The following is a 72,089-nucleotide window of genomic DNA, read 5'->3' as shown; positions in this document are numbered from 1 at the left end:
AAATATATTGAGACGCTTTATTGCGTAGTCACCAATAGATATATTATTATCAATAGAAATCTACACGTCAGAAATTAAAATATTCCTTTCATAATATTTATATATTAAAATCAGGTCACTGGCAACTTGCCAAATATAAAATCGTGGTGGTCGTGTGGTTATATACTAAGCAGCAAAAGAAACGTCAGGTTGGTATGTTACTCTGAATAGACGCATTGCATAAAACTTGCCAAATGTTTTTATTGTATATTGGTGACCACATCTCTAACTTTACCTGAGCAATAAGGCTCCACCCCAAACAAGGAATTGAACCCAATAAAATGTTCTCAAAAACGCAATCTGACTTCTGAGATGGTAATGTGTTCTCCATGATTTTCATGTAACTCATGCTGCACGTGCTGTTCGCCGGGACCAGCCCTATAAGATGCACCCCTATACCTGGTTGAAACATTCACACTACAACGTCAGCAGCATGCCACGACTCACGACAGCCCCGAGAAACCAGGCGCTTGGAAGACTTCCAAGCGTTGCCAATCACTTCCAGGCCAATGTTCGGACCATCTACAGGCTTCAGCAACGCTTACGGGTCACCAACACCTCGGATGATCGCCCCAAAACTGGTAAACCATGGGTTACCACAAGACGACAAGACCACCATGTTGTGCGACAGCACGTGCAGAATCCCTTCACACAGGCATCTGAGTACCGATACATTGCGCCGACGTCTCACCAGAAAGAACATCCATTGCCGTAGACCTTACCGTGAACCGATTCTCACCCGTCGCCATCGACGTGGACGTCTACAGTTTGCCCAACACCACCAGAACTGTTCTGTTCACAGATGAGAGTCGGAATTGCGTATCAACTGCAGATGGCGGGACTAGAATATGGTGTCGACGTGGCCAGCGTTATTCTGACCAATGTGTCATGGAACGAGACTCATGGGGAGGTCCAAACGTAATGGTGTGGGGTGGAATCGGCCCGAACCAGAGAGTGGGTCCTATGGTGGTCCAGAGGGAGGAGGCGGCATCACAGCAGTGCGCGACATCGATCAAGCTCTCAGACCCCACGTCATACCACATTTCGCACCTCATCGAAACAACGTTTGCAGCATGACACCGCCAGAGTTACTCGGGGCTTTCTACAGCAGAACGGTGTCAACGTTATGCACTGCCCAACCCTTAGTCCGGACTTAAACCCGATTGAACATCTTTGGGATGAAATTCAGGGGAGACTTAATAACATCGTACCGAGACCAAACACATCCGATGGATTGCGTCAGGCTTTTCTGAGAGTGTGGTTCCAGGTGCCAATGGCGTTCATTAATCGCCTGGTCCACTCCATGTACAGACGGTGCGCTGCTGATATTGACACTCGCGGTGGACACACCAGATACTGATGTATAGACTGTATACAGACTCTAAACCTTCTCGTAATGTCTAGGAATTGTAATGAATTAATCACTAATGTGTCAACATACTGTTCAGAAAAAATTGCTTTGATCCATTTAGTAAATCGTTTTCTAGAATGATTTGATTTAAGTGCCTCTCTGATTTTGAAATGGTACTGACGTTTTTTGTTTGTTTTTTTTTTTGTTTTTTTTAAGTATAGATATAACCTGTCGTGGCCGCTACAACATGTCATAGCCACGGACAGTAGTGCTATGGTCGTTTGGTTATACAACAACCTTTCACGGAAATGCGTGACTTTTAAAGCTACAAATGGCATGGCCACGGAGAACCGTGGTGGGTGTGAGGTTGTTGGTCATTAAACCTTGGCATTCAGATAGAACTTAAAACCGAGACCAAAACAAAAACTTAAAAAAAGTCAAAATGTAACAAGAACACGGTTGATATTTTCAACTGAACAACAACGTCTATAAAAACAATTTCGATTAATATTACTCGAAATTCGTACTTCGCCTGGAAATATGTCAATAATGACAACGACGTTGTATTAGACTAGTCAGAGTAAGACGTGAAACCCCATCTCATTTTAATCATAAAGACAGCGACCTGCTATTTGGTATTATTCTAAATTGCTTGAATTATCTCGCAGGATGTATTTCTAGCACAAGATGAAATATATATTCCAAGTGAAATGTGAAACCCCATTATAGTGTAAACAATAAATGATTGCACTTTGGCAAGTCGAACGCCATTGTTGCTAAGGGGAGGGGGGGGATAGAAACTACCAATGACATAATTAGAAAGAGCAAATCAAAATTGTATTAACCCTGCCAACTTATCAAATGATATAAGATATTCTTGAAAGAGCATGTATACCCTGCATCGTGCACGATAAATTGGATAAATAAATATTCTCTAGAAATATTACTCGTTTAGTGGTTTTGTGGGTCGTGAAAATACAAGATTGACCTAGCTTTCTATAAATATAATATTTTCTTGAAAGAACCATACGGTAATCACGTGTTACGTGTTTTAGGTAACGGATCGCTTAGTTCACAAGGTATAAATGTATAAAGACTAGTCATGTGTTGGGTGTAGTTACATGTATAAATTATCATAATGTCGTCTTTCTATAGCTGTATAGAAAGCAGAATTCATATCTATTTAAGTGGTATGTAGTCATGAATAGGACAGGATCAGGTGTCATTGACAAGCCGATTGTTTGGGTTGAATCATATCAATGATGAATAACAAGTCGTTAGATAAAATTATTTTTAAATATGGATTTTGAGGGAATAAAGTGTAAATTTTAAATGGCGAATCTTAATTTAATGTGTGAGTATATTGTATATGGCGATCTTTGCGCGCTCTGAGACCATTTTCCGTCGTCGTAGCAGCGAAGTAAGGACGCCATCCCGATCTGACGAGTATATAGCCCATTACATCTTTTTAGGGAAAATCCTATTACATCTACACGTGATCACGCTGGCGCTCCCGCTACAACCTAAAAACGTACGGCAAAGTGCATCTAGGTCTCTAAGAACGATCTGTTGACGCAGTAGAAACTCTCGGGCCGAGAGGAGGTCGCCATGAGCTACCTTGACCGTGACTGTACTGCGTTAATACACTGTCATGGTTGGTTTCCACTACCTCTCCAAATCGTTCTCAGAGACGTTACTGCGTTTTACCGCATGATTTCATACATTTTAGGACGCAGTGTGATAGGGTTTTGAATAGACCGATGCCCTGGTCGCAGAAGGCTCTATTTTGGATGCACGGCGCACCTGTTCAATGAATGAGTTGTTAGCGTATTGCTGAATGCGTAGTGATAGCGCTGCGGTAGCGACTTGGGTGCACTGAGAGCACACATAGAGCAGTAGTGGGTGCATTGAAAGTGCACTAATGATCATACTGGGAACTGTATAGGATCACCGTGACAGCGTAGTAAATTTGTTAAGAACGTACTGTAAGCTAATTCGTGTCATGGATTTTCATAATTATTGGAGATGGCATTGCGCTTTGGTGAATAATTTCACAATCCGAAAACACAAAGCGCTGGCCGTTCGAGCTATTATAGTTGAAAAACATATAACGAAAAATGAATATATTGAACATTTCAGTCGAATTGCTTTATTCTGAGCTATGTTATGAGTGTGAGAAGATGTAGGTAAGATAGTCGAGATTCTCAAATGTCATAGCTACGATGATTATGAAAAGGGTTCGAGTATTTAACGTTAAATTATTAAATTATTATATCTCGACCATCCCATGGCCTATAGTGTTGATTACGTGTTTGGCAATATTCCAAGCAAGAAAGGTGAGCAATAGCCAGATTTAGGTCTTGCATAATGCATCTTTGTGCCTTTTGGGAGTAGGGTCGCCTGTCCAACCTCGTGGGTTTTCTCCGGGTCCTCCGGTTTCCTCCCACTGCTAAAGACCCCTACGCGCAAGCGAATTATGTAAATAAAATTAAACCATATGTTAGTCCCGAAATGACCTAGTTTGTGTCGAGTGAACGTTAAACCCCATTTCTCTCTCTCTCTCTTGTGCCTTTTGAATAACTTTATTTGACACTTTGGTTGCCATAGTAACAATGGTCGTACAACGAACAAATGAAACGACGAACCACGAACTTGCTTATTCGATATTCACCAAATATGGAATTAGTAATATAATAAAGGCGCCTTTAAAGGGAATAAGCCGGGATTGTTTTTTATGAGCCTAATAATCATCTAGAATGGACGCATTTACATTACTCGTATTATCTGCTTCTTCTGGACTCTTCCAACTACTATATTGTCATTACTTGCTATACTGTTGCCGCTATTGACAACAAATGCTCGATGATAAGTAGGATCCGTTTCCTCTGTCCCAATTAAACCTGCCAATTGTTGGTATCCCATAATACTTATCTAGCAAATTAACTTCTGGAAATCTTGTTCCATTCTATTTCTTGTTTACACGATGATTGGTTGGCTGGTTTCTAGTCTATGTGGATCCACTGTGCCTAAATGGGCGAGACGCTGGCTCGCTAGCATTGGCCGAGAAAGTTCATCCAGGACGGAGGACCTGAAAAGGCGGCTGTTTAGTCGTCCGAATGGATAGAAAAAAAAACGAGGCCCGTGTACAAATTGGATCGCACGTAAAAATTCTTTGCAGCTGGAACTCGATATAAGAGTAGGCCGTAGTGCCCCTGTCCGGGCATCCATCGTCATACCCATCGTCATTAGCCCAGTTCGGAGCAGAACAATAGAACGTTACACTCCGTGTCATTGTATTTCATTTCTAGTCTATGGCGGGTATCCTAATCTCAAACTAGTGATTTTTCTTATTGTACATATGCTTATATTCGATTCCCCATTATTGAATTGGTGACTTATTGTATGCCAGGTTGATTTCCGCTCATGCCGTCATAATGTTCCGGTTCGATGACTTTCGAGAAATAGTTTTTGGAGAAATGTATTTGGAGAAATGTTTTTAGAGAAATGTTTTGCAAGATTTGTATTTGGAGAGTTGTATTTGGAAATCTGTTGTTCGAGATTTGTTCTGTGAAAAATGTAAATGTAGGCTAATTTTTTGATTTTCTTAAATTTATTTTATCTTTATATTAAAATACATTTGAATTAAACATGTTTGTGTATCTCATGAAGACTTTGTACAGCTTTAAAATTACTGTTTAGACAAGACTATAACTGAGTCAGCTACGATAAATACTGTAAGGGTTTATCAAACGTGGATTCAAAAAAACTATGGTGGCGGATTGGTATCATGTCGTGATGTCACCCTTCATAAGGCGACATCATGACATATTAACCCGAAATCACGACAACGCTACAACTCGACATCACGGCATTAAAATTGTCGCAATGTCGTGTTAAAATGTCGTGTTGTGGGATTGGCGGTCATCTTCCTCTGTATATACGGTATGATTATATACACTGATCCTGGTGTTGGTCAAGAACGTTCCCCGGGATTTTGCAGCGTAGTTTTTCTTGTCGGTAGTTCAGGACGAAGTGTTTAGTTTAGTAGATGGGACAAAGACACAAGCTCATGTGTATAAATGTCGTGATGTCATATTAACATTTAGTGACGTCAGGTTGTCGCCTTATGAAGGGCCACATCTAGACATGATACCAATCAGCCACCATAGAAAACAAATATTTCCTTATTATTTGTAGCTCGACCTTGAAACTTGTTAAATCATACATATACATGAGTCAGTTACTATAAATAGTGTGTGGGTTTCTATTTACGGGGATTCTGCAAAAAATATTTCCTTATTTCTAGCACGGCCTCGTCCCTTGTTAGAGCCAGAAGGCGCTTCAACATCAGTGAAAGACGGTCGTGTATTTGTGTTATAAAGTAATCCACCAAGCTCATTACGTCATCAATATGTCTGATCAAGTGAGTATATTGAAATGATTATTTTAGAGAATATGAGGTTATTCTAGTTGTTCAATTTAACCAGTAATTTGTTTGAATGGCTCAATGATGGTTACATCTATTTGATAAGGCCAACTTCAAGGTTGGTCAAAAGTCATGAGATGTAATCTGGGCTAGCGCTAATCCTAACCTTAACCCTAACCCTAACCCTAGAGCGTTACAATGGGTAGAATGTCATAGTTATGGGGATGGCATGTGTAAGGTTATAAGATGATAGGGTGTTCATACAATGTCCCACCTCAGGGTATAACATCACAAGGTGTCCATACAATGTCACACCTCAGGGTATAACATCACAGGGTGTCCATACAATGTCACACCTAAGGGTATAGAACCACAGGGTGTCCATACAATGTCACACCTCAGGGTATAACATCACAGGGCATCCATACAATGTCAGACCTATGGGTATAAGATTACAGGGTGTCCATACAATGTCACACCTAAGGTTATAAGATCACAGGGTGTCCATACAATGTCAGACCTAAGGCTATAAGATTAAAGGGTGTCAATACAATGTCAGACCTAAGGCTATAAGATCATAGGGTGTCCATACAATGTCAGACCTAAGGCTATAAGATTGTAGGGTGTCCATATAATCGACGCTGGACTGAAAACATTCAAACCATTGCTAATTGAATTCGGAAAAATTTTACAGACAAAATTAACCCTATACCCCTATAACTATAATACCAAGAAATTGACCATTTTAAACCATTGGAAACAAAGATGTATTTTTATAGACAAGTGCTCTTCTTTTTTTTTATGACATTAGATATCAAGTGAGTTCAGATTTTCATTTAGGATATTTTTTGTTGTTGTTGTTTATTGAATCATATGGTAATATATAACACAGTTACAAAGCGTTTTGTTGGGGTCTTGGGTGATTTTTTATCTTGGGGTTGTAATTTGGGGCGTCATCTAATTGCTTAAATTGCCTTACAATAAAATAAACGGGTGCAGGGGCCCGTTTCACGAAAATTTAACTAAGATAAAATTCAAATTGTAGTTATTTGATTGAATAATATACTAAAATTTGAATAATCTTAGGTTGATTTTAGAGCTTATCCAATCAAAATTGAAGTATCTACTAAAATTTGGATTTTATCTTTAGTTAAAATTTCGAGAAACAGGGCCCAGGGCTGTAGCTGTACTTCCCATGCTATGGAAATAAATTGAATGGGAATTGTTGTTTTTTTGTGTATGATGGTATGTTACAATTATGTGACCCGGGCCATTGGTAATATTATTATTATTCTTTATGTCATAATCAATGTTTGTTAATGTCCTTAAAATTGATTTTAGTTAAAATTGTTGGGTGGACGAGAAACGAAATTCACGGCCTCTATCCCTCGTGGAGAAATGCGCAGTCGTAAATTTTGAGATACATTTCATTTCTTTACCCGAAACCAACCTGGTAATACAAGAGACGTGAAGTTGCATTAGTTGTTTTTGCATAAAATTAGCTCTATTTGTGATATATATAACTACAGCATATTATCTCCAACTTGGTATTAAATGAACGATACCACAATGAACCAGACGATGCGAGGGTGGTAAATCATACATGTAGAATGTTAACAGACAACGCCAGGGCAATCAATCACCATAATGTTAACAGACGATGCGAGGGCGGTAAGCCACCATATATGTAGAATGTTAACAGACGACGCGAGGGCGGTAAACCACCATACATGTAGACAGTGGCGGATTAAGCTCCACCAAGGCCTGAGGCGGCAGTTGCTGGAGGGCCTATATAGTTTTTAAATAGGACCTTTTTAAAATGGCGTGGGCCTAATTAATTTCGGGTCAGGGCCTATGTTGATTCCCGTTGGACCTAAACCCAACCCCCCTAACATTCATTGTCTTTGTGTTTTTAATCGTATCAGACAAGTCTAAACAAATTTTTTTTACAAAATCTTTGAGCCTGAGGCTGCAGCCTCATCAGCCCTACTGATAATCCGCCACTGCATGTAGAATGACAACTGGTGGAGATGTCGCACAAACCGTCCCGTTTTATCACATGTATGAACGTTAATACAATGTTGTATCAACATATATATACACAAACAGTGTTTTAAATATGTAGCAATTAATATAATTATCCAACGTAGCTACAGGGTGTCAGGGCCTTGGGTGGGGTTGTAGTTACCCAGTTGTGGACAGTCACGCCCCTATAATACATGCTAGATTCCATTACTGATTTAAGTTACTGCTTGATCAAGACTAGACTGGGACATACTAGACACTAATTTCCACCAGTATCCTATAAAGGCTTTGCACTGCATTAAGATTACTGTTTAATCAAGACTATACCACCACTGAGACATAATAATAGACACTAGTATCGATTATCATATAAAGGCTAGATTCAACTTTTTAAATTACTGTTTATTCAAGACTATGTACCATACCTGAATCAGCTACTAAAATAGTTTATGGGTTTATCAAAGGGGGGGTTCCTAAAAAAATATATATATTATTTGTAGCGCATACTCGAAACTTGTTAAATCATTCATAATACTGAGTCAGTTACTAAAAATAGTGTGTTGGTTTCTACTAACGGGGATTCTTCAAAAAATATTTCCTTATTTGTAGCGCATACTCGAAACTTGTTTAATCATTCATAATACTGAGTCAGTTACTAAAAATAGTGTGTTGGTTTCTACTAACGGGGATTCTTCAAAAAATATTTCCTTATTTGTAGCGCGGCCTTGTCCCTTGTTAGAGCCAGAAGGCGCCTCAACATCGGTGAAAGACGGTCGTGTATTTGTGTTATAAAGTAATCGATCACGCCCATTACGTCATCAATATGTCTGATCAAGTGAGTATATTGAAATGATTATATTAGAGAATATGAGGTTATTCTAGTTGACCAATTTAACCAGTAATTTGTTTGAATTACCAGTATCTGATGTGTGGTGCAGACCCCCCCCCCCCTGCACTTACTATTAGTATGTTAACATTTTGCAACTCGAAATTTAAATCCAGTGTTTCATTCGGGTTAAAATAAAACACTCAATATTATGTACAGGCCCTATTGGCCAATGTGTAGAAGGTCATATAGTTATGGTGATGTCAAACAATGTTGAAATGTCGATCAGTAATAAACAGAGAATTATCACCTGTTTATTTCCAGTTTAATTACAATGTGTCAATGAATTAATTTTACCTGAGTAAAGATTCAATTATATTAGTCGTCATGCACATATTCATGTCACACATATATTGGTTAAATGGATTAACGTTAATCATGAAATGGCCTAGTCTGTGTCGAGTGGACGTTAAACCCCATTACACACACCCACGCAGACATTCACACGCAGACGCAATGCGAGCTAGGAGAATTGTTAATGCATGCGCGTTGCATCAAAAGGTCTGCCACTGGGTTTTCGATTTTCCGCTTGTACGTGACAAGGAGTAGGATCGCCTGTCCAACCTCATGGGTTTTCTCCAGGTCCTCCGATTTCCCGCCACTGCTAAAGACCCCTAAAGACTTAGGCGCAAGCGAATAATGTAAATAAAATTGAATTATATGTTCGTCTCGAAATGACCTAGTTTGTGTCGAAATGACCTAGTTTGTGTCGAAATGACCTAGTTTGTGTCGAATGGATTTTAAATCGTTAAATCATATTGTAATCAAGAAATCCCCCAAAACAGTTTAAAATTTCCTTTACTGAAATTTCTCGTAAATGAGCAGGTCTGCGATCAAAATTTCTTTGTCTTACGTTTTGGATATCTATGGGCAAAAACATCATTTGAAGCCTGAAAACTAAATCTAAAAGCTTTTAATCAAATTCGCTTTTTGTCGTCTGCTGTTTTACACCAGTGTTGTAATAAGTGACTTTTTTTAATACCCAGGGGTGAGTGTTAGAGTTATTTTTAACTAGATAATAACTTTTATCAAGATATTATTATCTTATCAGTTTTTATGTAATTAGAAATAATATTGCACAAAGCTCCTTATTGTCTGACTATTGTTTTCTTATATCGGGAAGATGATATTGAAAATATACGAAAGATGAAGAGCTCGAGACCCTGTTTCACAAAAGCTTAAATGTCCTTAAAATCGTCTTAATCTAAAATATCATCCTAACTTAAGATAGATAAGTTTCAAGCATTTTATATAAAATCCACTTAAGTAATATTGTAAGTTATAATTTAATATTAACTTAATATAGTGGCGTATCACAAAATTATTTTAGGGGCAATTTTAACTAAAACGAATTTTAACTTGGGACAGCCGTCACCCTCTCCTAACTTAAGACGACATTAACAAACATTGATTAGAGCTACGTTGTGAGATCTATTGCGACATATAGATATATTTGGAATAATAATATTATTGCCAATGGCCCGGGTCACATAATTTTAACATACTATCATTCACAAAAATAATTCCTATTCAATTTCTTTACATAGCGTTGAAAATACAGCTACGGCCACCCGTTTATTTTATTGTAAGGCAATTTAAGCAATTAGATGACGCCCCAAATTACAACCCCAAGAACAAAATTCACCCAAAACCCCACAAAACAAAACCATTTGTAACTGTCTTATATATTATCATATGATTCAAGTATAAATTATACTATTTTCAAATAAATAACAGACAAAAAAAAACAGAACAATAAAAAAAACACCTAAAATGAAAAGTAAACTCATTCCATATTGAATGTCAGGGAAAGAGCACTCTATAAAAAAAATATCTTCGTGTAGGCCAACAATGTTTACTTATAGGGTTTTAGGGGTTATGGTGACCTGTAAAAATATAATTCAGTAATCTCCAATGTGTTTATCTCGGTCATAAGTAGTGAAATATGATCCAATTAAACCATTTAAAACCTCACCAAAAAGATTTCTAGAACGCGGAGGGGGGGGGGGGGTATACGAGGAATATGTAACGGGATACTAAAGATACTGAATGGGTTTATCAAACGGGGATTCATAATAAAATATTTCCCGATTGTTTGTAGCAGGACCTCGACCTTGAAACTTGTTTAATCCAGTCTATACCGAGTCAGTTACTAAAAATAGTGTATGGGTTTATACAATTTAAACGGAGATTCCTAGAAAATAATATGGTTTGCAGAAAGTCTCGCCCCTTGTTAGAGCCACAAAGCGCTTCAACATCGGTGAAGAAGGTCGTGTATTTATGTTATAAGGTGATCGATCACGCCCATTACGTCATCAATATGTCTGATCAAGTGAGTATTTTGAAATGATTATATTACAGAATATGAGGTTATTCTAGTTGTCCAGGTTAACCAGTAATCTGTTTGATTGTCCAGAATTTGATGTAATGATTCAGTGCTTTGACCTTTTGTAACTCGACGTTTAGGTCACAGTACGGTTGGATTTTAAATTTCTATCCCACAAAATAAATTCAAAACTAACCTGGGTGTCATGTCAGTTAGACCTATAAGATGATAGGGTGTTCATACAATGTCCCACCTCGGGGTATAACATCACAAGGTGTCCATACAATGTCACACCTCAGGGTATAACATCACAGGGTGTCCATACAATGTCACACCTAAGGGTATAGAACCACAGGGTGTCCATACAATGTCACACCTCAGGGTATAACATCACAGGGTATCCATACAATGTCAGACCTATGGGTATAAGATTACAGGGTGTCCATACAATGTCACACCTAAGGCTATAAGATCACATGGTGTCCATACAATGTCAGACCTAAGGCTATAAGATTATAGGGTGTCAATACAATGTCAGACCTAAGGCCATAAGATCATAGGGTGTCCATACAATGTCAGACCTAAGGCTATAAGATTGTAGGGTGTCCATATAATCGACGCTGGACTGAAAACATTCAAACCATTGCTAATTGAATTCGGAAAAATTTTACAGACAAAATTAACCCTATACCCCTATAATACCAAGAAATTGACCATTTTAAACCATTGGAAACAAAGATGTATTTTTATAGACAAGTGCTCTTCTTTTCATGACATTAGATATCAAGTGAGTTCAGATTTTCATTTAGGATATTTTTTGTTGTTGTTGTTTATTGAATCATATGGTAATATATAACACAGTTACAAAGCGTTTTGTTGGGGTCTTGGGTGATTTTTTATCTTGGGGTTGTAATTTGGGGCGTCATCTAATTGCTTAAATTGCCTTACAATGAAATAAACGGGTGCAGGGGCCCCGTTTCACGAAAATTTAACTAAGATAAAATTCAAATTGTAGTTATTTGATTGAATAATATACTAAAATTTGAATAATCTTAGGTTGATTTAGAACTTATCCAATCAAAATTGAAGTATCTACTAAAATTTGGATTTTATCTTTAGTTAAAATTTCGAGAAATCGGGCCCAGGGCTGTAGCTGTACTTCCCATGCTATGGAAATAAATTGAATGGGAATTGTTGTTTTTTTGTGTATGATGGTATGTTACAATTATGTGACCCGGGCCATTGGTAATATTATTATTATTCTTTATGTCATAATCAATGTTTGTTAATGTCCTTAAAATTGATTTTAGTTAAAATTGTTGGGTGGACGAGAAACGAAATTCACGGCCTCTATCCCTCGTGGAGAAATGCGCAGTCGTAAATTTTGAGATACATTTCATTTCTTTACACGACACCAACCTGGTAATACAAGAGACGTGAAGTTGCATTAGTTGTTTTTGCGTAAAATTAGCTCTATTTGTGATATATATAACTACAGCATATTATCTCCAACTTGGTATTAAATGAACGATACCACAATGAACCAGACGATGCGAGGGCGGTAAATCATACATGTAGAATGTTAACAGACAACGCCAGGGCAATAAATCACCATAATGTTAACAGACGATGCGAGGGCGGTAAGCCACCATATATGTAGAATGTTAACAGACGACGCGAGGGCGGTAAACCACCATACATGTAGACAGTGGCGGATTTAGCTCCACCAAGGCCTGAGGGCGCAGTTGCTGGAGGGCCTATATAGTTTTTAAATAGGGCCTATTTAAAATGGCGTGGGCCTAATTAATTTCGGGTCAGGGCCTATGTTGATTCCCGTTGGGCCTAAACCCAATTTTAACCCCTAACATTCATTGTCTATGTGTTTTTAATCGTATCAGACAAGTCTAAAAAATTTTTTTTTACAAAATCTTTGAGCCTGAGGCTGCAGCCTCATCAGCCTCACTGATAATCCGCCACTGCATGTAGAATGACAACTGGTGGAGATGTTGCACAAACCGTCCCGTTTTATCACATATATGAACGTTAATACAATGTTATATCAACATATATATACAAAAACAGTGTTTTAAATATGTAGCAATTAATATAATTATCCAACGTAGCTACAGGGTGTCAGGGTCTTGGGTGGGGTTGTATTTACCCAGTTGTGGACAGTCACGCCCCTATAATACATGCTAGATTCCATTACCATATATATAAAGGATTTAAGTTACTGCTTGATCAAGACTAGACTGGGACATACTAGACACTAATTTCCACCAGTATCCTATAAAGGCTTTGCACTGCATTAAGATTACTGTTTAATCAAGACTATACCACCACTGAGACATAATAGACACTAGTATCGATTATCATATAAAGGCTAGATTCAACTTTTTAAATTACTGTTTATTCAAGACTGTGTACCATACCTGAATCAGCTACTAAAATAGTTTATGGGTTTATCAAAAGGGGGGTTCCTAAAAAAATATATATATTATTTGTAGCGCATACTCGAAACTTGTTAAATCATTCATAATACTGAGTCAGTTACTAAAAATAGTGTGTTGGTTTCTACTAACGGGGATTCTTCAAAAAATATTTCCTTATTTGTAGCGCATACTTGAAAATTGTTAAATCATTCATAATACTGAGTCAGTTACTAAAAATAGTGTGTTGGTTTCTACTAACGGGGATTCTTCAAAAAATATTTCCTTATTTGTAGCGCGGCCTTGTCCCTTGTTAGAGCCAGAAGGCGCCTCAACATCGGTGAAAGACGGTCGTGTATTTGTGTTATAAAGTAATCGATCACGCCCATTACGTCATCAATATGTCTGATCAAGTGAGTATATTGAAATGATTATATTAGAGAATATGAGGTTATTCTAGTTGACCAATTTAACCAGTAATTTGTTTGAATTACCAGTATCTGATGTGTGGTGCAGACACCCCCCCCCCCCCCCTGCACTTACTATTAGTATGTTAACATTTTGCAACTCGAAATTTAAATCCAGTGTTTCATTCGGGTTAAAATAAAACACTCAATATTATGTACAGGCCCTATTGGCCAATGTGTAGAAGGTCATATAGTTATGGTGATGTCAAACAATGTTGAAATGTCGATCAGTAATAAACAGAGAATTATCACCTGTTTATTTCCAGTTTAATTACAATGTGTCAATGAATTAATTTTACCTGAGTAAAGATTCAATTATATTAGTCGCCATGCACATATTCATGTCACACATATATTGGTTAAATGGATTAACGTTAATCATGAAATGGCCTAGTCTGTGTCGAGTGGACGTTAAACCCCATTACACACACCCACGCAGACATTCACACGCAGACGCAATGCGAGCTAGGAGAATTGTTAATGCATGCGCGTTGCATCAAAAGGTCTGCCACTGGGTTTTCGATTTTCCGCTTGTACGTGACAAGAAGTAGGATCGCCTGTCCAACCTCATGGGTTTTCTCGAGGTCCTCCGATTTCCCGCCAATGCTAAAGACTTAGGCGCAAGCGAATAATGTAAATAAAATTGAACTATATGTTCGTCTCGAAATGACCTAGTTTGGGTCGAAATGACCTAGTTTGTGTCGAAATGACCTAGTTTGTGTCGAAATGACCTGGTTTGTGTCGAATGGATTTTAAATCGTTAAATCATATTGTAATCAAGAAATCCCCAAAAACAGTTTAAAATTTCCTGTACTGAAATTTCTCGTAAATGAGCAGGTCTGCGATCAAAATTTCTTTGTCTTACGTTTTGGATATCTATGGGCAAAAACATCATTTGAAGCCTGAAAACTAAATCTAAAAGCTTTTAATCAAATTCGCTTTTTGTCGTCTGCTGTTTTACACCCGTGTTGTAATAAGTGACTTGAACTTAGATTTTATTTAACACCCAGGGGTGAGTGTTAGAGTTATTTTTAACTAGATAATAACTTTTATCAAGATATTATTATCTTATCAGTTTTTAGGTAATTAGAAATAATATTGCACAAAGCTCCTTATTGTCTGACTATTGTGTTCTTATATCGGGAAGATGATATTGAAAATATACGAAAGATGAAGAGCTCGAGACCCTGTTTCACAAAAGCTTAAATGTCCTTAAAATCGTCTTAATCTAAAATATCATCCTAACTTAAGATAGATAAGTTTCAAGCATTTTACATAAAATCCACTTAAGTAATATTGTAAGTTATAATTTAATATTAACTTAATATAGTGGCGTATCACAAAACTATTTTAGGGGCAATTTTAACTAAAAAGAATTTTAACTTGGGACAGCCGTCATCCTCTCCTCACTTAACACGACATTAACAAACATTGATTAGAGCTACGTTGTGAGATCTATTGCGACATATAGATAGATTTGGAATAATAATATTATTGCCAATGGCCCGGGTCACATAATTTTAACATACTATCATTCACAAAAATAATTCCTATTCAATTTCTTTACATAGCGTTGAAAATACAGCTACGGCCACCCGTTTATTTTATTGTAAGGCAATTTAAGCAATTAGATGACGCCCCAAATTACAACCCCAAGAACAAAATTCACCCAAAACCCCACAAAACAAAACCCTTTGTAACTGTGTTATATATTATCATATGATTCAAGTATAAATTATACTATTTTCAAATAAATAACAGACAAAAAAAAAACAGAACAATAAAAAAAACACCTAAAATGAAATTCAAACTCATTTCATGTTGAATGTCAAGGAAAGAGCACTCTATAAAAAGAATATCTTCGTGTAGGCCAACAATGTTTACTTAGAGGGTTTTAGGGGTTATGATGACCTGTAAAAATATAATTCGGTAATCTCCAATGTGTTTATCTCGGTCATAAGTAGTGAAATATGATCCAATTAAACCATTTAAAACCTCACCAAAAAGATTTCTAGAACGCGGAGGGGGGGGGGTATACGAGGAATATGTAACGGGATACTAAAGATACTGAATGGGTTTATCAAACGGGGATTCATAATAAAATATTTCCCGATTGTTTGTAGCAGGACCTCGACCTTGAAACTTGTTTAATCCAGTCTATACCGAGTCAGTTACTAAAAATAGTGTATGGGTTTATACAATTTAAACGGAGATTCCTAGAAAATAATATTGTTTGCAAAAAGTCTCGCCCCTTGTTAGAGCCACAAAGCGCTTCAACATCGGTGAAGAAGGTCGTGTATTTATGTTATAAGGTGATCGATCACGCCCATTACGTCATCAATATGTCTGATCAAGTGAGTATATTGAAATGATTATATTACAGAATATGAGGTTATTCTAGTTGTCCAGGTTAACCAGTAATCTGTTTGATTGTCCAGTATTTGATGTAATGATTTAGTGCGTTGACCTTTTGTAACTCGACGTTTAGGTCACAGTACGGTTGGATTTTAAATTTCTATCCCACAAAATAATTCAAAACTAACCCGGGCTTCATGTCAGTTAGATCTAGTTTTATTCGCTTTAAAATTAGGAGCTATTGGCCAAGGCAGTGGGTATATATCTAATTACACGACAATGGGTATCAGATGATAAGGTTTCCCTGTAATCGACTTAATAATTGAGTCTATTTAATATAACACTGGCTAATATATATACACACGTGACTTGATAACCTAGACTACAATATACCTGAATCAGCTACTATAAATAGTCGGGTTTTCCTAAAAGGGGATTGTACAACAAATATTTCCGTATATATTTAGACCCGCCTCGACCCCTGTTTTAGAGACATAACTTGCCCAAATCATCGGTAGAAGACTGTTATATTATAATTAAGATGATCAATATGTCTGATCAAGTGAGTTGTATAGATATTATATAAGTTTGTATATATCAAATCTATTTAAATCTTGAACTTAAACCTGTCACATCAAGCCTGCCATATTGTTGTTTTTACGTCTAGATCAACTGACATCTACGAGCAGGACATTCGTCTATTTCACCTGGGCCCTGTTTCACGAAATTTTAACTAAAGATAAAATCCAAATTTTAGTAGATACTTCAATTTTGATTGGCTAAGCACTAAAATCAATCTAATATCATCCAAACAAATTACTAAAATTTAGATTTTATCATAGTTAAAATTTCGTGAAACAGACCCCTGATTACAACCACTGACAACCATCAAAGTATTTTAACATCAAAATGTTTAAGACTTAATTTTGGTTCGAAAATGATGTGACCTTGTTTCAAGAAGATTGGGTTATGGGAGACAACTCCATTAAACACAATTTCAAATGGATTGAGACCACCGGGGTTTTCACCATTTCATTTTATTTATAGTTTAAAATTTTGCGTTGTTTTAATATGGAAAGTGAAGAGAGGGGTGGTGCTTAACGTACGCTCGGCACAAACTAGGTCATTTCAATTATTTGCTTACGCTTTGGAGAAAACAGGAGGATCCGGAGGAAACTCACAATCGTTTGGCAGTCATGATACATTGATTGGTGAGATTTGACATGTCTGTTATCAATGTCAAGGTTCACCGAACAGACTTATAAAGACAGACATACACCATATACAGTGTGCTATGAGGGAAACTATTCCCGGACAGCGGCACTATGATCCACTCTTATATCGAATTCCAACCATCAAGGGTTCTTTTACGTGCATGCCAAACTGGACATGGGCCCTGTTGTTGTTTTTTGTCCCATCCAAGTGACTAGACGAGTAATAACAGAAACCACGAATGAAAAATTCATGAGAACTTTCTCGACCAAGACCGGAATCGAACCCCGGACCTCCTGGTAGTAAACCAGCGCCTTACTCACCGAATCACCGCGGTTCCTGATTGGAGTAGAGTTGGAGGGGGGGGGGGGGTATTTATCATATCAAATATATCTATTAAATGATATTTATCAGTGATTATTTGTATATATATTTTATATATTTCAGTCAGAATCTACTAAAACCAACCCTGTTACATATCATTTTAACGGCACCAGTTATGTACAGCTTGGTAATCACAATGTCGTCGATCACCAATTTACTAATCAACTAAAAGAAGAAGTGGACGCCATGAAATATGAACTCGCTATTAGGGACGATAAAATAGAGACATTAACGCGTGGAATGAACCAACTGACAGAGAGAGTGAGGATTCTAGAAGATGAAAAAGTGGTAAAAAAAACTGACGTTAATAATAAAAATTCAGACAAGACAGATGAAATGATTACTCTCCAGATATTCTTCTATTCCAGGTAAATAAACATTTTATAATAGTAGATGAAATGATTGTTTTTAAAATAAACGACATATGAGGAATATTAAACTTGTTATAATAGAACCATTAGTAGGTGGATGATAGAAACAAAACATGTAAAATTATATATTATAGTTAAAACACTGATATCACAATACAAGATGAGTGATGAAACCACACTAAACAAAAACATCACCCGATTGATGACGTCAAATAGAGATGACGTCACTAATATAACAGTTAGCAGTTTTCACACACGTGGTATTTATCTCATCTGGTGACTGTTATTTCAATATGGTCCAAGTAGATATTTATCAGAGTTGAACACTGTAAAACTCGTATTACATGTACGCAATTTCGCCGATTATTTGCAAACATTCCCATTACACCTGCATTAGACCCACTTACATGGAAAACACGTACATGGAAAACAGGTCCACTATTTCAACGTCCATTTTATTTTCTTCTATCCCTTTCTTGGACATCACATATTTTATTTATTTACCTGTATATACAGTATTATAATATATATTTACCTGTATGATATAAGTATTATAATATATATTTACCTGTATTTACAGGTATGATAAGACTATAAGTATTAGTAGAGATCAAACAGTGAATGAATTAGAGAAGATACTGGAGAAGAACCATTTCAAGTATGGTGGTTGTATTAGTAATATCTACAGTGATGATGATAAACAGCACAAGTACCACTACAAACAACACAACAAACATCTCTCATTATCACAGTATAATATAACAGATAGAGATAAGGTCCACTGGTGGTACTAGTCTGTTGATGGTGTATAAAATATTAAATCATATATACTAACTATAAAACAATATTAAACATTTAACTTGAACATTGAATTCTATCTATATATACTAACTATAAAACAATATTAAACATTTAACTAGAACATATTATACTGTATAAAGTAATGATATAGTTTGTATGATATTATACTGTATAAAATAGAAATATAGTCTAGTAATAAAATATTAAATATTTATATTTTACACAAAAATACCAAATCCAACCATGTCGATCTGGGGGTGGGTGGGTATGTGATGGTGTGTGGGTATGTGGATTATGTGGGTGGGTGTGGGTATGTGATGGTGTTTGGGTATGTGGGTGGGTGTAGTATGTAGGTTGGTGGCTGGGGGTATATATGGATATCATGGTGGGTGTCGGTGGGTATGTTCTGGGTGAGGTTATTTGGGAATGTGGGTGGGTGGGGTATATGGGTGGGTGAGGTTATTTGGGTATGTGGGTGAGGGTAATGCATATGGATGGGTGGTGTTAGTATTGGAGACAAATAAATTTGCTTACTTCTAATGACGTCACTATCGTCATCTTGGCATTGTGACGTCATATCGACAAGTGATGGTCTAATCAACAAGCATGCCAAATATCATGTCGATCTCACTTGAATTGTGGGTGTTGAACAGAAAGCTGACAACAACGACATGAATAATATGTAAATATGTGTCTGTCTTGATGACGTAACGATATAGTAAAATGTCGGATCAAATGAGAATAAGCTGATATATACACCAACTATAATCAATTCAAAGAAGTAGACACGCTGCCTCACTAACCATTATATCGGTGTCGTATGGCGGAGGACCTGGAAAGAAACAATATCTAGTCGTTTGGATAGGACGGAAATTAGAGGTCCAGTGTTCACCATGACAGGTGTAATCTGATTGTTGTCCTGATAAAATGTCCATCATAGCATGTCCGTCTTTATTTATCAGGATGTGTGTAGTACCAATTCATTCATTTATTCCAATCAGAGATGTAAATAACAAGTTCTACTTCGTCTATACCAGTCTCATTGTTTCCATCAAGCTTCATTAAGTTGTCAATATGAATAGTCTATATCAGTCTAATTGTTTCATCTAAGCTTTATTAAGTTGTCAATATGAACGGCTGATTCCGTCAATGAACGGCTGTAAAATAGCGCCTGATAACTATTGAAAATCGAAACGTCGTTGCTGTTACTGATTTAGGAATGTTGCAAAGTATAGGCCTATCCGTGTCAAAGTATAGGCCTATACATGTCAAGTTTTCAGTGGGTTGTCCTTCATGCACCAGTTTGTAAAACGTTTGCTGTATACTATATTGTCGAGTTTACGTCTAAACCAGAATATCGACCCCGAGAATATAAATTAATATTTAAATATGTTTATCAGTAAATCAAACGATTATAGTTGAAATTAAAATGACCTAACAGTAGTGGTGTCAATGGTGTAAAGCCAAAGTGTCAAAGATCGGGGGGGGGGGTTATCAATATAAAGGGAAGCAACTCCATTTAATACAATTACTTATTCATTTGACCAACAGCCGACAACACCCAGAATTTGGACAGGTAGCCGTGGGGGGAAACCGGAGGACCCGGAGAAAAGACATGAGGTCGGACAGGCGACCCTATTCCTTGTCACGTACAACCAGGGGATCGAAACCACGCCAGTTGACTCAATGACAAACTTTATGATACAGCACGCACGTTCTAACCATTCGCCCCCCCCCCCCCCATAAAATATATTAATTATATTAATAATGATATATATTGCGGCATGACATATAATTTTTTATTGTCTGGTCACGTTGAATATGCGAGATAAGACATCGATACTTATAAAAGATACAAATATGGTTACATACCTTCTTTTTCTTAATCCAACCAGTTTTGAAGAAATGTTTCACATCACTGATAAAGGTGTATGAATGGTATACAGATTTATATTAGCAATCGTCTTAAGACGAGTTCAGAGAAAACAAAAACTAACAAAATACAACTAGATCTTACAAAAAAAATAGACCATAACGAAAAAAGAACCAGAATATAATGAAATAACTGTTTTATGGTTTAGTATACATAGAAGTAGAAATGACAGAGTTGTGCTTGATAACGATAAGAGAATACTTATCGAAACGTCGTGCTTGTGTATAATAAACCAGTGATTGTTGTCCCATATAACTGTATAGTTTTGTTGAACTTTTTGGGTTATTGTCTTTAGTTAACTTGTTCATGGTAACAACTTCAAACAGTGAATCATTCTTTTTAAAACTTGAACTTTTTAGTTAATTTGTTTTACATTTAAATATTTCTGCTCGGACACTGAACACGTCCATATAAAAACTGGCGTCATTATAGGACACCATTAAAAACATGGCGCCAAGAAAGACACAGTGAGCGATAAAATAGTTATACCATATGACTGTCATGGTAACGCATATCAAACAAAACAACCAGTTGAATATATTATATATTAACAATCGCCATCTGAAAAATACAAAATACTGTAATAGAATTATTATTATTATTAGGCAGTGAAATCAAAATGGCCATCTGGTTACATTAATTCCTAGAGTCGTTGGATGGCCTAATGGTTAACGCGTGCACGTTGTATCATAAGGTCTGTCATTGAGTCAAAGGCGTGGTTTCGATTCCCCGCTTTTATGTGATAAGGCGCAGGGACGCCTTTCCAACATCGTGGGTTTTCTCTGGGTCCTCCGGTTTCCTCCTACAGCTAAAGTCGTAACTCGCAAGCGAATTATTGAAATAAATTTGAACTATATGTTAGTCCCGAATTGACCTAGTTTGTGTCGAGTGGACGTTAAACCCCATTTCTACGCTGATTACCAATGAATTTAGTGCAAAAGTTATTTATAGTCTTTTCCCTCCTTTTCACCTGTTGCATGATGATTTTTTTAAGACTTTTTGGTGTAGAATCGAAGAAAAGGATTTGAATATATTATTATATTGTCTGTCAGGTTTTGGTGAATATTCATGATTTTGGGACGGAAGGATACGAGAGTTTGGTCAAGTTGAAATGTAGGACCGACATTGCATGTTTAAAAGTATGGCTACTTTCAGTTTGTGTATGTCAAGTTTTCCATAGTAAAGTTCATATCTGGTTTTAAACAAGGGATTGACACATGTTGCTCCATCTTTGGTAGAAAGGGTTCAACCCAATAAAAATTTAGGGAAAAGTTAGAGACGAGAATTAGCAATGGAGAAGTTATTCGTGCACTGTGGGCAAATATAGAACGGTCGGTTACTGAATTTGAAATATGGGAGATAACTCTAATGAGGTCATTGAACCAGCGTATTACTCACTCACCCACCGTGGTTTCTAACGGTTCTGAGTGGCAAACAAAGGGTAAGCTGGTTGATAACACATTTATTCTTTACCAAGACCAATGAACGGCAATGTCATCCATAGTTGATCTATGTCTATTTCATTTCACCTGATGACTATCAGGAATATTTTATAGGAAACATTATAGACATTACGTACAAATTTATTCCACAGATATACGCGCGAGTATATTCAATATATATAGTGCACAAATCTACGTATAAATATATTCCACAAATATCCGTGCTAGTATATTCCACAAATATCAGGAAACCGTAAAAAGATGGTTTGCCAGTAAACTTGAGTGAATAATTTATCAATAAAATACTATTCTGCTCCGACTGGGCTAAAGAAGACGGGAATACGCGATACACTGTGCTATGAGGGATATTTTTCCCAGAGTTACGACCTACTTTTATGTCGCGTTCAATACCAAGGGTTGTTATACATGCACCTAATGTGTACACGAGATCGTGGTTTTTGTCCCATCCGAACGAATATACGATGTCCAAATCACTGTAGCCACCCTCTCTCTCTCTCCCTCCCTCCCTCCCTCTCTCTCTCTCTCCCTCCCTCCTCTCTCTCTCTCTCTCCCTCCCTCCCTCTCTCTCTCTCTCTCTGTATATAAATCTATAGAAATAACTTACGCTATGAAGAATGAAACAGACTAGAGGAATGATTATAATCCACAACATTGACCATTCTAATATGACGGGTATAAACTCACTGTACCAGTATATTGAACACTTCCGTGGATACCAACGTATTCTGAACAAATACAAAAATAACCATCACAGAAAACTAGAAAACAAAACCTGATGAATAAGATTGAGATACAAACAAACTCTGGTAAATGATTCCGGGAGTTTATTCTACGGCCCTGTCAGGACTCCAGGAGTTTATTCTACGGCCTTGTCAATTTCCCCGAGGTCCCACGGCCTTGTCAGAACCCCAGCGTTCATTTTACGGCTATTTCAGTAGTCTGGGATTCCTATAAATTGTCCCTTGTCAAACCCTTTATCCTACTCCACCGCTGACAAGGGGAGAACCTTGAACTTTCTAGGTCAATAATGGGAATGAACACGGGACTTCAAGGATAATGAAACGTTTAGTCACTGAGTCACCGCGGCTTCCACGAGGCTTACACGAAGGAGAAGTGATACTGAGTGTTACTTACACAAAAGAGAAACTTACACGAAGAAGTGATACTCAGTATTATTTACACAGAAAAGAAGCGATACTGGGTGTTACTCACGCGAAAGAGAAGAGGTACTGAGTGTTACTTACAAGGAAGAGAAGTGATATTGAGTGTTACTTACACGAAAGAGAAGTGATACTGGATGTTACTTACACAAAAGAGAGTAGAGCTGGTAATAGATGGATATAAACCGAGGTAGTTTTATCGATACAGTGTAAAACTAAAGAATTCCTGAATACTACCATCGCCCACACCATGGGTCCATTAGCCAACGCAAACACTACAATAAATAATTCAGCTTGATGTGGTGCCATCCTGAAACAGATACTAAACAGTTCAGCTTGATGTGGTGCCATCCTGAAACAAATAATAAACAGCTATATTATGTTCAATAATAAAATGTCATCCAACCAGCGGTTGCCAGCCAAGATACGCCCACGGTGTGCAAGAGATGGATAAAGAACAAGCTATTTTTTAGTACAATCAGAAGCAATAATCCGGGAAGTTATGTTCCGAAATGCGTGAATATGGAAAGTGACTGAGATTTTGCTTTGTGATATAAAGATATTTTAAGGTTCATCAAAATCTTTTTAAAATTTTGATCTCTAGAGGGCCCACAACCTTCGTATTACATACTTTTACACAATTTGCGTACAAGGAGCGGTCATTGTATCGGGCAGTTTCGTTTCGATTCTAACTCAACCTTCATTTTTGTGTAACGGTGATATATAGCGTATAGTTGTTCGTATTGAAAGAAATACCAAGGTCCCGTGTACATATTGGCGTGTAGGTAAAAGATTCCTTGGCAGTTGGAAATCGTAGTACGAGTAGGACGTAGCAACGCTGTCAGGACAAAATTTCCCTCAGGTGTATGTCCGTCTTCCTTGACCCAGTCGGTGAAGAACAGTAGGACGTTAAACTCCATTTCATTTCATAAACAGAAATAATAAGAGAAGTTTCTATAAAAACCTTTTCCCTGTACTCACCATATAAAGGAATACCACATTATAATAGAAAATGAAATGAAATGGGGTTTAACGCCCCACTGTACAGTGTGCTATGAAGGGAATTGTCAAGGGATCTTTTACGTGCACGCCAATGTGTACACGGGACCTCGATTTTTCTTCCCATTCGAACAACTATTAAGTTGTAGACTACATGAGCTGTCATATCATTTTTACTATCAATATTACAAGGGAAGGGAAATAACTCCGGAATGATTCCAGAAAACACAAACAAGATGTCGCCTTTATCTGATGAAGCTCAGAAATAATCTGTCTTTTGTACAGTCTAGAACGAACAGGGTAAAAAATATCTACAGTTTTATAATTTACAAATATTAACCTTGACTCTTATGTGGGGTGGGAGATTGTGGGGTCTAGTCGTTTAACGCGTGTGCGTGAAACCATAAGGTCTGTCATTGAGTCAAGTGGCGTGGTTTCGATTCCCACGCTTGTATGTGACAAGGAGTAAGGTTGCCTGGCCAATCTCGTGGATTTTCTCCGGGTCCTCCTGTTCGTTCGTTGGTTCCTGTAGTTTTACGTCCACTTCCACCAAAGGTGATATCGTAGACAAGTGTTTCCTACGAAACTTGCCAGAGGAAGCCACAAAAATAGGCTTGATCCAGCTTATTTTGTGTAAAACACGATATATTTCATCCATATGCTTAATACTCCTATAGAATAATAGAAATAAAATTAAACCGAAATTACCTGGTTTGTGCCGAATGGGGGTTAAACCAACGGGTGTAGTAATGGTATAATACCATATTAGAGGTGGTACGAAGTGTTCTAGACTTACCAATATATGATAATTCTGATGAGTAGTAGAATAGGTGTAGTAATGGTATAATAATATATTAGAGGTGGTACGAAGTGTTCTAGACTTACCAATATATGATAATTCTGATGAGTAGTAGAATAGGTGTAGTAATGGTATAATAATATATTAGAGGTGGTACGAAGTGTTCTAGACTTACCAATATATGATAATTCTGATGAGTAGTAGAATAGGTGTAGTAATGGTATAATAATATGGTAATAACCATTGAACAGAGAAGAGACCGTGAACCAGTATAACTATAGTGGTTAGAGATATCACATACACCAATTTCTCTTGTATACGTTTCTTCTTTAATAACTAATAAAATATAACCTGTTATAGCAAGAACGTTCTTTAATACCTAACGAAATACAGTTTAATGAAATGGGGTTTAACGTCCTACTGTTCTGCTCCGACTGGGCTTATGAAGACGGACATACGTTATACAGAGTGCTATGAGAGAAACATTTCCCGGACAGCGGCGCTACGCCCTACTCTTCTATCGAATGTCAACTGCCAAGGTTCACGTCAATGTGTTGTGTACACTAGACAGCTTTCCTTGTCAGGTCCTCCATCCTGCATCACTGACAAAGAGAAGCCACGCCGGAAAATTCCGATGAACCTTCTCGGCCAATACCGGGATCGAACCCGCGACCTGCAGACTAACGAGCCAGCGTCTTACTCACTTAGTCACCGTGGCTCCAACTCTGAAAGGGATTTTACAAATAGTTGTTGAAATTCAATAGAATTGTTCGTCTCTGAACATATATCAATGTTGCCTGTAGAGCGAATAAAAACCAAATATTTCTGTAATGTTGCCTGTAGAGCAAATAAAAACCAAATATTTCTGTAACACTTTGGTCCTTGAGGCAATTTTGATTCATTGCAAAATTGTTACTTTACTCTGTCTATAAAGTTAAATCACACGTACTTAATGAACGTGAATATGTAGTTATACATAAAAAAAAAACAACTGTGATATTTTGGTTAAATCATAATCATTGTCAAAATGTCCATCAAATTCTGGCTGTTTATTGACCTATGGTTGGTTGACCAAAAATAGGTAATGTCTCCTATCTTACTTGTGGGAAATAAAGAAGTTTATTTTATATATGTCATGGAAATTAACGTCAAGGTTATCGAAGACCTGTAGAAATTAGTAGGTATAAATTAGGGGGTATAAATTAGTGGGTATAAATTAGGGGTAGAAGCAAGTTGAACCAGAACTCACCCATAAATTCCTAGCAGCCATTATCATTGAGAACGAGGAACCTGCAAAGCCATTACAGCTTATCAATAAAGTTGTGAAACTATTTTATGCTGTAGTCTTGTTAAAGATCACCAGAAAATAAACACAACAAGAAGAAGTCCAATAGTTCAAATATTTCACCTCTACAAATCGTCCAACTTCTGAATCCCGTTTCTTCCTGGGTTCCTCTTCTTCCTTTTTACACGAATCTCTTTCATCCTGGATTTTGATTACCTTATAATCACCATTCGTATACACTCGGTCATTTCTATCAAATAATAACAATAGTCATACACTTGGTTATTTCTATCAAATAATAACAATAGTCATACACTTGGTCACTTCTATCAAATAATAACAATAGTCATACACTTGGTCACTTCTATCAAATAATAACAATAGTCATACACTTGGCCACTTCTATCAAATAATAACAATAGTCATACACTTGGTTATTTCTATCAAATAATAACAATAATGGGGAGATGAGCCGATAACAAAATTAAATGAAATGGGGTTTAGCGTCCTATATTTCTGCTTTATTGTAGCTAATGAAGACGGGCATAAAGTATGACATACAGTGTGCTACGAGAGAAATTTGGACCGGTTAGCGACACTACGACCTACTCTTATATTGAATTACAGGTTCTTTTGCACTGCTACGGGTGCGACTGATAATTCGATAATTGTGTTATCGGTGCACATGGGTAATTGTCCATAACTGGACATGCTAACCAATGTTTTCACTCGATATTCTATTTCAAAGGGCCGATTTTAATCATGTGTGAGTTATGAACGACACTAATCCGTTGCGTGAGGTAACGACAAAGCTAAAATCTGCGACCGAATTACGCAAGATGAAATATCGGTTACGCAAATATAATTTGATTCCTCAGCAGACCGGAGACCGTAAAACTAAGATGAACGAGTTTGTATTGATCCAAAGTGAACCACAAAAGGTTTAACTAGGTCATTTCGAGACTAACGCATGGTTCAATTTGCGGTCTTTAGCAGTGGGAGGGAACCGGAGAACCCACAGAAAACGCACGAGGTTTACAGGTTCACGTACAAGCGAAGAATCGAAACTACGCCACTTGACTCAATGACAGACCTTATGATACAGCACGCATGCGTTAACCATTACCCAACAGCACACTATATGGTGTATGTTTATAATCCCAGTTGGTGCAGAAAAGTAGGACGTTAAACCCCATTTTATTCCAGTATACTTACAGAATATTGGAGACCGTTTTAACACCATTTGAGTTACATGTTATCACCGTATCTGTTGTTTTAACATTGATGTTATTATTCTTCACACATCTGTTTCTGTCGGGATCTTTCGATTTATCCATTCCTGTATAATATACACAGTGATAATTGTCCAATCAAAGCTGAAAGTTAAACAACTGTACCTTATAATGCCAGACAAATTAATAAGGGGGAGCGGGTTTGAATCTTACAGAATGAAAATGAAATGGAATGGGGTTTAACGTCTTACTGTTCTGCTCTGAACTTGAGTTAATGAAAACGGGCATACGTCATACAGTGTGCTATGAGGGAAATTTTGCCCGTACAGCGGTGATAATGGGGTTTAACGTCTAAACCAACCGGGATAAGCCCTCCAGTGTAATTTAAGGGACTTTTTGCTCGGGCAGTGGTCTTTCCGCTGTGTCGAATTCCAGTTGTCAAGAATCCTATTGTACGTGGGGTTTACATTTTTTCGTCCTATACGAGTGACTAGGAGCTGTTCCTTGTCAGACCTTCCGTCATACACCATCGATAAGGGAACCACGCAAAACCAGGATCGAACCCGGGACCCATCGGTTATTAATCCAGCGCCCTAATCACTGCGCCACAATAATGGAAGTATCATCATAGTCCAAAAAAGCAAATTTTATTATCTCAATTGTTGGGCGAAGAACGAAGGGAGTGTCATTTAGAAAAAAAAACAACAACATTTAAGTGTGTATTTTTATATTTGGGTCAGTTTAATTAATGAACATTTCTCGGTCAGAAATCAAAAATTCAGTTGTTTATGTGTAAACTTGAGTTTCTTTGCAATAAAACAAGTAAATTGAATGAATTCTAAATTGTTTGATGATAATTAACACTAATCTTGTATTATCATACATAATTTAATAATTCAACATTGTCTAACACGTTTAACTTAGACCATAGGGTCTGTCATTGAATCAGGTGGCCTGGGTTCGATTCCAAGCTTTTAGACAAGGACTCTGGGGCGAAGGAGTAGTACTAGCCCGCCTAACCTCGTGGGTTACTCCGGTTTCCGCTGCTCTAGACCGCTACACACAAGCGAATTACTGAAATTAAAGAGTACCGTACTGGTACAAGCCTGCGATCAGTGCGATCGAAAAGAAACTTGACTCAAATGACACTTATATAACTTCTGACCATAAAGCGCATGTACATATTACCTAATTCTATGTTTATTGTGTATTATAACAGTTCATGTGTCGTCTTGACAACCAGATAATTTACACCTGTATTATTATAAAACAGACAATATGTATGTAATCTTACCTGCAACCTAGCTTACCGTCTTGAGAACTGTGTATATATATATCACCTGTATGTAGTATAGAATATCAACCGTGACCACTAGTGATATACAAGTTAATACTATATATTGACCTATATATACCCAACTTGTAAACAAGTGTTACACTGGATCGATACACAGTGTGTCACGTCACTTATTATCCTCCCTAATATCAGACCAGCCATTTTACTTATTATCCCCCCTGAGCTATTTCACATTTTCCCCTCCCTAATGTCAGACCAGCCATTTTACTTATTATCCTCCTTATTATCGCACTAAATGATATAAAACTGTAAAAAATAAAAGTTTAGCAAATTGAAACAATCACATAAGAATGAAAACAAAAATTAAATTGTAACGAAGGAACTAAAATATATTGAAATAAATGGGGTTTTACGTCCTTCCTTTGGTTGACCTTATAGAAGACGGGCATACGCCATATTATTATGATTATGATAAAGTGTGCTATGATGACTGATGAGGGAAATTGTATCCGGACAGCGGCGCTAAGGCCTAATTCTAACCTCATTCTAAGGTGGCTGTGACATGTTTGGTGACCAAGTTTTAATTTCCAAAACAAAAAAAAAGGAGTTCAAAGATTTGGCATACGGTAGGCCTAGGCTACCTTTTTTTTCTTTTTTGCTTTTTAAGCTTGCAATGCCATTGTCGTTGGTTCATCATAATCATATTGCCTATTGGATTTTTCGGTCTTCGGCTGTTTCCATATCAATCATTCAAAAGTTCACATCTAGATTTTAATCAAACAGTAACAAGATATTGTTTACACATGCATTTACTGTTAAAATTTACCATTTCAATTTAGACTCTACTGTTAAATTACATTTAAGCCCTACTGTTAAAATTTACCAACCATTTCAATTTCCCTTGTATCGTGCCATTCTGACTAACTTATAATTTTCAAACAGTAGTGTCAGGAATCCGATTGACCGTTACACGCTATGTTTTTCTCTATGTGAACCAGGAATACTACTGACTGTCCAATTTATATATCTTCAATGTCTACCAGTATTAGGAATTATTTTTACTGGTAGACATAAATAAAGAGTCTATGTCTGATTAAAGAATTATAAACAACTTTATATATTTTAATCTATAATAATGAAGATTATTAATATCATTATTATCTCAAAATTATTCGCGTTGCCAATTGCACACCTTGTCTCGACGTTTCGAATGAATTTCTGGATTTAGCTGCGTGACGTTTCTAAATAAAGGTAAGTAACTCTAGCTATTTAAACATAGTAGGGATCAGATCAAACGTTATTTTTATAAAGTTATTCATTGTTAAATCACACGATTCTCCTATGCATAAAGAGAAGAGTTGGGGTGGGGCTGTCTGCACATCAAATACAACAGAAATTAATTAGAGCATTTCGCAATGGGACTACACAGGCGTTACGGCAGGCGCGGGTGCTTCCATGTAGCCGCCTCTAGATATTATGTTAGATCGACAGTTTGACGTTGATTCGGCGATGCTCTTCTTTCGTGATACCCTTCTTTCGTGATAGGCCTACCCTTCTTTGAGATCCCCTTCTTTTGTGATTCCCTTCTTTCGTGAATCCCTTTTTTGTGATTCCCTTCTTTCGTGAATCCCTTTTTCGTAATTCCCCTCTTTCGTGATGCCCCTCTTTCGTTACACCCTCCTTTCGTGATGCCCTTCTTTCGTAATACCCGTATTTATTATGATAATAAAAGGGATGTCCCGGCAGTCATAACTAAAGATGTCAACCAACAAGAGAAGATATGGGAATTTATTTTCAATAAAATGGACTGTCGTTTTTCTTTGTAATAATGCTAATTAGTATGCCACGGCAGTTTAAATAAACATATCAACCCAAAGGGAAAGAAACCCCTGGGATTGTTATTCAACCCATGAATCATGCAGAACAACCCAGCTTGAATCGTAGAGTTTAAATCATGAAGAACAACCCAGCTTGAATGGTAGAGGTCAAATCATGAAGAACAACCCAGCTTGAATCGTAGAGTTTAAATCATGAAGAACAACCCAGCTTGAATGGTAGAGTTAAAATCATAATAACTGATAGCAGCCCTTGTAATGATAATATGGAGGATGCATCAGCAGTCTAAAATAAACATCATCCATAAGCGGAATAAAATCAATCCGCCAAAAGGGTGATGGGGCTACAGCCAGGGACTCCATGTAAAAGCGGACCCCGAATTAAACATACATTATGCAAGAGCTAAATCTGCCAATTGCTGGTCTTTCTTTAGGCCTGAAATGTTATCTAAATTATTAATTAACATATCAAGACCATAATCAACTCCCCATTTCATCGCTAGCCTGCGATATTTACTGGATTAGAACCCGGTCTGCTGCTGCTGATTGAATCAAAAAATGGATAATCGAAACTATGTTGGGCTAGACCCAAAATTAAATCGCTAAATTCTCGGTTCAAAGAGGATCAATTTGACTGAAATTTGCAGCAAATTATCTTTGCATTATCTAGTATTTAACTATTATAGTGAGAACTGTCAGCTCTTTATCTAATCTCCCATAATTTATTTTTAATAAATTAATTCCACAATAATTTTTTACCATAAATATTGTATATTATATTGTATATTATATTACCATGGTGACATATAAATTGTATTTATGTCAGTGGTATTCACATAAAATCATCGTCTGTCTCAATTACACCTACCGATAAAAACACCCTGTCACATGACACAGTGGTTGTTGGTATCACGCAAATAGATTCTCATTGGATGAAGTAACCACTGATGATTGATTGACAGGTTCTAGTCTGGATCAAATTACTGAGGAGGAGGTGTCTTTATTTCGTCATCAATTACATGATGACGTCATACATACTGACAGTGTGATCTATTTCCTGAATGGAAACCGTTAGATCGGAGACGGTCACATTATGCGAATTGTGTGTTGGGGTAAGGATAAGGGTTAGGCTTGGCCGAGGGTTAGGGTTAGCGCTAGCCCTATTTACATCTGGATACTTTAACGAAATCTGCAGGTCATAACCTGCAATCCACATATGTGCTAAAATGTGCTGGACCGCCTCTGATTCCTCAATGCCTTAAACAGCAGAATATAAAACATTGTCTCTGCCGTACACACCCAGCCACCCCACCCACACACACACACACACACGTGATGTATTCATACGTTTATCACAGTTTTTAACTGGACTTCAACAGAATATAAAACATATTTACAGTCTTTATATTTATATACACAGTAAAAATAACATCTCCATTTTATACACCATCATAATATTGTTTTATAGATAGAAATTGTTTTATAGATAGAAAAAAAATAGAATTCAATGTTTAAGTTAAATGTTTAATATTGTTTTATAGTTAGTATATATAGATAGAATTCAATGTTCAAGTTAAATGTTTAATATTGTTTTATAGTTAGTATATATGATTTAATATTTTATACACCATCAACAGACTAGAACCACCACCAGTGGACCCTATCTCTCTCTTTTATATTAAAGTGTGATAATGAGAGATGTTTGTTGTGTTGTTCGTAGTCGTACTTTAACTCCTCATCATCACTGTAGATACAACCAATACAACCAATATAACCATGAAACTCTACACCACACGTCTTTCTACACTCCTCCAGTATCATCTTCTCTAATTCATTCACTGTTTGATCTCTACTAATACTTATAGTCATATCTTCACACCAAGGACTGTAAATACAGGTAAATATATATTATAATACTTATATCATACAGGTAAATATATATTATAATACTGTAAATAAAGGTAAATATAATATATTGTCAGTTTAATTAGCAAGTGAATAAAGACCATGTTTCTACTTACAAGCTGTTGTAGTATTGTATAGTAAGTTCAATCATATCATCTTTTTCTTTAATTATATTTTTATATGTTTTCTTGACTCCTGTTTTAACTTCCAGAACTTTCACCCTTGACTTGAGTTTTTGTATTTCGTCAGCTTGAGTCTGATTTTCTGACTTGAGTTGTTGTATTTCATTCTTCATTCTATCAAAATCTTGTTTTAGTTGATTAGACTGATGACAGTGTATGTTGTTGGTCTCGCCTAGTTGTACATTATTTGAATCGTACAAATTAACAATCTGGTGTTGGACAATCTGTTGAAGTGACTAAAAAAAAACAAAAAAAACAAATATATATATTAATATTTAACTTTTACCTAAACTGAGAGAGAGAGAGAGAGAGAGAGAGAGGTCGTATCTTTCTATCTCTCCCCTGGCTGTCAACCATCAGGACTAACATAATCAGAAATTACGATAATAAGACTTGTGACGTAATTGTGACTGGTGACATGTGACGTAATGGTGACTCGTGACGTAATCGGTGTCAAAACCTCGATATTACCGTAAATAGATCAGAGACGGTCCTGTACATATGACGTCATACGTGGATTATGGGTTAGGGTTAAGGTAAGGGTTGGGCTTGGACCAGGGTTAGGGTTAGCGCTAGCCCTGTTTACATCTCGAGACTTTAACGATATCTGCAGGTCCTAACCCTTACACTAACCCACATATGACGTCAACTGGTAAAATGTACAGCACCGTCTCCGATCTAGCGTTCTCCAAATACATGATTTGAAAACACTATTAATGTTAATTCTACTCGCTGTGTTCGACATTATAACATATTTAATATAATAATACAAATGTCTGTACATTATAACAGATTGAATATAATAATACAAATTTCTTCTAAAGGGGCCAAGTAGCGACACAAAGAAATAAATTATTTAATAAAATGTCCAACAGGGAAATCCCCGTCTATTTGTGACTATGAGTTTAGCTTTGTAGATTAGATCATACTGGTCATTTTTTATAATATGATTGTTTATTGTAAGCGTTGTAGACTAGATTACACTGCTCGTCTTTATAATAATATAATAGCGAAGTGTTATGTTGAAGACAGATTATAAGTTGTTATGCTTAAAGATACTTCGACATCGAAATTATTTATGGGGAAGTGATTGCCAAAGAAAGTATGGAAATATTGGTATATTTTTAAAGTAGAGATACCTAATCTTAGAAGAAAAATACTGAATTACATGACAACATACATGGGGCACGCACAAGACAAACGTGTGACGGATATACCCCACAGGAAGTATGTAACGTCCAGTAGATTTTGTAATTATACGACGGAAAAAGAAGTTGAATCCAGGAATTTAGTTTGGCTTCGATATGTATGGTAAATTGGCAGCCACTAAACGTAAATACGGGCTGTTAATGGATTGCCCCTCATCCAAATCATGTGATAAACATGACTGATTCCTGTTGTCATGGAGTAGTTGACTTAGCAAACTGTTGATAAAGAAATTAGTTTGAATATGTTTTTAGTTCAAGTATATTATCATATTACACAGTTTGTACGAGGGGAAGCACCTTTAACAGTTATATATTATCATATTACACAGTTTGTACGAGGGAAGTCCCTCTATTGGTTACAATATAACCTATTGATATTAAATAAGGGGAATACCCTCAACATACAGATAAACCGGTTTGACCAGTTTATGACTATAGGTATATTGTGATATCAATAATCAAGATTTTGAAATGTCAAGGTTGGCTATGACCACTGATTTAGTAACTGGTTTACACGTACATTACTGTGCTTACACCCGACAGAAAGACCCCCCCCCACCCGATGGAAAGACCACACCCAATATCAATTTAAAAAATAGGTTCTATAAACATTGCAATCCAACTCCACACCCCGAAGCAAATGTTGTGGATTTCAACCCAGGCTTGTACGTGACCAGTAATATGGTCTACCACTGCCAAACCGCGTGGGTTTTATCAGGGCCTCCCGCTTCCAAACCTTGTGGATTTTATTAGGGTCCCTCGGTTTCCTCCCGCCGCCAAACCTCATGGTTTATATTAGTGTCCCCGGTTTTCCCCCACTGCTAAATACTCCTACACACAAGGCAATTATTGAAATACAATTGAACCATGTATAAGTCCCGAAATGACCTAGTTTGTGTTGAGTGGACGTTAAACCTCTCTCTCTCTCTGTATATCGGACCCTGGTCTATTTATCAGCACTATATGACTGGATAAAGCCGAATTCAAATTATTTCAGTTATCGTGGTTGTATGTATGAGTTGGGTTCAAAACTGAAATCCGTTAAAATACCCCAAAACATGTTAATTCTACTCACAGTGTCAGACATGATGTTGTTGTTATAGTAACAGATTTAATAAACACAACCTTCTTCTACTCTGGTCGACAGCTGAAATGGCGAGAAAAACAAAAATGGCGAGACAAATACAGGCTGGAAATATTTATTAAAATCTCCGAAAGGGAAATCACCGTCTATTTGTGGCTATGACCTAAGCGTTGTAGACTAGGTTATACTGGTCTTGTGCTTAACAGTTACAAAATAATAATGTGACGATCTGGTCTATTGTATTACGTCAGTATATTATCATATAACGGGCATACCCACAATATGAACAAGATAAAACCAGTCAATAATGGGAATTCCCACAATGTTATTCAGTTCAACAGACAACTTGTTTTATTGTTAAAGGTAGATAACTCCAATTAAAGACAAGTCGAGTCAGACTACCATTACAACCACATAGAGCCCACTCTGTCCTGGTCAAAGTTATCTATAGGCTGTGACGTCATTTTACAATGTGACTCCCCGGGTTCATGTTTTTATCTATTTCCCGAGGCCACAAAAAGTAAATACAGATTATCATGTAATGTAAACTCCTACGATAAACTGGTGTTCCTCTGTTATACGTACATCGACTGGGTTAATGCACACGGACATACGCCATGCAATGCACACTCCTACTATAAACTAGTGTTCCTCTGTTATACGTACACCGACTGGGTTAATGCACACGGGCATACGTCATGCTGTGTGATATGAGGGGGCAAGTTGACGGACAGCGACGCGACGGTCTACTTTTATTTAGAATTTCCAACTGGTCATTCATTTTAAAGTTTTTATAAGTTTTCTTATGTGGTTAAGATTTTTTTGAAATTTAAAAGATGTCATTCATAATTTGTGTATGACATGTACATCTATTTTAACATACATGTATTTAAAAATGTCTTCCTTTCTCACATGTATGATTAGTGGGCCCTATACATGGAACTTGGGTTGTGGGGGGGGGGGGTACAACTAAGGAGTGCCCCCCCCCCCCCCCACATCAGAAAATATCTCCACGTCACTATGTTGAAGTATTCCATGATGTATATAACATCACGTCATCATATGGTTCTTGTCTCTCTACGTCACTATGTTGAAGTATTCCGTGAGTTATATGACTTCACGTCACCGGATATTAGCAAATCTCTCGACGTCACTATGTTGAAGTATTTCGTGAGTTATATAACATCACGTCATATGGTTCTTGTCTGTCGACGTCATAATATGGAATTTATGGTTTCATAGTTATCTTAACTTTTATACGACATAATACCAGGCCCCAAGTTTACAAAGCATTCTCAGACTTAAATTAAGAATTTACTCAAAATTATTCACCTTAATTTAGCGATTATATAGCCCTTTATAAAACTTTTGTTGTTTTAATGTATCAAATACATCAATATGAAACTATGTGCAAAGTTTTGTGTTTCTGGATCAAAGATATTTCTCATAAACAGTGACCGAATGTTGAGTAAATTCTTAACTAAAGTCTGAGAATACTTTATGAACTCGGGGGCAGGTTCCTAAAGATGGGTACCTAACATGGTGCTATTACTGTGATGGATATTTTTGCCAAGACAGGGATTGGATTCTAACCATCGGTTGCTCTTTTACGTGCAATCCAACATGTCCACGGGACCTCGGTTTTTTGTTCCAACCGAAAGACTAAACGCATGTGCTTGCCACGCCCACGTCCTGCACCACTGACAAGCCCACGTCCTGCACCACTGACAAGCCCACGTCCTGCACCACTGACAAGGAGAAATCACATTAAATAGAAGTCCTTTAAACGATGCCCGTCTTCATTGAACCAGTCGGAGCAGGACAGTAGACCGCTAAACCGCATTTCATTTCATTTCCTTTATTTGACGCGCAATTGTCCAACTACAAGACCTGTGAATTTTTATTTAGATCGTACTGGGAATGGTGATTGATCCTTTTGCTATTTTTTTTAAAGTGTCTCTCCCCACGAGTAACAACAAAATCAAGCTGAAGAAGATTATCAGATAGAATATTCAACGAATTCCTGATTTAAGAATGTGGGGTTGGGCGGCCGATTGGTTAACCTCTGCGCGTTGCATCATAAGGTCTGTCATTGAGTCAAGTGGTATAGTTTGGATCACCCACTTGGACGTGACAAGGAGTAGGGTGGCCTGTCCAACCTGGTGGGTTTTCTCCGGGTCCTCGGGTTTATAACTCCTACTGCTAAAGGCCCCTAGGAGCAAGCGAATTATTGAAATGAAATTTAACAAAATGTTAGTCCCGAAATGACTTAGTTTGTGTCAAGTGAACGTTAAATTTCCCCATCTCTCTCTCTCTCTCCTCTCTCTCTCGCTCGCTCGCTCTCACTAATTTTGTCGCATGTATGTTAAACCTCCCTGTGTGTGTGTCTGTCTCTCTCTCTCTCCTCTCTCTCTCTCTCTCTCTCTCGCTCGCTCGCTCGCTCTCACTAATTTTGTCGCATGTATGTTAAACCTCCCTGTGTGTGTGTGTGTCTCTCTCTCTCTCTCTCTCTCTCTCTCTCTATCTCGCTATCTCTCTCTCTGGTTTAAAAATGTTCACCCCTGGACAATATCTAACGACTTCATGGTAATATGTACTCAGATTGATTATTCAACAAATTAAAAATACCAACCATATTATAATGTCCAGTCTTGTTTTCAATCGGATTAAAGATTATATCAACCAATCTCCTAGGTAACGTCGGATTGTTCTAAAAATGATGTCAACCAAACTTCTATGTAACGTCGGATTGTTCTAAAAATGATGTCAACCAAACTCCAAGGTAACGTTGGGTTGTTATAAAATATCTGCAGAGAGGATGTCGTCAATCATGACGATTAGATTTATTCGGGTACGTTTCTGTGATCTCACGGTGACTCTGTGAGTCCCGTGTTCGATCCATCCGTTGTCCAAAAAGTCCATCGGGATTTTTCGAGGTGGTCCCTCCTTGTCAGTGGTGCAGGACCGAGGGACTGGCAAAAGAAAACGTATAGTCGTTCGGATGGGCCAAGAAATCCTGTTCCCGTGTACATATTTGCGTGCACGCAAAAGATCCCTTGGCAGTTTGAATTTGATATAAGTGTAGGCCGTACGGCGTATGTCCGTCTTCATTAACCCAGTCGGAGCAGAACAACATGACGATAAATCCCATTTTTATTTGATTTCGTTTTCTACGTTTCTACACCAGCCATCGAACCCTAACTGTCAGGTTCCTGTGGTAGTATTGAATTTTTGTCCTATCCAAACTACTGGAAGAAACCAACACAGGGGATCGAAATCTGACAACCTTAGTTAGTGCGCTAGTCCCTAACTCACCGAGCCGGTGGTAGTATTGTTTTTTTGTTCCATTCAAACGACTAGAAGAAACCAACACAGGGGATCGAACTCTGAACACCTTAGTTGGTGCGCCAGTCACTTACTGAGCCACAGTCAGGCTCAGGTATTGTTATTTGTCCCTCCCCAACGACTAGAAGAGACCAACACAGGGGATCGAACTCTGAACACCTTAGTTAGTGCGCCAGTCACTAACCCACTGAGCCACAGTCAGGCGCAGGTATTATTTTTTGTCCCTTCCAAACGACTAGAAGAAACCAATACAGGGGATCCAAGTCTGGCCCTCTTAGTGAGTCACGGTGGCCCAAAATGATAAGTTATTCAGATATCCATTTATAACTAAGAATAAATATCACGTTTTACAGTGATGGGGTAATTCACCCTATTCGCTTGAAAGATTTCCCAAAGATGTAATATAAAAATAAGAGAGATCTAGTTTACGTTTTATATACACCCATACAATAATAAATATTGAGATCAAGTTTACATAAACTCATACAATTATAAAAAAATAAGATTGCTTAATGTTGATAACATATTGCCAAACTTGTAAATGTGTTTAATATTCATCATCAGTTAAAGCAGCGCGCTATTATATGCATTAACTCATGCATTAGAAATAATTTAAAGGTACATTATGTAAGATTTAGATAAAGATCTCGAGCCAGTTGGTTAAAGTGTCATTAACTTATAACGACTATAGTTAACATGAAGTTAAAGGATTGTTATCTTTAATGGAGGGAAAGACTGTTGCTGAAAATCCTGCTAGGGCCCGACAAGGGCAGCTGTCTAGTCGTTCGGATGATTCGATATAAGAGTAGGCCGTAGTGCCGCTGTCCGGGCAAAATTTCCCTCATAGCACACTGTATGGTGTATGCCCGTCTTCATTAGCCTAGTACAGGGAGAGAGAGAAATGGGGTTTAACGTCCACTCGACACAAATTAGGTCATTTCGGGACTAACATATGGTTTAATTTTATTTCAATAATTCACTTGCGCGTAGGGGTCTTTAGCAGTGGGAGGAAACCGGAGGACCCGGAGAAAACCAACGAGGTTGGACAGGCGACCCTACTCCTTGTCACGTACAACCGGGGATTCGAAACCACGCCAGTTGACTCGATGACAGGCCTTATGATACAGCGCGCGCGTGCTAACCATTCGGCCATCCAACCCCCCGCCTAGTATAGGAGCAGAACCGTGGGATGATAAACCACATTTCATTTCCTTTAACATGTCATTAACATGACGTTGTGTTGTGTTTTTAAAGGGATGTGTTGTGGTCCGTTATTAGTTTAACGATCCGTCAGTCGAAGTATACCCTGAGCAAAAAGTCCTATAGATTACCAGGGGGTGGCCGAATGGTTAGCACGTGCGTGCTGTATCATAAGGCCTGTCATTGAGTCAACTGGCGTGGTTTCGAATCCCCGGTTGTACGTAGGGTCGCCTGTCCAGCCTCGTGGGTTTTCTCCGGGTCCTCCGGTTTCCTCTCACTGCTAAAGACCCCTACGCACAAGCGAATTATTGAAATAAAATTGAACCATATGTTAGTCTCGAAGTGGACGTAGAACCCCCTCTCTCATTCTCTCTCTCCCCTCTCTCCTTATCTGAATCTTACATAATGTATCTTTAAACCATTCTACTGGGAAAGGTCAAGGCCAATTGCTCAAAACTCGGTTATTGTAACGATCCGTGCGTGCTGTATCATAAGGCCTGTCATTGAGTCAACTGGCGTGGTTTCGAATCCCCGGTTGTACGTAGGGTCGCCTGTCCAGCCTCGTGGGTTTTCTGCGGGACCTCCGGTTTCCTCTCACTGCTAAAGACCCCTACGCGCAAGCGAATTATGTAAATAAAATTAAACCATATGTTAGTCCCGAAATGACTTAGTTTGTGTCGAGTGGACGTTAAACCGCCCCCCTCTCTCTCTCTCTCCCATTTTCTATAGGATGAAATTATAGGGTATTTTGGGGGCCTGTAGGAAATATCGACCTTAAATATTCTAAAGCATCTGTAAAGCAAATCCTATAATTTTCCCTACAGATTAATGTTAAAATTCCTGTAGGAAATTACCATAGTATTCTATAGTATAATAGTGTAGTAAACTTTACAGTTATCTTCTTGTACTTTAATCAAGTTTTGTAAACAGATTGCTTGTTAATACTAACTTCTATGAAGTTGTTATACATGTACATTGAATTTATAAATTAAAAATTCAGAATTCAACGGATCGTTACAATAACCGAGTTTTGAGCAATTGGCCTTGACCTTTCCCAGTAGAATAGTTTAAAGATACATTATGTAAGATTCAGATAAGGAGAGAGGGGAGAGAGAGAATGAGAGAGGGGTTCTACGTCCACTTCGAGACTAACATATGGTTCAATTTTATTTCAATAATTCACTTGCGCGTAGGTTTCTTTAGCATTGTCACGTACAACCGGGGAATCGAAACCACGCCAGTTAACTCAATGATAGACCTTATGATACAACGCGCACGTGCTAACCATTCCCCCCCCCCCCCCCCATTAAGATAAGGAGTTGGTCGTTCTTTTTATAATCGTTTCAGTCACTGAGACTTTATTGAACATGGGCTGTGAGTATTGGGGACGTCTAGGTTACTGTAGCCTTTATTGAACATGGTCACTATCAGGGACGTCTTGGTTGTCAGTAGTGGTCACTTGTTTATCCAACCAGAGACGAAAGTGTCAAACGAACGGACTTGCTTACCTCAACGAATCGCCCTATAAAATTTGAAAAATAGACCGCGGGAAATGCAGTCTGCCAGTATTTTAGGCACTGATCGTCGAGATAAATAGAACTAACCACATATCGCTTACGCCTATCGCCAAATCACTTGTTTATTCGACCAGAGAAGAAAGTGAATGAATATATTCGCCACGATATTTTGAGAAATAGACTGCCGGAAATGCAGCCTGATAGTATTTCGGACACTGGTCGTCGAGATAAACAGAACTGACCAGATACTGTCTGTCGCTAAATCACCAGCTTATCAGAACAGCGAAGGAGGTTTCAAACGAACGGAGTGAGTGAATCAAAGTGAATGAATATTCTTGCCGCATTGAACCTATACCCAAAGACTTTGAGTATCGCAAAAAGCACTTGTGGTTCACGTGTTGTTGTTTATAGTAGGCCAGACTCTACAACATGCAAGTTGTGGGATTTAATCACCGTAGAAGGTATTCATTACCGAAACATATCACAAATAGTTTTTTATATTTTTTAAAATTATTGTGTGGGAGGGGGGGGGGGGCAAACACCACCCACTGCCCCCCGCCCCCACGTTTTTGTCGCGTCATCATGACGTCACATCGTAGATTTATATAACTGAGATGTTGTGTGCTAGATTTTGGTTATGTGTTACTGACAGACATGAATAAATCGCACTTTAAGATATAAGTTGTCTATAGAATATGGGACTGTCTCCTAAAGCCGCGTTTACACGATACAGTCGCCTAATGCAATATATCATCCTCGATATCCTCAGTGATATCGTTTCCTTTCAGTTCACTATCCCCTGGTTCCATCACAGGGAGTGGACGAAGGGAAGTAACTCACATTTTACTATGATCGCCGAATCGTTGTAGGAAACTTTCTCAAATATTTTTGGGCATCTTTTTGATGTTACATATCTCGCAAACCTTCTCATAATCGAGCGTACAAGCTGCTGGATTGTGGTGAACGTAAACAAGGACGCTAAGACTGATATGTTTTTTTATTTGTTCGTAGAATCATCCTACTTGGCCAATGAAATCCCCAAGGGCAGATAATTCGTGAAAGTTCGTGAATGGACCCAAGGGTTAGTGGAGTAGATCAGGGAATGGACCAATACCATTTGGGTACAGAGAATGGGAACATATCGGAAAATGACGTCAAACGCACGCGCGCCTGCTGCTTCATTTTTTCATTTTAGTAACTGAATAAGATGGCGTCGTTTGAAGAATAAAGTTTAAAAAGGGTAATTTTCATGTCGCAGGTTCTACAAAAGTTCATGTTTCGTATACAGAGTTATCATAGAGCGAGTGTAAGTATTACCAAAGCTGTCAGAGACTGGTGGCTTAAACCGGATACACAGGAGCAAAACAAACAATGCGCATGTCAATATATTCAGAGTTATCTCCTCCCCTCTATCAAATCTCACCTAAACCAGATTACGTAACTTATATTATATGACGTCACTTAAATTAATTCTCATACTTGTTTTGCTTTAACAAAATTAATCCAATAATAAAATTAAATTACAAACAATTTTGAATTTCACATGTGACAACAACCAGTTTTGGTCTAGATCTACTCAGGTCATGCCTGTTACTTACTAGATACTCAGTCGCGAATAGAGTGAGAGGACGTAGAAGTAGTAGAAGAAGCCATCCTCAATTAAAATTAGCAAAAAAAATATATTTTTGCCAATCGTATGACGTCATCTAATATAACGCAATTTGATTGATCCGTCGGATGAGAATAGATTTGGTTCTATTCATGCAACGCAAGCTATCCACCCGACCATTTGTCTGATAAGTTGGTCGGATACGACCCTTGCATTCGACCCTTGTATGGATTGGTTGTATTGTGTAAACATAGCTTTAAAATGACATTTTAACCTACCATTAAATTGCTCCCAATTTAACCAACAATAAATATAATATGAACTATTTTTTTTTATTATCAACTTAAAGGAAAATGCTGGTGTCCACAAAATTTACATACATGTATATGATTGACAGAAATAGTTAAATATATTCCTTTAATACCGGAATCTCTAATCGGTAATATTCGGTGTCGAATTTACCAACAGACTTGAAAGGATGAAACCTAAGGCTTCAAGATCTAGCGAACAGAGGCATATTTGCCTATTAGCTGAAGTCTATGTCCTCGAGATCTGGGATGCCCACGTCCAACTTGACAGTGTATCCTATTTTTAACACTGCCATAAGACTACGTGTACTGTCGTCTTGGACATCCGCCAGCACCCTCGGCTTGGTTCATCCGTCAGTACCCTCGGCTTAAAACATCCGTCATCAGTCTGGGCTTAAAACATCCGTCATCAGCCTGCATGGGCTTGGTTCATCCACACCCTTGGCGTGGTTCATCCGTCCGCACCTTCGGCATGGTTCTTCCGTCAGTACCGGTGGCTTGGAACATCCGTCAGTACGCTTGGCCTGGAACATCCGTCAGTACCCTCGGCCTGGAACATACGTCAGTACCCTCGACTTGGCCCATTTGTGTTCAAAACACACCTTCACCATCTTTTAGTTTCGGGGAGGGGTGGGTTGGGAGAGACCCCACAAGTCGAATAGTCTAGGTCCTCTGTTCATCTAAACCCGTCACTGGTAACCACAGATTCCGGAAGTGACGAACATAAAGGAAATGAGCTACTCTCACCGAATGACATAACAACGATCTCTATGTTAAAATTATATTTGCAATGTGTAAAGAGTTTTATATACAAAATTGTGGACACCAACCTTGTCCTTTGATGTAACTATATATTATAACCACTGAAACATTGTTCTTTAATATAACTATATACCATTAAAACATCAATTACTTGGATAATTTGTGAATAATTCATCATTTTTCAGAGCTTTAAATATTATCAGTGGATATATCTAACTCAGTTAAAATTTGTTGAAAGGCAGGTGTAGTCTTTTCATTAAAGTCGGTGACGTCATGGTATGGTATTATTTACTTCAATAGGAATGTCTTATATAAATGTGCAGTCATCAGTGACAGTCAGTCAGTCTATCAGTGATATCGCTGACGAGTGTTGTCTAGGGAACTTGTTAGAAATGAAATGAAATGGGGTTTAACGTCCTACTGTTTTTCTCATAAACTGGACTAATGAAGACGGGCATACGCCATACAGTGTGCTATGAGGGAAATTTTGCCCGGGCAGCGGCGCTACGGCCTACTCTTATATCGAATTCCAACTGCCAATGGATCTTGTACGTGCAGGCCAATATGTACACGGGACCTTGGTTTTTCGGCCCATCCTAACGACTAGACAGCTGTCCTTGTCAGGCCCTCCGTCCTGCATCACTGACAAGGGGAAACCACGCGAACTTGTTAGAGAAACCAAACTTAGATTGGTGACGGGGTTTCCTCTTCTTCCTTGGGGCTTAACGCTCGGTGCCAGTGGGAGTCACGAGGGCTAAGTGGGTAAGACGCTGGCTCGCTAGCCTGGAGTTCGCGTGTTCGATCCCTGAATAGTCCGATTTTCGGACGTGGTTTCCCCTTGCCAGTGGTGCAGGACGGAGGGCCTGACACGGACAAACTGTCCAGTCATTCAGTTGAGACGAAAAACCGAGGTCCCGTATATACATTGGAATACACGTAAAAGATCCCTTGGCAGTTGGAATTCGATATAAGAGTAGACCATAGTGTCGCTACCCGAGCAAAAATTCACTCATATCCCAGTGTATGAACTATGCCCGTCTTCATTAGCCCAGTCTAAGCAGAACATTAAGACGTTCGCGTTGAGTCAAGTTGCGTGGTTTCGATTCCCCGCTTGTACGGAGCAGAACAGTAGGACGTTAAACCCCATTTCATTTCATTTATCAGAGGTTCAGCTTCCACTATAATGAACCATGATTTGACATTTTACAGGTTCATCTTCCAAAGTATTGTAGTTTCCATGGGATAGACCAAAAACACGATAATTTAATGGGTTTGTTTTTAGGCTGTGTACCGTTTATATGGGGTTGGGGGGGGGGACTGGGGATGGCCGAATGGTTAGCGCATGTGCGTAGAATCATAATGTCTGTCATTGAATCAACTAGCGTGTATCGATTCCCCGGTAGTACTTGACAAGGGGTAGGGTTTTTCTCCTGGTCCTTCCGTTTCGTCCCACAAGCGAATTATTGAAATAAAATTGAACCATATGTTAGTTCCAAAATGACCTAATTTATGTCGAGTGGACGTTAAACCCCATGTTGTTAAGAAGAGCACATATGTCTGATATATCTGTACATGGGTGGGGGGGGGGGGGGGGTAGCGCGTGGGCGTTGTATCATAAGGTCTGTCATTGAATGGCGTGGTTTCAACTCCCCGGCTGTACGTGCCAAAGAGTAGGGTCGCCTGTCCAACCTCATGGGTTTTCTCCGGGTCCTCAGGTTTCCTCCCACTGCTAAAGATCCCTACGCCCCCCCCCCCCTCCTCGTCTCTCATATCTCTACATTTAATTCTCTCTCTCCCTCTTTCTCTCTCTCTGTCTCTCTCTCTCTCTCTCTCTGTCCACCTCTCTCTCCCTCTCTCCCCCTCTCTCTCTCTATCTCTCTCTCTCTCTCTATCTCTCTCTGTCCACCTCTCTCTCCCTCTCTCCCCCTCTCTCTATATCTCTCTCTCTGTCTCTATCTCTCTCTGTCCCCCACTCTCTCCCTCTCTCCCCCTCTCTCTCTATCTCTCTCTCTCTCTGTCTCTATCTCTCTCTGTCTCTATCTCTCTCTGTCCACCTCTCTCTCCCTCTCTCCCCTCTCTCTCTCTATCTCTCTCTCTCTCTCTATCTCTCTCTGTCCACCTCTCTCTCCCTCTCTCCCCCTCTCTCTCTATCTCTCTCTCTCTCTCTGTCGCTATCTCTCTCTGCCCCCCACTCTCTCCCTCTCTCCCCCTCTCACTCTATCTCTCTCTCTCTCTCTGTCTCTATCTCTCTCTGTCCCCCACTCTCTCCCTCTCTCCCCCTCTCTCTCTATCTCTCTCTCTCTCGTAAAGAATGTGAAGTCAACAACCAGCAACAACCAGCCCTTGCTATGCTTGAAAAATAATTTAGAAATAAATTAACCACAATGTGAGCTATTTTTAAAAAAAAAAAATAAATAAAAAAAAATGATGTGCAACCAATATTAGTGAACATTCACCCCTGTCTATTTACCAACGTGGGTTGGTTGAATAAGTCGGTGAATATTTGATTGACACCTGCATATTATAATTACAGGTAAATACAGGTAGACGCAGGTAAATCGGGTGTTTAGCCAGGTAGATCAGCCGTCAGACGTGAAAGAAGTAGGAGCAGGTATCAGATATAATGGCAGGTGACATCCAACCTGAACTTTTCTCTGATCCTTTGGCTGATCCTATTGTCAAAATCACAGATGCTTCTAAAAAATTAAAGGTAATATAGCTTTATTTAATATTGATAATAATTATTATAAAAATTAGACAGTTGATATTCGCCAACAGTGTTTGTTTTGGCTACCCTTCTTTAAAAATAGACAATCGACGGACCCGTGAGACAACGGGCGGACCGGTGAGTCAACGTGCGGACCCGTGAGACAACAGACGGACCCGTGAGACAATAGACGGACAGGTGAGACAATAGACGGACAGGTGAGACAACCGGCGGACCCGTGAGACAACCGACTGACCCGTGAGACAACGGGCGGACCCATAATACAACCGGCTTACCCGTGAGACAACGGGCGGACCCGTGAGACAACCGGCGGACCCGTGATACATCAGACGGACCCATGAGACAACAGACGGACCCGTGTGACAACCGAGGGATCCGTGTGACAACCGGCGGACCCGTGAGCGAAGGGGCGGACCCGTGATACAACCAACCGGCGGATCCGTGAGAAATCTTGCTCATTCCGTGATAAATCAACCAATGAGATAAACCGTACTACCATTTTGTTCATTTTGGCCAAAAATGCTGACCTGACGAGATTTAGCGTGATCGGAGTAATGGTTCTTGAGATATGGATCATTAACGTTGTTTAATTTCGCTTAAATGGTCATAGGTCACTATCTGAAATATCTCACGTACTTTTAGTCCAATAAACTAAAATTCTGATTTAACGTAAACCAAAAGCAGCAAAAGAGAAGGGAGTACGGTTTACATTTGGCTAAATCTAATTGTCAAAGTTAGCTCAAATTTTGTCAAGGTCGCTGAGGTGTAAATAAGGTCAGGGCACGTGATTTTTGGCGAGATTGTTGGTTAGGGTTAGGGTAAGCATTGGGACTAGGTCCTTGGTTAGGGTTAAGTTGGGACTAGCGCTAGCCCTGTTTACATCTCATGACCTATGACGAAAAATTGAGCTGGCCTTATCATTTAGCACTAACCGTTTACATTTTCCAACCACAAACACTTTGTGAACTTCTTGTTCTTGTGGCGAGGCCGTCAATTCATGTATAATCGACCTGATAATTACCATGCGTGTTCTTAGGACATGACGTCAAAGTTCCAATATGGCTATAATGACGTCATTGTCGGTTTTCAGTGCCCTCTTAATTGTATCTGAGAATTCTCTGTCATGCGATTCCTTCGTAGGATTACATTTCACAAATTTACGACTGTTCGGGACCAGTCTTGGTTTTTCATTAAATGTCTTCTGACACTTTTATTTACCTTATTACGTGTATAATGTATTTTTTTCTGATAAGGCACAGGGTCACCCGTCCTACCTCGTGACTTTTCCTCCCACATATTAAAACCTCTAAGCCCAAGCGACATATTCAAATATAATCAAACCATAGTTAATGTGTTAATCGCAAATTGACGTTAGTGTCGAGCGGACGTTAAACCCCATTTCTACCTCTCGCGCATACTAACGAAGATAGTTCGTTTATATGGAATTATGAGCCCTCTCTCTCCCTCTCTCTCTCTCTCTCTCTCTCTCACACACACACACACACACACACACCCAGACGGGGATAGTTAGTTCCTTTATGTATTGTTTAATGGTCGAGAGCGAGACATTAAGTAACATATTGTAACAACAAGAGGACCGTCAGGTCCGAGTGTTTTTACAATATATTACGCAATGTCTCAGCTCGAGACCATTAAACATCTTAAATGAAATGAAATGAAATGGAGTTTAACGTCCTACTGTTCTGCTCCTAACCTGGGCTAATGAAGACGGGCATACGCCATACAGTGTGCTATGAGGGAAATTTTGCCCGGACAGCGGCACTACGGCCTACTCTTATATCGAATTCCAACTGCCAAGGGATCTTTTACGTGCACGCCAATGTGTACACGGGACCTCGGTTTTTCGTCCCATCCGAACGACTAGACAGCTTTCCTTGTCAGCCCCTCCGTCTTGCATCACTGACAAGGGAGAACCACGCCGGAAAATCTGGATGAACTTTCTCGGCCAATGCAGGGATCGAACACCCGACCTCCAGGCTAGCGAGCTAGCGTCTTACCCACTTAGCCACGTGGTCCCCAAACATCTTAAAATACAGACACTCCGCACGTGCGTTTACAGTGAAATACGCCACTCGAGTCTAATATTTGACAAGGTACGATTGGCAAGTTGCCCGTACGATTATTTGAAATAATGGTACGCCAACATCAAAGGGTGACGTCACATCTGTATTTCAAATGGAATTATGATCTAAAGCGCACGTGTTAATCCACTCGGTCACCCTCCATATATGGAAAAAGTATTAAATATACTGTAATAATGATATTAACTGCGCGTCTGTTACGGATGATGTATTTCTGACTATTTAACCTAGTTAGATTATAACGTGATTAACATCTACATAGCCTATATTAACTAAAAATTAAACCTTGGCTGTCTGTCTAGCAGTTAACCTAGTTAAATCATGTTCTCATTATATCTACATAGCCTACATATATGAAGTTAAGGGGGAGGTGGGGGATGACCGAATGGTTAGCTCGTGCGCGCTGTATCATAAGGTCTGTCATTGAGTCAACTGGCGGTGTTTCGATACCCCGGTTGTACTTGACAAGGAGTAGGGTCGCCTGCAAGCGAATTATTCAAATAAAATTGAACCATGTTAGTCCTGAAATGACCTGGTTTGTGCCGATTGGACGTTAACACCCCCCTCTCTCCCTCTCTCTCTCTTTCTCTCTCTCTCTCTCTCTCTCTCTCGCATTGACCTAGAAAGTTCATCGGGATGTTCCGACGTGGTTTCCCCTTGTCAGTGTTGCAAGACGAGGACCTGACAAGGAAAGCTGTCTAGTCGTTCGGATGGCATGGAAAACCGAGGTCCCGTGTATAAATTGGCGTGCACGTTAAAGATCACTTGGACTTCGATATAAGAGTAGGCCATAGGGCCGCTGCCCAGGCAAAATTTTCCTCATAGTACACTGTATGGCGTATACCAGTCTTCATTAGCCCAGTCGGAGCAAAACAGTAGGTCGTTAATTAAACCCCATTTCATTTACGTTTATATGAAGTTAAAGTTATATATTTATTTATAGAAAACAATCACGTCACGTCATTGTTAAAGTGGCAATATTGAGCATTTAATAAAGCTGCCCATCCAAAGAATTTCACGATATGACAGCTGGTGTTGGATTCTTTATATGGACTCCAGAGGATGTAGAAGACTGTCAAATTTTCCATTCATCCGATTTGATTAAAATACAGGGGCCTGTTTCACGAAATTTTAGCTAAGATAAAATCCAAATTTTAGTAATTTGATTGGATAATATTAGATTGATTTTAGTGCTTAGCCAATCAAAATTGAAGTATCTACTAAAATTTGGATTTTATCTATAGTTAAGATTTCGAGAAACAGGGCCCAGATCTATATTTCGTTTCGTTTTTTATATACTTTCGATGGCCTACACCAGACGAAGATCTGACCGGTTGTACTGGAAGGTCGCGTCGGGGGCCGTACGAGCGGCTTTTGAACCTTTTGATTTTGATTAATCAATCAGCGTTGACGTGTCTAGTGGTTTACCCACCGTAACAGACCGTTTCATTGGCTTATCCCTCACTTTAACCAAACGCCGGTAATATATCAACTTTTCCAGGTCCTAGTGTGGTAAAACATGTAATACGAAATTTTTAACAATAAAAAAACGAAACGAAATAGGATCTGTGTTTTAATCAGATTGCGATTTATGCTTTCTTTGTAAGAACTGAGCGGAAAGAAACGATCAATAGGCTTATATTTCTCAGCGTAGTTTGCTAGAGGGGGGGGGGGGGGCGAATTCTCCAAATTAGATAATGGGCGTGGTGTTCGTGACACAGTAATATCAATCTAATATAATCATATATTTTCAATGTCGAATATGACATTCACCTAGACTGCAACGAGATCGCATCATGTTGTTGATGAATGTCTGATTGGTAAGTATATTTATTGACAGATCGAGAAACTGTAATTTACTAAACTAGAGATCTGAATTTCTGTTGGTGTTTATGTTTTAATTCTAAAATTTAGAATGTCCCTTTAAACATTCGGGGATTACGGTGGCTAAGTGGGTAAGACGCTGGCTCGCTAGCGTGGAGGTCGGGTGTTTGATCCCTGCATTGGTCGAGAAAGTTCATCCAGATTTTCCGGCGTGGTTCTCCCTTGTCAGTGATGCAGGGCGGACGACCTGATAAGGACAGCTGTCTAGTCGTTTGGATGGGACGAAAAACCGAGGTTCCGTGTACACATTGGCGTGCACGTAAAAGATCCCTTGACAGTTGGAATTCGATATAAGAGTAGGCCGTAGAGCCACTGTCCGGGCAAAATTTCCCTCATAGGTACACTGTAGGGCGTATGCCCGTCTTCATTAGCCCAGTTCGGAGCAGAACAGTAGGACGTTAAACCCCATTTCATTTCATTTCTTTAAAGGCTCAATACCACTCTTGTTGTAACTGAATAATATGTCCCAATCTTTATTCTGGTCAACAAATTGTACTATTTTAGAATATTTCAATTAATTGATGATACAAATTTCATCTTAACACACCTTATTTAAAAATTTTGAAAAATTAAACATAATGGTTTGAAATGTCTAACGTAAACCTTTTCAAATGAAACTTCGATTTAAACATATTTTCGAACCCTCTGGACAAGTAAAATAGGATGTAATGGATAATTTACACAACAGGTAGGACACTTAAACATCTAGTACTTAGATAGAGATATTATTTATTTTCTGGGGCTTTCAAGCCAGCAAGAGTGTTATTGTCCCTTTAACATTTGCCGATTATTGATGTTTACTTCCATGTTGTGAAAGCTAATTTCACCAGAATTATGGTGCTAACACCAGAACGTGTCTAATCGTCACTCGCTTTCTCTTTTCTCCGAGCATCTTGTGGACAGTTCTTTTGTGATCGGAATCCTCCGTCGATCATAACTCGACTGGACACCGGGAGGTGTTTTAACGATCGGAGTTCGTCGTCCATATCCGCAACTTGGCTGGACACTGGGGGATGTTCTAAGTATCGGAGTCCGTCGTTCATATCCACAACTTGACTGGGCATCGAGTGTTGTTTTAGACGGAGTCGACCTTTCTGTACTTAAAATGTTTATTGCACGGTATTCTCGTGTTGCAGATCCTGGGATTTGTACTGGAAATGGGTTTGTTTGATGAACTGGAACAGAGTTCTAATTGGGAGACTGTTCCAACCCTGGCTATTAAACTAGGGTATGACAGGGATGCTTTACAGAGAATATTGAATACGCTTGTCTGTTTCAAATTACTTGACAAGAAAACAACTAACGGTATGTGCATGTAATATTACTTTACTCGAATGTTGATAATATTAACCATTTTAGACACCCAAATAAAGTCTAAAAGTCCGTATAATTTCATCCAATACGTCAAAATACATGTTTAGAGGCTTAAACATTTCAATCAAATACAGGCATGACTGAGATATCTAATCCACCAGAATCACATGGGCATATAAAACAGCGGAAGGGGTCAAGATATCGGCTTTAGGGGCTCTGACACGTGGGAGGGGTTCATTGTCAAATTTGACACTTTAACGAAGGGTTGATGAAAACTGCCGCGTGCTGCTTTAACGTATCCATGTTTGCTTTCCTATCGGTTCTTGCATAAGATTTACTGTTTAGCGTATCTTTGGTTTAGTGTGTTACGGTTAATTTGATCGGGAGACGTGTTCGTCGACGTCAACGTCAACCAAAAACACTGCAAGAATTGGCCGTGGCACTGGAAGAGGAGTGGGTCAGATTGTCCCAAATCGTGATTGGACGGTTGGTTAGGGCATGCCATGACGTATTGCTGAATGTCTGAGGATCGGCGGAGCAATTACTCATTATTAAGACAAAAATCAAAAAAATCCATTTTCACTTTTGACAGTGTATCTCTTTGCGAGTGAAATGGGGCCGTCAGATAAGCCGCCCACGCCCATATTAAATTTTTTATGTTCATGTAAAGGCAATTAGTCTGTTATTAACATACACTGGTTACCTCTATTAAAAACAGCAGTGAATTTCCGCAGTTTTGTATTGTTTCTGAATATTCCCTACCTTTTTTGAAGAGTATATAATTATATAGTACACCTGTTACCTGTATATATAACACACCTGTTACCTGTATATATATATTACACACCTGTTATCTGTATATACAGTATAACACACCTGTTACTTGTATATATAACACACCTGTTACCTGTATATACAGTATAACACACCTGTTACCTATATATATATAACACACATGTTACCTGTGTATATATAACACCTGTTACCTGTATATACAGTATAACACACCTGTTACCAGTATATATTACACACCTGTTACCAGTATATATAACACACCTGTTACCTGTATATATATAACACACCCGTTACCTGTATATATTTGATATATTCGTGTATTACAGGATGTACAGTATACCACAACACACCTGCAACCAGTAAATACCTGATATCATCCAAGAAACCCAGTCTTATACATTTTATTCTGAGTGAAATCAACATGGTGATGGCGATGTATGATACTTTACCTGCGGTTCTTAGACAAGGTAACAACTCAGGGTCTTCGATTCTGTAAAATGGGAACTGACAGATACTGATGGAACATTGTTAGAATTACTGACATTAGCATATTGATGATCACTGTTAGAATTACTGACAGATACTGATGGAATATTGTTAGAATTACTGACGGATTTTGATGGAATATTGTTAAAATTTGTTCTAGTTTTAACATTATTATATTGCACAACCGTGATTCAGATCGAGTATGTTCTACACAGTGGACGATTTCTCGATGTCGTTGGGAGGGAGAGACCCTAAACCCCACGTGATGTTGTTTTTCATGCATGATTATATATTAGATCGAGCATGTTCTCTAATGCGAGAGAGAGAAATGAGATTTAACGTCCACTCGACACAAACTAGGTCATTTCTGGACTAAAATATGGTTCAATTTTATTGCAATAATTCGCTTGCGCGTAGGGGTCTTTAGCAGTGGGAGGAAACCGGAGGACCCGGAGAAAATCAACGAGGTTGGACAGGCGACCCTAATCCATGTCACGTACAACCGGGGAATTGAAACCACGCCAGTTGACTCAATGCCAGACCATATGATACAACGTGCACGTGCTAACCATTCAGCCCCCCCCCCCCCCCGAGACCGTAATCCATGATTGACTTGATAAAAGTTGGATTCATAATATAACTTTCAATGTCAATCTGTTTAAAACACAGATCTTATTTCGTTTCGTTTTTATAGTTTAAAATTTCGTTTTACTTGTCTTTGCTACACTAGGATATGGAAGAGTTTTTATCATTGACGTGTTCTGAATGGTGTCAGGGATAAGCCAATGAAACGTCTTGTTACGGCGAGCTTTAGGTGTGTTTTGCACGGAACTGTGGGTAAATCCACTAGTAACATCAATGCTGATTGGTTAATCAAATGTCTGACGTCATAGGGTCAAAAACCGCTCGTATGGCCTCTGACACGAACTATCGCTACAACCGGTCAGATTTTCATGTAGTAGAGGCCATCTAAAGTATAAAAAACGGAACGAAATATAGATCTGTATTTTAACCAGAATGCTTTAAAGGACAATATTGGTGCCAGTCTGACAATTAATAACAGTAATTGAATGTCATTAGATAAGAAAACACGAGAAAAAAGAGAGATATCCGTACATTCACTATTCACTTGTGTTCTTCATTCTATACTTAATAAAAACACGGTAATGCACGGACTTTTTCTATTTGTCTTTCATGTTCTCTTATCTAGTGATAGTCAATTCTTTTTATGAATTGTCAGATATCCTTTTACAGTCTCACACAACAACTTTTGGTATTCGAAGGAATTATTAGTGAGCAGAATTCGCCCATGTATCTGTTATCACTCGTCACTTCAGTCAGTTATGTAGAGGGATAACTCGTGTTTTCCTTTTGCGTTCGTCACTTCTGATTGGTGAAACATTGATTACACATCTATCGTAGCAATGATCTCTGTGATAAAATAATATTTGGAATGTGGTAATGACTGGCACCAATATTTTCCTTTAAATGTGAAATAAAGAACGATTACTGGCGTCCATGTATAGAACGTGTTCGTGTTTTAAAGGGACGACGGATAACATCACCCAAGTCTTTGGACGTGGTAAGATGGATGAGATACATATGACGTCATTAACAAAACAACTGAACAGAACCAACCTAGAAACCATGAAAGTACCGATGGAGATTCCACTGGATAAAAACCAAAATCCTGTTCCAACAAACGACAAGCCAAAGAAAAAACCTTCACCAATAAATTTTATGTTAGCCATGAATGGTTTCATCGCTCCAACGGCATCAATGATTACTAAAGCGTTTGATCTCAGCGGACATAAATCACTCCTAGATCTTGGAGGTATTTCTTACTTTTAACTCATATATTAAAGGGGTGGGGTCTGCATAACTTTAACTCATTTGGTAATGTGGTGGGGTCGGATCAGGGACATGGTGGTTCCTCAGGTCTTTCGGCTGCGACGATAAAATGAGTTTCCATGTACACTTTGGTGTGCACGTAAAAGAATCATTGGGAAATGGAATTCCACGACGAGTAGGAGACGTTTAGCACAAGCAGGACGTTAAACCCCCATTTCATTACGCACATGTCAATGTGTACACGGGACCTTGGTTTTTCGCCCCATCCGAACGACTAGACAGCAGCCGTCCTTGTATATTTGACTATGCTATATTTCAGGTGGTTCCGGATATCTGGCAAGTGAATTTGTTCGAGTCTACCCTGGTTTGAAAGCTATGGTATTTGATCTACCAGACACAATAAAAATCGCAAGACTACAACAAGATGAAGAGATTATGTCCAATGTTTTATTTGTTGAAGGTACGTTCATCAATTTATTCGACATTTTGAATTTTAAAACATTAAAGTTACTGTGATTCATTGGCATTTTTAGGAATCTGTCACTTAATCCCCTACTTCTCGCAGTGTTTCGTTTGATTAGATCTAACCCTACGCAAACACTGCTGTAATGAAGGCAAATTTCTGTTCCAAATTATGACTGGTCAATAGTTAACAACCAATAGCTAACTGCGTAGCAATATCATTCGTGTTTAAACAGAGCTCCAGATATGCTTACATAACGTTACATAAACCCTATTAACCCGTGCATAGCAGAATATTGCAGAATATTGACAAACGAGGCTATCAAAACCACTACATTGTAAACAATTCTGCTTGGAGACGAACAATACTTTCGCTGTTTTTAATACCTTAAATCACTGTCCAGAGTTTTAGGGAAGACCCCAGATTAAACGAAGGGCTACCATGTTGCTGTACTTGGGATAGATTTGATTGAACGGGAAGAATAGACACACTCCCTCTAAAGCTTAAGTATCAGAAGCCAATCCAGCAATGACCAGAGATGGATTTCTCGGGCCATTTCTTCGGGAATATGACTTAATCCGCGCTAAAATGTACTCAAATTGGTTATTTTAAGAAAACAAAATCAGAAAATCGGTCTTTCTGGCAATCATTTAGGTTGAAAAGAGGCCCATCAAAAATTTCAGGGCATGTCATAGTTGGAGCTTTCCGGTCAAGACAGCATCATTTAAGAAGTGGATGCAGACAAATTATCACTTCTTTATAATTTCTGAACGGAATCGAAATCTTGTGAACTATTGTAGTTTGCAACGGATTCTTCTACTTGTGGTTTCCCCTTGTCAGTAGGACACGAGAGTCTGACAAGGACAGCTGTCTAGTCGTTTGGATGGGACGAAAAACCGAGGTTCCGTGTACACATTGACGTTACCTTGGTCCACCATTTATTGATTTAATTTTAAATGGACGACTGTTTAAATCCAAGTTGTATCTAAGCCATCCAAGGGTCTACAGAGTTGATTTTGAGCTTGTCGTGTAAATAAAGGTCTAAATAATAATATTATAACATCTAAAACCTAGATAAAGCTAGACGTGCAATAAGCAGATTTAGCTCTAGCATAATGTAGTATGTTATCGTCGGGTATTATTGTTGTATTTAGGTGATTGTCCATTGTTGTAGTTAGGTGATCGTCCGGGTATAAGGGGAGTAACTCTTTAATAAGGGACGTAACTCTCTATTATTCAGGTGATTTCTTCAAAGATAATTTCCCACCAACTGACTTGATAGTTTTAAGTCACGTGATTCACAACTGGGAAAGGAACAAAGTTGATGTCATTCTGGACAAAGCTTTTAACCGATTACCATGTGGTAAGTTTACCCTGTTTAACTGGTTACCTGATATTAAGGAGAGTGATTAGTTGTGTGTATGGGAAATGGTTCTGAAGATCAATAACTGCATGTAATGGGGTCATTCCTGGTTTGATAAATGATAATAAACTGCCAATGACTTTATAAAGGAGAGTGATTTTCAATTTTAAGGGGAGAGAAAAAAAGAAACCTCCCCTCAGTCGACATTCAGGTGAGCGGCAGGCGCTCAAGGGCGATCACTCGCCTTAAAAAACAATGACTGATATGTAATATTGACACTAACATTGTCCTTTAACGTATTATAATAACATTTGGAGTGTGTTTAACCAAGGGGGGGGGGGGGGGTGGATGGCTGAATGGTTAGTGTGCGCGCGCTGTATCATAAAGTCTGTCATTGAGTCGACTGGCGTGGTTTCGAATCCTCGGTTGTACGTGACAAGGAGTAGGGTCGCCTGTCCAACCTCGTGGGTTTTCTCCGGGTACTCCGGTTTCCTCCCACTGCTAAAGACCCCCTACGCGCAAGCGAATTATCGAAATAAAATTAAACCATATGTTAGTCCCGAAATGACCTAGTTTGTGTCGAGTGGACGTTAAACCCCATTTCTCTCTTTCGTGTTTAACCAGTTCTGTAGTATTATAATTATATTTGGAATGTGTTTAACCAGTTCTATCACATATGTAATATTGACATTAACATTGTCCTTTAATTTTATTTAATGGCTGACACCAATATTGTCCTTTAACTTCCTATGATGGCTGACGCCAAAATTGTCCTTTAACTTCCTATAATGGTCGACACCAACTTTGTCCTTTAACTTTTTATAATGGCCGACACCAACTTTGTCCTTTAACTTCCTATTATGGCCGACTAACATTGCCGTTTAACTTCCTATAATGGCTGATTAAGCTCAAGAGAACTTTTTTTTTCAGGAGGTGAAATAATAATAGCAGAAAAGTTTTTAAATGAGGATAAGACTGGACCAGAGACCAGCATTCTATTTGATCTATCCATGTGTTTATTCTGCAAGGGAAGGGAGAGAACTCAGACAGAATATAGACAATTACTTCATAACCATGGGTTCAGAAATATTGAAGCTAAAATAATTGAAGGTGTCAACTATCATGACGTCATTATCGGCCGTAAGCCGTTTTAAAAAAGACCTTCCGCATCGGTACGAAAACGAACACCAAAACGGGTTGACGTCACAAGTACACACGAATCGATGACGTTTTCGTATTCGTTTTCGTACCGATGCGAGTGGCCCCTAAACTAAAGGGCCATTTATACTGAGTGAGAACTTCCGAACGTGACCACTGACCAATGACCAATTTGACTGTCCGTACGAATCAACATTCACAGATGAAACAGGGGCATTGAAGATTTGACCTTGTATTCCTGTTGGCCAATGATTCTGATTGGATAATTTAAAATCTTCGCGCTCAGTATAAACGACCGTTTAAGAGGAATTATGTTATAGCTAATCTGTATATTACAGGTCTTTCTTTTGCCCTCAAATATACTATAAATTATTAATCAACTCTAGACCATCGGGTCGTCACTTTTTTTAATGGATTCAAACCAGGGCCGTAACTAGCTCATAGCAACGAGGGTGTGCTGTAAAATTAACGGACAATGTTTATCTAGGGGTTTTTATGGTCGATAATTTTTTTTTGCATGGTGGGGGGGGGGGGACTTTCCCCCCCTAGTTACGGGCCTGACTGAAAAACTATCGACCTTTAACAATTTAACTTGAAAATGTATAATCTGGTTTTTTTTATCCCAACTATAGTAGTAACGAGAATTGAGACTGCGATATTCTTATCGAAACTTCAAACAGTGATAATTTTGTTCAGATTAAATAGTTTCACTGAAGTTTCCAATATATTCCCGTTTCATTAACTAATTTGTAACTTTTATAGCTTGAAATGTCGGCTCTTTATCTAAATCTTACAGGCGGTATTTTAAGAATTTACTATCGAAGTTGGGGGGTTGGATGGTCGAATGGTTAGCGCGTGTGCGCTGTATCATAAGGTCTGTCATTGAGTCAGCTGGCGTGGTTTCGATTCCCCGGTTGTACGTGACAAGGAGTAGGGTCGCCTGTCCAACCTCGTGGGTTTTCTCTGGTTCTCCGGTTTCCTCCCACTGCTAAAGATTCCCACGCAAATTATTGTAATAAAATTGCACCATGTGTTAGTCCCGAAATGACCTAGTTTGTGTCGAGTGGACGTTAAATCCTCTCTCTCCATGTTACCCGTTTTATAATTATGAATAAGGTGTTGGTTGTAATCCCAATCTGTTTAAAAGACAGATCCTATTTCGTTTCGTTTTTGATAGTTCAAAATTTCGTTTTACTTGTCTTTACTACACTAGGAACTGGTAGAGTGTTATCATTGACGTGTTCTGGATGATGAGAGGGATTAGCCAATGAAACGGTCTGTTACAGCGAGCTTTTGATGTGAGCTGTACGGAGCTGTGGGTAATCCACTAGAAACATCTGACGTCATAGGGTCAAAAGCCGCTCGTATGACCTCGTAAATCTGTATTTTAAACAGATTGGTTGTAAGATCCATATTTCGTTTCATTTTTTATACTTTCGATGGCCATCACGACGTGAAGTTCTAACCGGTTGTAGTTTGAGGTCGCGTCGGGGGTCATACGAACGGTATTTGACTCTATCGTGTCAGTCATTCGATTAGCCAATCAGTACTTTGTTTTTATAAATATAATCTTTATTCCAAACGACTTCTGTGAATTTACAAGAATGGTATTAACAATAACAAAATAACAATAAATAATATTACGATATATTTACATTATATTATTGACAATGAAATGAACAGCGGGTATTAATTATTATACAATATGATCATGTCCAGGATAATAACCCGGTTATTTAAACATACATTTTGACGTCACGTTAATAATGATGTCATTGTATTAATCATATTAAACATACATTATACAAGAGCTAAATCTGCCTATTGCAGGTCTTTCTTTGGGCCTGACATGTTATAAAAACTATTAATTAGACATTAATTAACATATCCAGACCATAATCAGCTCTCGATGTCAAGGCTTGCCTGCGATATTTGTTGGATTACAGTCCGATTTGCTGCAAAACTTTCCTTCGTGATTAACGATTAAATGGATAATCAAGACTATTAGTTTTGTCTTATCGACTTCAGTAATGATGATCGAGGCTAAGCGGAACTTGCATCCGCTTAGTTCTCGGTTCATAGTGGATCAATTTGACTGAAATTTTCAGCAAGTTGCCTTTACATTGTGTAGTTTTTAACTATTATAGTGAGAACTGCCAACTCGTTATCTAATCTCCCATAATGTATCTTTAATAAACACATACTTATGGAAAAACAGCTACTTGATTTATTTGGGCGACGTTTCGAAGAGTATTAGCTTGATAACGTTGAGAGAATACTCTTTGAAACATCGCCCAAATAAATCAAATAAGTATGTGTTATAATTTATTGCTCTATACGAGTTACTAAATACATCTCAAAGATCGCTATGCAACACGTGGTTATTTAAAATGTCCAAGTATTATAATATGAAAAGAATACGTTAAAAGCTACAGCTTTTCGCTGTCACAAGGTTTTCGACAAAGCGTGAGCGGGCTTTGGAACGAACTATCTACGAAGAAGTTGGATATGATAGGGTTCGTCCTCTTATGACTACTATGATTCCAACAAAATTTGAAAACCTTAAATTAAAAACTGTAGTCCCTATCGTGTTCACAAGGTTTTCAATAAAGGGGACACATCTATGGAACAAGAGACCGCGGAAATGTTGGCGCAGTATGACAATGAAACTTAAAGCGAATAAATCAACTGTAACGCAACCAGAACAACCCATTTTTTGTATTTTATTTTTTTATTTTTTATTATATATATAAACAATATAAATTAAAACAACTGATGATTCTATTTGATTAAAAATTGATCGATAGCTGTCTACCGTTTGTTTGCTTACTAAAAAAACGTGATTGTTGGAAAAACGATCGAAGTTGTTAAATAGGTATTATATAACATGAAAACCAGTAGACAGTCATTGAATTTGGTATAAGAGCGAGACTGTAATTATTCCAGAATAATATTAATAATGTAAATGCTGAAATAAAACAAGCGGTTGCCACGCAGGATACGCCCACATTTTGCTAGTGATGGGTAGAGAACAATCAGGGGCCATATCGACATGAACCGAGACGTGTAGGATATAAACATCTTTAAAGTTTCATCAAAATCGGATTAATATTGTGACCTCTATCGGGTCCAGAACCTTGGTATTACATACTTTTATACTATTTGCGTACAGGGAGCGGCCATTTGGTCATGCAGTTTCTCGGTCAATCATCATTACGGTGTAACGGTGATTGAGGGTTCACAAGCTCGAAATTGACTTTTCGTACAATAATTGGCCATAATCCAGGAAGTAAGTGTCCAATATGCGACAATATTAACAGGAACCGAGATCGGTGGGCTACAAACATACATTTTAAGCTTCATCTAAATGGTTTACAAATTGTGACCTATGTGATTTTTTTTTTGTATATTGAGGTGCCAAAATAAATGAAGTTACTTACCTGCCAATATCGACAGGGGGTGGGTGGCCGAATAGTTAGCGCATGCGCGCTGTATCACAAGATCTGTCATTGAGTCAACTGGCGTGGTTTAAATTTCCCGGTTGTGCGTGACAAGGAGTAGGGTTGCCTGTCCAACATCGTGGGTTTTTCCGGGTCCTCCGGTTTCCTCCCACTGCTAAAGAACCCTACGCGCAAGCGAATTTTTAAAATAAAATTGAACCATGTGTTAGTCCCGAAATGGCCTAGTTTGTATCGAGTGGACGTTAAACCCCATTTCTCGACAGGTACCTAGATCTTGGGATATAAACCTATATTACAATTCTCGTCAAAATTGTGACCTGTAAAGCGTCCCCATATAAACATGTGGACAAAATAAACGTCCACATGAAAATGTGGGCGTAGAAATAAACAATGTTACGTATCAATCCAATCGGCAAGACATTACATGCAGTTTGCTATTCCCATTAATGTGCCGATGCGTCATTTTAATTTTTGCTAAAATATCAAATTTCCCACGGCATAATTTTACATGTTAACAATTAAGAAAACCAGTCAAAATTTCGACGATAAATAATCTCCCGGTTTGGATTTACTTGAATTTATATCAGGTCTCTCAATTTGGCTCAGGGCAAATAACGATGACGGTGGACTAGTAGAATCTGCCGAGGTTTGCCGAATGGACTTACCTAGCGTAGATCGATGGAGTTTTCATGGGATTCCTATAGCGCAAAATGACGCATCGGGCCTTCAAGTTACATTTGTATCAATTCCATCGGCCATTAATTTGCTAAAACCATAAATACATAGAATCACGTATTGAATATGCTATGTATCTGGGATAAAACTATTGCTTTATAAAATATAAACATCACTTCCTCTGAATCAAAAAAAAACCCACAAAAAAAACTGACACGCGTCAGATACGGTCGGATATGTTTCGATACGACCATCAAGATTGCTACGACTGACCTCAATATATGATAAGATCTGATAGAATGAACAAAATAACTCCACGATTTCAATCTTAGCACGAATCGTGATAGTGGGAACCTAGCATAAAGCTACACACATCATTACACTGGTGCGTACACGTACACAGTGCACGCTAATGGCCACTCGGCAAACCTCAACAGATTCCAGTACTCTACATCTAATCTCGGCTGTATGACAAAGTCCGCAATTAGAACTACTTTCAAGTTCCCGGATTACAATGGCGTTGTCCATGACGACCAATGACGTGATTGATGACGACGTATTTGAAGAATGTTTTATCTTACAAAATTTTCAAAGTATGAAACTGTTTTTCTTTCAAGTTTATCCGATTTTCTTTAGACAAGGACAAATTTGCACTGAAAATTCTACACACTCTTCGAACGACGCAATTTTGAGAACTTCTTTCTAAACGCGTGCAAGTTTCCCTTATAAGTAAACTGGTGCCGCATCGCAAATGTATAGGCGTAGGTACATATCACTTACTGTCATACAGCCGAGGCTAGATGTAGGGTACCGGAATCTGCCGAGGTTTGCCGAGTGGCTAATGGCTAGACCAACCATAGGTCCACGCCTTTAAAGCAAGAGGGTGACGTGAATAATTTTAAAACGTCATCGTAGACTCGATTATCTAACTAGCGAAATTTAGTGAGTATTACCACAGGTTGACGGAATTATTAATTCCAACCGTTTCCAAACTTGGTATTATTATATCGACTGAAGGAGAATCGGTTTCAGGCAAGTTATTCGCCCTTGAATTAGAAGTCGGATTCAGACCACATGGTCCTAACAGACTTTAGACATTACACTTAGTCATATAGCTTAGGCCTAATGTTAAATATTTTCCACGTTACAGTCGTATATATATACCCACACTAGTCACCCATAATGGCCACCATAGTGACGTATACCACCTAATGACTACAGTCTGATTACTACCAAATATAACTAACTAGTAAACATTGTGTATATAAGTTGACGACTTGTGTTTGCGTCATACATGTGCATTTATAAAAGTAATTTGTTCAAAAGTCAACGATAATAAGTTTACAGTATCGTGTTCAAGAGGTGAACCAGTACCAGACGTACGTGTTATCAGACCCACTATGGATGGTTGTATTTGTATCCAGTTCATGTGATAAACCTACACCGGTACTACCATAAAACGTTATATCTGATGGTGAAGGTTATTATAAAATGTTATTTTTGGTGACGAAGAGTATTCTAGAATATTATTGCTGGTGATGAAGAATATTCTGGAATATTATAATTACTGGTGACGAACAGTTTTACAGAACATTATATTTGATGGTGAAAAGTACATGCACTACATAACTTTGAATCTGGTGATGAAAAGTATTTATTGAACGTTTGTAACACCTTCTTACAGATAACAGAATATCAGCATAATTATAAGACCTTTATTGAGAACATGAAATAGACATAAATCGAGAGGCGCTCTATCCCAAGTCTTACTTGCTGTCAGTAAACGTCTGTTTATAAAGCCTCTAACAATTAGCTGAGGTGGACAGTAGTGATAATCATATATGGTATTGTTTATTATCAATTATGGTGTTTGTAATTAAACTGCATATTTCTTTAAAAGTCATTGTCAGGTCAAGGTATATATGATACATTCTCTTTGAAGTTCAGTCTAGTGTTACACGCGGATCATGTGTAGCTTGTTAAAGAACATCTTGAATTAACTAGATGTTTATTAAGAACGTGTCTTCACAGAAGTTGTCGAGAGTTTAAACGTCAACTTCAGTTATAGATCAGATTGTCACACCAGGTTATTTATTAAAAATAAATAACGAACATAATATAAACGTCAACTTCAGGTATAAATCACTCTGTTACACGTTATTTATGGGGATGGAGAGTATTCTAGAACGTTATTTACGGTGATGAAGTGTATTCAAGAACGTTTTTTTTTTGGGATATGAAGAATATGCTAGAATTTTATGTCTGGGTATGAAGGGTATTCTAGAACGTTCGTCACGTTGATGTAGTGTATCACAGAACATTGTTTCTGTGCATTATTCGTCAGGAAGGAATATATTGTCATTCAGTTCAAGATAGCCGTCAGACCACAGATGTTTGTACTGGTATCCAGTTCACGGGACAAATCTTCATGTAGACTCGCCAAGGATGTTTGTACTAGTATATACTTCAATTGTTGAATCTACAAGTTACATCTGTAGCAGATACATCAGGAAGGACTGTACTGTTATCTAGTTCAAGCGTAAGGGGTGTTTCAGCATAACACCCACCACACCAGCCCCCGCAAACCGCTTCAATAACATGATCACTACTTCTGTTAAAATATTTCATTCCAAACAGGTAGGTGCTGTTCCGCCACACAGCAGTTCTATTAATCATCAATCCTGTTTCGTGTGTGTCTATCTTGAAATATCCAATAACGGAATCGGCACATGCACCATACGCATTGCTGCAATCTTGGGCATTTCCGTACTCGTGATTAATCCCCGACAAAAGTCGGGCGAATTGGTAGTCACTTTGGTTTATAGTCATGTTACTTGTTGTAATTCGAATTTTATCAAATACTGACTCACCGCTATCTGTACGATCTGTTGGTACCAAATCACAATTAGAGCTACCCGCTTTCTTGTCTGGCCACAGAACCCTATTCTCTTTAGGTAATGTAATGTAATCCACCGGCTTTTCTGTGGCCAATCCATGACAGTACACCTTCACTTTTTCATCATTACCAAATACATTAGGATATAACCAGTATTCGCCATCCTCGTAGCTTGAATCACAATCTTGGATGTTTTCACAAGAGGAAACCCGTTTACAGTGCTGCCCTTCCCATATCCCTTTATCCGAGCAGGTCAAGGTTGCGACTTCGGCTGTCACGCCAATCCCCGTGCAGTTATAACTAGCTGCATAACCAGTTACCGTTCCTCTATATTCTACACTCGAACCGAATTCGATTGCTGGAGGTATCCCGCAATCATTTAGAACACAGCGTGATCCGTTTAGTTCAGGACCACATCGATGATTGGGTGGACAATTGACATTCCGGCATGTTTCGGCAATAGCAGTCACCCAGTCTGACTTTGCGGCATAGAGATAGCCTGGCTTTGAAACTAGAGGCAGGGATGGTCCAGCTATAGATCGTGTTAATTCACATTGTCCAGATTCAGTATCAAAATTAAAAGATAAACAGTTGGTCTGATAAACACATTCTCTAGCACAGATCATTAATCCTGGAGCTGTGAAACTTTGTATTTTATGATTGGGTAACATCTGTCCTATGGTAACATTATGTAGAAGGCTTGTGTCGGTACAGGACAGGTGCGAGTGGACAATTCTGTGTACATTTAGAAGAAAGGTTATTCCTAATATGAAACACAGTGTCATCTTCACCCCGATCGTCAACTCGTTGTGTCTGTTGAAGAGATAGTAATATTCTGTTTAATAAGTTTTTTAATATCGGCTAAGAAAGTAGTTTAACCTAGTGATCGCCGTTTCGTTATGGAATTAATCGCTGCATATTGATCTCAACAGTTTATAAATATTTGAATTCTGATTTGTGATCACTGTTGTTGTTAACTTAAGAAACCAGATCGATATTACACAAATTTCCAATAATTATCAATGGACCTGTAAGTGTATTATGGTGTCGTTGTTTGTTTAAAACATTCTTTTGAGTTTTTTGTTAACTCAAGAAACCCTATTACACAGAGGTGTCTAGTAAAGAGCATTGTTATTAATTATTGAACCCGAAAGTAACATTTAGCGCTGGTGTTTATTGTTTTAAGCATTCTTTTCTTATGTAATTAACATAATAAATCGATGAATGTAATGTACGCTTGGTTTGATATACGAGTCCTTTATTGTGGAATGTAGTAGACTGGCTGTATTAATTCTCATCTTTTTTTATCAAACAATATTCGTTGTTTTTCTCATATTATATATTGACGTTATAGAATTATCTTGATTTAATTAAAGGGCCAATCCCGAAATTTTTTGGAGAATAAAACTGCTTAATTTTGTGTTAAAATGCCTTAAAACCCTCTACTTACGAGTCGAGCAAGTAAATCAAAATTTGTGATACGTTTGCAAACAACTTATACCCGTCAGTCCTCACCTGGAAATGGAGACGGGTGTCCCAAACTGTATTATACGGTGTCTGGATAAAATCAGACCTTTATTTATAAAATAATGTGTAGGTGACATTTAGCGTCCGCTATCAAGTACAGCACATGGGTCATTCACTGTATAGACCTCTCAAGAAACGGGAATCAATTATCAGGTCACCCAACGAAAAAATTGACCAAAATCTTAAAAGGGTAACGTGTCCGGATAAGCAGTTTTGACGTTCACGTCCAAACGACTCAATATTTTGAGCTGAAATTTTGAGACAAAGTCAATACACCATTCCTATATATAGTCCCTTTAACCTAAATGAGAAGATACAGGAGTTTGTGTTTCATAATTATATCAGTAAGGATGTCACATAATAATATACACATTACATCAGTTGTTAGTAAAAACACATTTAACAGGACGTAAAAATACTAAAATTATTGCCCCATAAAAACAGTTAAAGATGAATTTTTCAAGAGCTATATCTGCCTTAAAGTTGCTAAGTCTCTAATTCAATATCATCCAAAATCTTCGACATTGAAAACACGAATTATTTGTCAATTTAAATCAGCATTGGTGTTGTGATCTTACCGGGAAGAGATGGGCTTCTGATATCCAATATTTAAGACGAAATAAACATTTTACCATTGGTACACGAATCGTGTACCATAATGCGTTTCGGTGCCATTTGTAACAAGGTGCTCAAAAAATGAGGCTAGACATATTCCACAAGTCATGTCAAACGGTGATAGCATGTTCTTATTTGGAGAGCATGCGCAATAAATAATATCGGTGTTGACTGGAATAACCAGACGCTAGAAACTGACTTGCGGTTGAGACTTCTGGCGTATTTCACCGAACATAACTGATGAAAATTCACAGTGAAACGGACACGATTGAATGTAAAAGAGTTTATATAAATTCACATTACATTATTATATGTGTTGCGACCCATTTGTGCCAATTTCTAGGGCCAAAATATTAGCGATTTAGCTCCTTTAAGCCCCAAATGTTATATAAATGATTAATTATACATTTATTTGCATGCCAAACCCATAATCAACTCTCTGGGCGACCTTCGGTTATAATATTTTCAGGACTAGTGGTTGGAACTAGAAACCGAACGCGGATAGTCCGCCTAAAGCATATCTTTTGTTTGGCCTAAAATGTTTTAAATCATTATTTAGACATTTATTCACATGCCAAGTCCATAATCAGCTCGCTAGAACTAGCGATCACAATCAAGACTACAACGGCGAAAACTCCACTTGTAATGAAGTAATTTGACTGAATTTTTCAACATATTTCCATTACATTATCTATCTGTTAATTATTATAGCAAGAACTGCCAGCTCTTTATCTAAACTTGCATGGTGGGTCTTTAATAGGACCTAAACAAAACCAATCAGTAGTTATTAAAAGGTGAAGGGTCTAATTTAAATAATATAACCGCAGGTGTTCCCCAATGATCAGTATTGGGTCCACTTCATTTCCTTATTTATATCAATGACATAACTGAAAATACCAATTCTAATATACGTTTATTTCCAGACGATACGTCGTTGTATCGAACTATTGAAAACCCAGGCGAATGTGAAAATGTAATACATTTAGATCTGAATTTGATTAACAGCTGATCGACTAAATGGAAAGTAAGATTTCACTTCCTAAAAACAGTTTCCATGACATTCTCTAGAAAACAATTCCTAACCTCTTTTGATTTAAATTTTAACAATGTAACAATTAAGGAATCGATATACCACAAACACCTTGGTCTTATTTTACAAAGTAATTGTCAGTGGGATAACCATAATGAATATGTAATATCTAAAGTTAAACGCTCTATTTTAATAAATAAAATAAATAAATAGTTGTGTTGTTTGTTATCAGCTGATTTTGCCGTGACATGAATACACGGACATGTTGTTATGTCTGATATATCTGTACATGGTGGTGATGGGGGGGGGGCAATGGTTAGCGCGTGCGCGTTGTATCATAAGGTCTGTCAATGGGTCAAGTGGCGTGGTTTTGATTCCCCGGTTGTACGTAACAAGAAGTAGGGTCGCCTGTCAAACCTCGTGAGGTTATTCCGGGACGTCATGTTTCATCCCACTGCTAAAAAAAAAACCTACGAGCAAGAGAATTATTGAAATGAAATTGAACCATGCGTTAGACCCAAAATGACCTAGTTTGTGTCAAGTGATCTTATCAAGCCCTTCACGTAATACCCCGCATATTTTGGCACTATTTTTGATTGGGTATAAGCCCAGCTTGTGATCCTATCAGATTCCTTCGTTAAAACTGTCGTTACGATTATCAAGTCTCGCGCTTATAGCTAAAATGTCTACATGTGACAATCGAGTTGCAAAGTTCAAGGTTCGATCAATGTCAAGGTTGCTGGAAATCATACCTGATCAACAAAGAGTTTCTATGGAGCCGCCATATTTGTTTACAGTGTGTTATGTGCGACGACCCCTGATTGGACAATGCTAATTGATCACGTGTAAACACAACCAGCGCAAAATTTCGGGAATTGCCCAGTTCTGAAGCAACGGTTAGATGTTGTAAAACTCGCGATCGTTGCTTCAGGAACATGGGGGGGGGGGATAAGGTTCGGGTGACTCACAAGCCAGGGGAGAAGGCCCAGGATATTCAGCGGGGGTTCCCCTTGTCAGTGTTTTATGGCGGAGGGTCTAGAGTGTCGACTTAGGGGTCTAGCTGGGTGGTCACATCTGTCGTCCCTGCGTCCCCGGTGTGAGCGTACGTGGCTTTCTCTACCTCGTTGGTGGGTTTATATAATAGAAATTAGATAACTTGTCTGCGATATCAGCTTCGTTGGGAGCGGAACTTAAATAGTACGATTATTAGGATCTGGGAAACACGAAAACAAAGTTTAGGGTCGGCAATTTGGTATTTTAATTATTGCCCAAATCATTGCTCAATGGACTGAAATTGTGTCGTTTAAGCTGTTTGGCTCTGATAAACAAAGTCAACAACTCGTTTTCTAGTTTACGAATATTCTTCAATCCAAAGTTGGAATACGGGTCCAGATCTGGATCTCGCGTGCTTAAGGTGCCCTTTACGTCATCACTATTTGTGTTTGACCTTTGACTTATTGGTGTCGATATCTTTAAATCTTCATAAACAACTTTGTTATCGTTGTCCAAACTTTGTTCACTCGTGTTAAATTGGCTTATTTTGCTTGAATTTGTGGACTTTTGATTAAAAGATTTAGTTTCTCGGTTTGTGGTATTGTAGGTGTCCTTTACGTCACTACTATTTGTGTTTGACCTTTGACTTATTGGTGTTGATATCTTTAAATTTTCGTAAACAAATTTGTTATCATTGTCTGGACTTAGTTCGCTCGTATTAAACAGACCGTTCATGATAGAATTCATCATGCTTTTATTGTTAGAAATATTTTCTCGATCTGTGGTTGTATTTGAGATATTATCTAAGATTCCTTGACTATCATTAAACATATACACATTGTTTTCATCCTGAAATTCTGGAATTCTGAATGCATTTTGATTAATAGAAGCTTTACGGATCCAGTCTTTAATTTGAGTAAATTCAAGGTTTTCGTCTAATTTCTCGGGTTTCAGTTGTTCTTGATAATAGGTTTGAACTTTCACGAATTCCTCAATTTTGTCAACACTTTCGCTTTCTACGTCATTTGATTGTAAAATGACGTCATTTGGACTTTTGCCTTGTCTTCTTCCATCTACTCTTTTAGAATATGTAGTTCCAAATTTAAAGCTGAATATCAGGAATATAGTTAACCTGAATTCAAAAACATAAGAAAATTATAAAATTAACAATTCCAGAATGAAATGCATTCCGTCGCTTAAAGATCTGTGTCATGTACGGAGCAACTACTTTCAAGTTCCCGGATAAAAATGGCGTCGCCCATGAAGACGCCTGTGAAGAGTGTTTGATCTCAAGAAACTGTATACATCGTACAAAGCTTTCGATGTCTGAAGCTGTTTTTCTTTCACTGAAAACTCTACACTCTTGAGAAATTCTTCCAAAAAGCAGCAAGTTTTTCTAATAAGTAAACCGGTAGCCACAGAACAACTTTGTGGGTGCAGCTACATATCACTTACGTGCATACAGCGAAGGTGTTACAGTATTGGGTCTTTATATCAGGTTCAGATGACAAGACCAGTTTAACATCTTATAATACTTTTATTCTCTGCTTCTTACATATCAGTTACAAACATCATAATGTTAAAGACACCCAGATCGTTCCGTCTTGTCTCGCGCCAAGGCGCCCATGGCCTCCGCTCTCGTGTCCTGGCCGGACCTAACTGCCGATGCCGTTTCCCTTCTGGGGTTATAAACCCTTCAAGACAAGGGATCTTATTAGACATCTGGCTAATGTATCATATCAGGTTTAACATTCAATACATGCTTATCAGACAAAGACAGTTAAATAAAACATGCCAACAACAAGTTATGGTTACATAATTGACATAAGGAATGCTACCAAGACCTCCAGGGGTGTCGATAGCGGACAGCTTGATATGTTGATATTAAAATCACTTTCACGTATCTGCCACTATGTAACAGAGGTAAGATGTGGGGTACTGGGGTCTGCCGAGGTTTGCCGAATGAATGTCGGTGTTCACTACATGTTTATCTTCATAATTAAATGTCGCCTAATAACAGCCTTTTTAATTATTAGAATTATATTAATTAATTTACTTTCGGGAGAATGTCTTGCTTTCACCAACTTTCCTTTAAATAGCAAAATTTGGCAATCTGATTAAAACACAGATCTATATTTCGTTTCGTTTTGTTTATACTTTCAATGACCTACACTACATGAAGATCTGACAAGTTGTACTGGAAGGTCGTGTCGGAGGTCATACGCACGGCTTCTGGCCCTATGACGTCAGACATAGATTAATCAATCAGCGTTGATGTTACTAGTGGTTTACCCACAGTTCCGTGCATGGCACACCAAGAACTCGCCGTAACAGACTGTTTTATTGGCTAATCCCTCACTTCAACCAATTCGCCGGTAATATAACAACCCTTCCAGATCCTAGTGTAGTAATGACAAGTAAAACGAAATTTTGAACTAAAAAAAAACCAAACGAAATAGGATCTGTGTTTTTGTCAGATTGAAAATTTGGATATTGTGGGACCAAGTTGCGGGTCCGAGTCAAGTCCCAAGATGTACTTTAGTAACGAGTCGA

At 38.3% G+C, this 72,089-nt stretch overlaps 2 protein-coding genes and 3 long non-coding RNA genes across 6 annotated transcripts; 3 read left to right on the top strand and 2 right to left on the bottom strand.

The window, feature by feature from the left end:
• The first annotated feature begins 4,253 nt into the window (after positions 1-4,253).
• LOC130012159 (uncharacterized) lies at positions 4,254-10,681 on the top strand. The gene is made up of 3 exons (XR_008787507.1): positions 4,254-4,972; positions 5,697-5,813; positions 8,560-10,681. It is a non-coding gene; the product is annotated as an uncharacterized LOC130012159 (long non-coding RNA).
• A 262-nt stretch (positions 10,682-10,943) lies between these two features.
• Positions 10,944-19,286, top strand: LOC130010462 (uncharacterized). 2 transcript variants are annotated; one of them, XR_007677512.2, is made up of 4 exons: positions 10,944-11,059; positions 13,779-13,895; positions 17,964-18,268; positions 18,852-19,286. It is a non-coding gene; the product is annotated as an uncharacterized LOC130010462 (long non-coding RNA). The 2 variants fall into 2 exon arrangements; XR_008787506.1 differs by lacking the exons at positions 10,944-11,059; positions 13,779-13,895 and adding an exon at positions 16,147-16,303.
• A 1,573-nt stretch (positions 19,287-20,859) lies between these two features.
• Positions 20,860-28,053, bottom strand: LOC130010467 (uncharacterized). The gene is made up of 6 exons (XM_056099492.1): positions 27,927-28,053; positions 26,676-26,961; positions 25,602-25,762; positions 23,777-23,938; positions 23,073-23,193; positions 20,860-21,566 (listed from the first exon to the last, which is right to left on the bottom strand). Exons 2-6 carry the CDS (start codon positions 26,700-26,702, stop codon positions 21,546-21,548), a joined length of 492 nt encoding a protein of 163 aa, XP_055955467.1. The 5' UTR covers positions 26,703-26,961; positions 27,927-28,053; the 3' UTR covers positions 20,860-21,545.
• Positions 28,054-31,856: 3,803 nt separating this feature from the next.
• On the bottom strand, positions 31,857-35,589 carry LOC126814296 (uncharacterized). Its single transcript, XR_007677518.2, has 3 exons — positions 35,446-35,589; positions 33,097-33,398; positions 31,857-32,960 (listed from the first exon to the last, which is right to left on the bottom strand). It is a non-coding gene; the product is annotated as an uncharacterized LOC126814296 (long non-coding RNA).
• Positions 35,590-46,740: 11,151 nt separating this feature from the next.
• LOC126814278 (acetylserotonin O-methyltransferase) lies at positions 46,741-61,151 on the top strand. Its single transcript, XM_050539356.1, has 7 exons — positions 46,741-46,905; positions 52,046-52,214; positions 53,345-53,485; positions 55,051-55,338; positions 55,675-55,815; positions 57,059-57,181; positions 58,112-61,151. The coding sequence occupies exons 1-7, from the start codon at positions 46,819-46,821 to the stop codon at positions 58,333-58,335; spliced, it is 1,173 nt and encodes a 390-aa protein (XP_050395313.1). The 5' UTR covers positions 46,741-46,818; the 3' UTR covers positions 58,336-61,151.
• The last annotated feature ends 10,938 nt before the right edge of the window (positions 61,152-72,089 follow it).

The sequence above is a fragment of the Patella vulgata genome, chromosome 3 (assembly GCF_932274485.2).
Source record: "Patella vulgata chromosome 3, xgPatVulg1.2, whole genome shotgun sequence".
Taxonomy (NCBI): domain Eukaryota; kingdom Metazoa; phylum Mollusca; class Gastropoda; family Patellidae; genus Patella; species Patella vulgata.
Note: the sequence above shows the minus strand (reverse complement) of the source record. Positions and strands in the feature narration are given on the sequence as shown.

Coding starts and splice junctions, on each gene's coding strand:
- LOC126814278 (XM_050539356.1), top strand. CDS start 46,819: ATGGCAGGTGACATCCAACCTGAACTTTTCTCTGATCCTTTGGCTGAT. Junction 46,906..52,045: donor ATGCTTCTAAAAAATTAAAG/GTAATATAGCTT, acceptor CTCGTGTTGCAG/ATCCTGGGATTTGTACTGGA. Junction 57,182..58,111: donor TTTTAACCGATTACCATGTG/GTAAGTTTACCC, acceptor TTTTTTTTTCAG/GAGGTGAAATAATAATAGCA.
- LOC130010467 (XM_056099492.1), bottom strand. CDS start 26,702: ATGATAATGGCTGCTAGGAATTTATGG. Junction 23,194..23,776: donor CCAGCTCTACTCTCTTTTGT/GTAAGTAACATC, acceptor GTATTTGTTCAG/AATACGTTGGTATCCACGGA. Junction 21,567..23,072: donor TCTGTTTCATTCTTCATAGC/GTAAGTTATTTC, acceptor TGTATTTTTCAG/ATGGCGATTGTTAATATATA.